This window comes from Gossypium raimondii, chromosome 1 (genome assembly GCF_025698545.1).
Source record: "Gossypium raimondii isolate GPD5lz chromosome 1, ASM2569854v1, whole genome shotgun sequence".
NCBI lineage: Eukaryota > Viridiplantae > Streptophyta > Magnoliopsida > Malvales > Malvaceae > Gossypium > Gossypium raimondii.
The window spans coordinates 23,065,304-23,133,307 of record NC_068565.1 but is presented as its reverse complement, the minus strand read 5'-3'; the positions used below and the strand labels follow the sequence as shown (position 1 = coordinate 23,133,307).

General features: G+C 32.9%; 1 protein-coding gene across 3 annotated transcripts; it reads right to left on the bottom strand.

The window, feature by feature from the left end:
* Positions 1 to 11,312: 11,312 nt before the first annotated feature.
* Positions 11,313 to 18,635, bottom strand: LOC105785436 (uncharacterized). 3 transcript variants are annotated; one of them, XM_012611520.2, is made up of 16 exons: positions 18,479 to 18,635; positions 18,201 to 18,270; positions 17,879 to 17,980; positions 17,676 to 17,729; positions 17,349 to 17,544; positions 17,010 to 17,266; positions 15,859 to 16,012; positions 15,463 to 15,572; positions 15,288 to 15,375; positions 14,854 to 15,189; positions 14,702 to 14,776; positions 14,048 to 14,610; positions 13,667 to 13,775; positions 13,383 to 13,562; positions 12,103 to 12,282; positions 11,313 to 11,709 (listed from the first exon to the last, which is right to left on the bottom strand). In XM_012611520.2, the coding sequence occupies exons 4-15, from the start codon at positions 17,681 to 17,683 to the stop codon at positions 12,106 to 12,108; spliced, it is 2,253 nt and encodes a 750-aa protein (XP_012466974.1). In that variant the 5' UTR covers positions 17,684 to 17,729; positions 17,879 to 17,980; positions 18,201 to 18,270; positions 18,479 to 18,635; the 3' UTR covers positions 11,313 to 11,709; positions 12,103 to 12,105. The 3 variants fall into 3 exon arrangements, with proteins under 3 accessions (XP_012466974.1, XP_012466973.1, XP_012466976.1); XM_012611519.2 differs by lacking the exon at positions 11,313 to 11,709 and having other exon boundaries at positions 11,810 to 12,282; XM_012611522.2 differs by lacking the exons at positions 11,313 to 11,709; positions 18,201 to 18,270 and having other exon boundaries at positions 11,810 to 12,282; positions 18,479 to 18,570.
* Between the last annotated feature and the right edge of the window lie 49,369 nt (positions 18,636 to 68,004).

Genomic DNA, 68,004 nt, shown 5'->3' with positions numbered 1-68,004 from the left:
TGTTAGCATATTCAAATACAATTCACTTGGATTTAGCATAAGGTAAGCCATTATACATGAACATAATTCATTTGAATTCATCAATTTTCTTAACATAGCATACTTCCAATGAAACTTACCATTTTAATCCTTTTCATACATGTCATGGTTCATTTTGAACACTTAACATTTCTTTCTTTTTCATGCCTGTTGAACCATTTAGAATATCATCAGATATGAGGTATAACTCACACAAAGTGTGTTAAATATATAACCGTAACATTTCCTTTCCTTTACATCATTACTCACACGAGTTGTGAAATGGGCCTACTCGCACGAGCTATGGGTTAGAATGTAAGCTACACGATGCTGCTCACACGAGTTGTGGAGTATCTGCAACAAATACAGAACCTCAGCCATCGGTAGGACATTAAAAACCAACACTCGAAACATGAAAACCCTAAGACATGTCATTTGTATCCTACGAATTTCTAAGGTTCAAACGCGGCTCAATAATCGTCGACATTATTGGATTTACATCATTCAGTTACATAGCAATCAACAAACTAACATATAGATCAATACATAACATTAAAACGATATATAATCATACGAACTTACCTCAATGATTAAGGCGTAGAAATGGAGTCGACTAATCTGAAGCTTTAGCTTTACCTCGATCTAAATCTGTACGAGGTCTATCTTGATCTAAATATACAAATTCAATCCATTTAATAATTCTATTATTAAATTCAGTCTACATTTCATACTATTACAAAATTTTAACTTTTCCCCTAACATTTTAACCTTTGTACAATTTAGTCCTTAAGCTCAAAAATTGAAATTTAAACACTTTCATCTCTAATCCATGCTAGAAAAACTTATTATGAACCCATATCAACTCATACAAATCATCATTAAAATTCCACCATGTACTTTTACTATTTTTACAAATAAGTCCCTAATTGACATTTTCATCAAAAATCACTTTGATTAAACTTTCATTAAACTTTAAAAATAATTCAAGAACATTTATAGAAAAACCCTAAACCTTTAAAAATTTTGCAAATTAGTCCCTGGGCTAGCTAGATTAAGCTACAACGACTTCAAAAACAAAAAAAAAATCATTAAGAATGGAATCAAAATACTTACTATGCAAGTAAAATAAGATAACCGAAACCTAGCTATTCTCCCATGGTGAAATTCAATTGAAGATGAAGGTAGGAAGATGATATCTCATTAATTTCTTTTGTTTTTATTATTTAAACCTTTATTTTCTTAATTACATTTTTAACCTTTTAAAATATTCTTTATTTCAATAAAACCAATCCATGAATGTCCACTAACTATATAAATGGTTTATTCACCATCTAAGTCCTTTCACTTTAAAGTTCCATAGCTATTTGATACTTATAACTACTAGAACTCTACTTTTACACCTTTTTGGTTTAGTTCTTTTCAATTAATTAAGCATGCAAACGTCAAAATTTCTTAACAAAATTTTTATATGGCCTTACTAATAAACCATAGAGATTAAAATAATAATAAAATAAATATTTACTCGTCGAATTTGTGGTCCCAAAACCACTGTTCTGATTTCACTAAAAACGAGCTGTTACATCTATCTATGTATTCAAAAATGTTGTGAGGAGGTTAGAGGTGATTCACTCAACGGGTCGAGAGTAGCAAGTGATTGAATTGAGGGAGGAGAGGTTACATAGAGCTTCCATGAAGCCTAGCTGAGAAAGAGAGGTGAGAGAAAAAGTTCATCTCTTTCCATTATGAAAGGTTCAGGGAGTATTTAAGGGGAACGCTTAATTGCCACGTGTTCTCCTTTGATTGGTGGACTTGCCATTCTACGTGGGCGCAATATTAGGTTAGCTATGTGACTTGATTGATAAGGTTGGAAGTTATGGTGAGTGACAATAGTCACATCGGAGTGGTTAAACTTGGCTTTCTTATTAAAGGTGGAGTCTTGGTGAAGTCTCTAAATATGTGCAATAATTTTCCCCTCCATTCAAAGGGAAGGTTATAATGTGACCTTACTTGAGAAGAGAAGTAACGATGAGAACTACTGGTATCCTAATAAAGTGCAAGAAATCTCATACATCTAACATGTACAAGTATCTCCTATTTAATCATTTTGGGACTTGTTGATATAAAGATCAATTACAATATTAATCCCCACTAAAGTATCCACTAAAATAGGACTACCAATATAATTTTCATGACATTCACCAAGCCATCTGATAAAATCTTTGTAAAAGAAAGGCTCCAATTTGCATGATTTAGATCGATCCAATCTTGAATGATTTGTTGATCCATTAGACAGATCTTCACATATGAGCCAACACACATCCACGAGATCATCTAAGTCATGACCCAATTGTTTTGGTTTAAAAGATTGCCAACTTTAAATAGGTCAAGTTATGGATCATGTTGTGCAATTACGTGCACAACTGTAACTACTACTATAACAACTCCAACAATCTCCCCCTTTGACAATTGTTGAATAAAACCAAATCAATGAATCAAAACATAAAAAAAAAAAATTCTTCTCCTTAGTGACTCCCCTTTAATCAATCAAACCTAACTATAAATTTAATCAAGTAATTCAACCGTTAATGCTTTAGTAAGTAGGCATTAATAAAAAAAAAACTAAGATCATATTATAGAAAGTTTAATAAAAAGAAAGAGTTCATACAAAGCAATCTAAAAATTCATCAACATAACCAAAAGAAAAAAGTAGTCCAAACAAGAAACAACTGTATCCACTAAAAAATATCTAAAAATAAAGCCATAAAGTAGTCCCAAGTAACTAAATCAGTAGCCACCATTACTCTCCCCCTTAGTAACCTTTAAAGCATAGGTAATATTGCACAATAAGTCCCACATGGTTTATGCCAATTGTTCTCCATTTCCCTCCTACATCGAAATAGCTTGAAAATCCACCAAATTGTTGTCCTCTTCACTGTTGGAAAAAAATTGGTTCAAAAATGTTTTTCTTGAAAAACTAAAAATAAAAATTGTGAAAATTGACCTGGTTTGTGACGTTTATAATAATAACCCTAGACCAAAATCGTACATTTTTTTTTGGATAGATAGATCCTTGGTGTTCCTGGCTTTCGACCAAATGATCTTCTCCGCTTTTCTTGTACCACGAATTATTTCAAGTGTGGGCTCGAACAAAATGAATCAAACACAGAAACCATAAATAGTTTTCTTTTATTTTTAGGTGAAAACGAAAAATTCTCTCTTCAAAATAGAAATCGATAAAATCGTTATTCTGAAAAATATATTTAACTATTAGGGAATAAAAATTTATTTATTTTTGGGCAGAATAACGATATCTGAAAGTTGTGTAAATAGCCTTACTAGTTCCATCTATTTATAAGGAGAGAAGGTAGAACCCCTGTTGAATTAGAGAAGTTTATTTCAACTAGAAAAACTAAATCCTAGTTTAACTAGGATGTAGGGGGCGGCAACCCTAGTTAATTATACTAGGGTTTGTTGTCACTCATTATTACATAAGGGGCTTTTAGGCCTCTTCCATATTGGGTCCAATTACAAGTACTTCCTAAGCTTTTAACCAAATACTTTTGTAATTTGATCCAACCCTATATTTGTTTTTCTGTTTCCCAAAAATAAACCTCAATATATTTCCTATTAAATAATTTTCTCAACCTAATTCTAAATTTGTTAAAATAATGACGACTTTACCGTAAAAGAATTTATGAGAAAATATATTTAATATTTCGAACTCAAAGGTCGCACTATAGCCAAATAATTAATTTCCATTTTGAACTTCATTTATTCAAAAATATAAATTCATTTTTCAGGTCATTTTCATTTGTGAATTTCATTTTGGAGAAACCACATTCATTTGTAAATGATTTCATTTTGGAGAAAATCTTAATAATTTCCAAATGTTTCCAATTTCTTCATTTCACCATTTCTATTCTCTTTTGTTCATTTGATTCAACATGCAATTCATTTTGGTTTGAACAGTGATAACTTTAGAATATAGAGTTATCTTTAATACTTTTAGACTAATAATTCATGCAAATTTCGAGTGGTTAATAACAAATTTTGTAGTTTTTATTATAATTTTTTCCTGTTGGATAACATTAAGGTAAATTTGTTATATTGATAATTTTATATGGTAAACACATTATTTTTGCAGTTTTGAAGATAGTTGGTGCATTGAAAGGAAAGATGGACTTGAAACTCACTTATGGATGCTCAGTGCTACAACATCTCTGCAACAAAAGCTCTACAGGATTGGGCTGATGTGGTGCCATCTTTGGAAACCTCAAGACTCCTCTTGACCTAACTCTAAAGTGGGTTAACAAATCTAGACAACTCACTAAAGGAGAAATGAGCCCAACCCGTCCACTTGAGGTGTCCAAATCGTCCATGTGACTTGGTATTCACCTTATTCAACCACCAAATCAGCTTAGAGAGAATCAAGGATCTCCCTCTCCACAAAATAATGTGACTATTCACCTCCCTCCACAATTCAAGCAACTTCTTTCCCTTGAAACAAGCAAACCCCTTCACAAATCAAGCAACCTCTTCGATATCGTCCACTCCTCTTCTACAAACCAAGGGTCGGCCACCTACATAGAGAAAAATAAGGGATGACATGCTAAACATAGAGGGATTAAACAAGTATAAATAGGGGCAAGCAATTGGGGTTATTCACTTGCCAACCATTCATTCATCTAGCATTCATTCTCACCACATTTGAGAGAGCAACACACGGGTTTGAGAGAACAATTCAAAGGTTTTTTTAAAGCAGCCAAATTCAGCACTTTAAGAGTACTTGTATGTCATATCCAAAAATTTAACCTAGTAGTTTCGGGTTAGTGAACTAGGTTTTGTTGATTTGGGTCCATGATTAGTTTTCAGAAGTATGGCCTAAATTCGGGAATTCAGAATTAAGTAACCAAAAAATATTTTTCCCTAAAACGACTTTTAAAAATAAAATCAATTTTCGAAAGAAATGAGAAAAATGCTTTTAACTAGAAGAAGGGACTGATTTGTAAAAGGGTTAAATTTGGGAGTAGCCCAAATGCAATTGTACCAATGTTTTAAAAGCCAGCCTATTTCCCTTACACCCTACAGTTTCACGCAAGTCTCTTCCCTTTTCACTTGTCGTCATTCACAAATTTTCCTCAACACAAATCCACATATTTTCTCTCTAAATAACCTAACCCTTGTGATTTTCTCATCTCCCAAACACCAAAATCTCTTTCAATTTTAAAGAAAATTGTCAAAAACAACATTAATTTATTCATTAATTTTCTAAACGATTTTCTCGATATTCAATCTCTCGTTCATTTTTCTTTTTGATCGAGGTAAGGTTCTATTTCTATATTAGATTTTGATGTATTCTAGCCTTTCAAATCAATTTTTGATTCATTGTAACAAGAATTCTATATTTTAGTCGAAATTGAGACCAATAATGACAGAATTCGGGTTTTCAAACTAATCTGTTGTTTCTCAACTTTTTTTGATGAGATTAGAAGGTTTCAAAACTTAATTTAACCAACCATTAAGAGATTTGAAAGATTTAACGATTTTTCATTCAAAGTGTTCATGAACGTCGAAGTTTTTGAAAACTTTAAATTTGAATTTCTAGGTGTTTTAATTGTTTAGATCTTTTCTAAAGTGAATAATTAGATGTTTAGTATTTGTATGATTTTTGATGTGTTTGTGACCATTAATAATCTGTATAAATTGTGTGTAATATGTTTGTGAAGTCTCGGATCTGTCGGAGCCTTCTTCGAGTAAAGCGAAAAGCAAGACGAAACTCGTTTAAGCTTTCAGCAACTAAGAGAAAGCTAGATTGGTGAGTGTTTCAAAGTCGTTGCTGGTATGTGCCATTCATAGTGTTAATTGGGAGCTTAGGATTAGCCTAAACCCTATCTTAAGTTTCAAAAGTAAGCCTTTCCTATACCTTATTGCCTTGTTTGTAAAATCATGCCTAAGTAAGATGAGTTGAGATATGGGATGCTAATGCAGCAAGTAATTTGTGAAAATAAATTAATGTGATATGTGAGTTACTAGTTTTGAAGCACACATATGAGGTTTGATATATGATAGTTCAATCAGCACTATTGTGGCACTTGTAAGTGCAATTAAATGTGAATCCGATAAGCATGTATTGTGTATGAGGTTGTAATGTGAAACTGATGAATATGAATAGAGGTTATGTGTATTAAAACAGTAAATAAATAAGTGTAATTGTGGATATTTTGGCCTTGTGATCTCTTAAAACCATTAGATACAGTTGGCATGCAATAGGATTGCATGTTCTCACCTTCGTGTTTTGTGATCGGGCGATTGAGGCCTTAGGACAGGATGGAGAGGTAAAGGAGTGTTGAGCTATGCTTCATTCAAGAGACATGTTTAGTGTGTTGGAGAGTGTTTAGCTTAATGCTACACTTGTTGGGACATGTTAGACTTTTTGAGTCATTGGTGTGAGGGAGATCCGTTTATCCAACGTGTGGTGACTAAGTCCACTTATATGTTTCATAATCTCAAGATGTCAATCTATCATTATTTGAAATATGTGAGCTATGATGTATGTGATCATATTTAGAAGTATATTATAAACTTGTTAGACATATAAAACATGAAAATGATTCTCTAACTTGATGGATATGAATTGTGGATATGCCTTAGAATGCTCTTACTTAACCTATATTATTATGTATGCTTGGTAGTAATTTTGAACATTCATTGAGCTTGTTTAAGATCACACTCTTTATTTAAATTCTGCAAAAAAGTAGCGTATTGGGGGAGTGGGAAGCGGCCAAGAAAGTGATCCATTCAAGGCATAGCATTTGAGTATTTTTTGTGGTTCGAACAGTTGAAAATAAAGGCAAGATCTTACTTGAGACTAGATTTTTGAACTGTTATTATGGATTTGGAACTTGATTTTAGTTTGTTTTAATGATTGGTGAATGATATGGATGTTGCTCAACATGTTCATTTAATATGCTTATGCTAAAAGAGTTTAGTAAAATGATTGAAATGTGAGTTAATGGAAAAAACAACATGGTCGTGTTTTGGCAGGTTTGAATTGATCATTATGTTTGTTTGGTACATATAGGTTTTTATAGAAAAACGTGATGTGTTGATTTGGCGAGTTGAGTAATTGACTTTGGAAACTAGTATTGCATGTAAACATGAATTGATTACTTGGTATGTCAAATTATGTTAAGATATGTTATGGTATGTTTGAACATGTTTAGAATGTGTATTGAAAGCAATATGACTTGTATGAACTTATTTTAGACCTTAAAAGCACGAGACGATGAGTGAGGAAACATCCAAACCTTGAGTTGCAAAAATTGCAAGACTGTTTGCTATAGAATTGTAGGTGTCATCACAAAGATGTTCAAAAATGGTTGGTACATGGAATGAGCATTGGGACGCCCCAGTCGCGTAATCGGGACAAGTAGGGCGCTCCAGACCACGGTGCAACAGCGTGGTTCGTGTTGTCCCGACGTGGTTCAACTTGGTTTTGCCAGTTTTGTAATTTAGTCCCTAGATTTAAGTAGTGCAATTAGAGGTCCAAATGGTTATAAAACACACTTAAAATGCACATACTTGAAACTTAAGTGCTTAATTACATGACTCGTTAGATAATTATGAAATACGGTTAATTTAATATTTTGTCATTCTTTCAATTTAGTCCCTAAATCACTTGATTTAAAATTAGATTTACTAATCAGATTAAAATGATTCTTTCTCTAATGCTCTTAAAAAGATTTTAGAACTGAAAAGCACATTTTTAATTGTTGTTACATGTATGTTCGCATGTTTTGGGTGTGAAATGTCGATTGTGCCTCTATGTTTTAATTCCAGTAAAATATGTTAGAAAAGCATGCAACTAGGTTTTAAATATTTGCCTATGATTATGTATGAGCTATTATGCATGCATGAGACTTCCGTTGATGGTTGAACAAGTAAATGAATAGTTAATTGCATGCAAAAATGTAGTGTTGCATTCTAGGTCACTTTGGTGACTAATGTGTCATGTTGGACCATCCCGAACGGGTTTGGGGCGCTACATTGTGCATAGGAGCAAAGATGAAGAAAGGAGGAAAAACAACACGAGAAATGCCACGAAAAATCATCAGAATCGACTTCTAATTTCTTTCCCTATAATATTTTATTTTGTTCAAAGTTGATAAACATGATTGCCATTTACTCTTTTGCTTTCAATTTAATGATAATGTCTTAATTTTATTGATGCTAGATTGATTGCAATCTCTTAGCTTATGTTATTAATACTATGTTGATGTTGCTTGGTTGTTTATTCATTCAAATAAAATAATGAACATGCTTACTCATGCATAATTAATGAAGGGAAGCATATGAATTAGTTATTTAATCCAAACAAGATGGTAATTAGTAAACGCATAATATTTGAATGGTCCATATTTGGTCTTTTAATGATTAAATTAGTAATGATATTTAGCAATATTCTTACCTTGCATAACCCCTATATGATGTTAAAAAAGTATGACTTTATAGAAGTATGCTAAATAAACTTAAAGGTTAAAAAGTATGACTTCATAACTTTAAATTATAGGTTAGTAAATAGCCAAATTGCCATGGTACTATCGTAACATCATTGACATTGCTTTTAATAATTTTAAGTCAAGGAAAGAAATTAATCTAGCTCCTACATGTCATAGTAAATTAATTTTGTGATTTGCTACTTATTATTCGCATTACACTTTCATTGGTTTTAGCACACTTAGTAATTTAATTTAGGTTAATATTTAACTCAATTCATAGTCTTATTTCTATCACCAACTTATCATTTGATAAATTTTACAATATTTGCCTTTCATATACAGTCATTGTGGAGACAATACTCTATACTTACTACTTTGACAAATGTGTACACTTGCACATCATTCGATAATTTCGCAACAATGAGCTAGTTGAGGGACCGATTGGATATATGCAATTGATGCTCAAATGATTTATAATTAAGTTTCAGCTTTTTTCCTATTAATTATAAACTTATTTAGTCATGAATTTATTCCACTATAGTATCGTGATTGAGCTCTCCCCAACGACATACCATTATGAAATCAACTCGACTAGTGCTCGTCCAATGACCTTGTCATAAGTGTGTTACCACCATAGGATATTCTTAATCTCTTTGGGTTAATATCCGTTCTCCCAATATGATCCCATTTTATCTCATGGTAACCATTACATCTTACTTAATAAAAACTCGATTACTATCAAATAGTGATCAAGTCATCCATCACAAAGACGAACGACCTGTGGTCATGTTTACTTTTCATCAATCATGTAATTCCAATGGAGGATATCATTTACCAATATCTCAGGCTATGAATTCCACTGTTGTGAATGATACTACATACTGCAAAGTCGTACACCCAATGCACCAGCTTTCGGTTCCTTATCTATTCGAACTCAGACTTTTACTTACATCAAAGTGTACGAGACACACATACATAGTCTGTCATCCACTCAGGATTTAGCCTTCAAGATTCTGTTCATTCATTCTTATTTTTGTCTAATTGCATTGGTTTGCTGCCGGAATTGCTTATATTCTAACTTATGTGTTTTTGTCTTTCAAGTTGATTTAAGCACCAAGTTTCCTTCGATTTAGTCTAGAGCCTTAAGTCAAACTCGCAACTTGGAAAGCTTACAATTCTATTAAATTGTTCTCTCATCAGTTCCCATACTTTAATTTTGAAACATTGAATCCTCATACTTTGTTTTTTGTTGAAAAATCTTGGTTCTTTCGCCAATTTTGTAGTTAGAACTTTTTTAACCTTTATCATTTACAGTTTCTTTCAATTTGATCATTACTCTTTAAAAGTACATAAGCAACCACAAAAAATGTTTTAAAAATTAAAAGCTTTTCTTTGTATTTTTAAAATTATATAAAAATTGGTGGAAAATTAAAACTCTCAAATTAAAAAATAAAAATAATTTTTAAAAATATGGAAAATATATTTTTTCTAAAATTAAAAAATGTGTTGTTTACTCCATGAATGGTAATAAGGTCTCTCCAAACTTTAAGCTATTTGTTTTGCTCATATTAAATCAATTTTGAATAAGTTTTTTATTATTTTAAATCAAATTAATCATATATCAAAAATATTTTTATGTAAATTTAATTACAAAGCATATAAAATATTAGTATAAAATAATTTTTGAATAATGATACAAACTTTGAATCTATTTGGATTAAATTTAATTATTTGAATTATGATATAACATGTATACAATGGCCTTCGTCAATTGTGATAACATTGTACTAAACGATTTCTTGATGAAAAATAATGTACTACTATCTAGAAGATAACTTAATATCATAAATAGATATCGCTGTCAATGAAACCCATTGATTGTTCCATATAAATTTTCTCTTCCAGATTTTCATATTTGGCCATAATTAAATGCATGAAGGTAAACCTCAACGCAAGAGAAAAAACCTTTTATTGTCAATTCTTTTTGTTGAGTATACCTTTTAACTACAAGACATGTCTTGTACTTTCAATAGTCTATTAAATAAAATTATAACGATAAAATGTTTAAAATAAATTATGTGCTACAAGATCTCCCAAAATCAATAACAAAAATTATCATTGACATCCTGTTTCTTTCATTTATATGTTGGAAATTTATATTTATATATATAAAATTATATAAAGAAAAAACTTGCTTCTCAAGGGTTTTTTTTAAATATAAAACTTGAAAACCTCGAAGGCTTCTTAAAAACATTGCCTAAAACTAGAAAGCAATATTTTAAAACTACATAGTTGTTTCAAGGAAGTTAAAAAACGAGCATTTTGCCATTATTAAAGAAACTTATTTCATTCTCGATTTAAAAAAATAAAAATTTTAGGATCTAATAAATATGAAATCAAAATTTGTGATCATGTACACATTTCTATAATTATCTATAGTTTCCAACAGATTTTAACGTTTTAACAAAATGACATCTAATAGACTAGAAATTAAAATTTAAGAGCTTTGATACCAATACAAATTACAGCATAAAAAACTAAACAATAATAAATACAGGATTGTTTGATACCCATCTCCACCTAACAATTCTATTATTAATGGATGAATCACAAAATGCCGTTTTCGTTAAGATTCATAGCCAAACATATATATATTTTTATCAATGACCAAATTTCATTTTCTTTTCGAAGCCGAGTGCCATTAAATAAAAGATGTAAAGCTTCCTTTCAATTTACAGCGGCAGAATGCCTGTTTTCTTTATCGGTTACTTCTCTCAAGGAAGAAAGCCACTCTCCTTTTCTTTAATACAAACTGCCTCATGGCAGTTTTTTATTTGAAAAACTTTGTAACTTCCTTTTGGAAGTTATTCCATATCAACGTCCTTATGGACGTTTTATTTTTTCTTACAAATTAATTTATCTACAAATATTTAAATCCGCTAAATTCAATAAATCTAAAAAATAGATATTCAAATCTAAATCTATTATCCACCTTTACTCTAAATCCGCTGCAAATGATAATTAAAATATTATCTAAAACCTCAATATCCGAATCCAAGTCCATACTACCATAACTTGCTTTGTCTGCTTCCATCATCGCTAATTGAAAGCAAAGGACCCATGGCAGAGTGGTAGCATCCTAACTCCGCTTGTGGAGTCTTTTACTTCATTAGTAGTACGCATCATAATGATCCTATATTTATAATATAAACAGAAATATATAGCAGTTATAAAGATGTGAATATTATCCTCCATATACATATGTAAATATGGCAGCTATAAAGATGTGCATATAAAAAAAGAAACGAAATGCTAATAACGTAAGAAAATTACAAAGTGAACTATTTGTTCGAATATTAAGACATAAATGATCAGTTCTTCACAAGTGTAAATGAAGAAAAGTATGATATTTCTTCTGCCCTCGCTAGGAATCTAATCCCAACTGTTCAGTTTTTTATGTTCTACATTTCATATGATTGGGATAGTTGGCATTGTATTATTTAGAAAGTGATCAAAACTTCAACAGCAAATCACATATACCTATAATAATGACTGGCAATTACACAGTTTTCGTCCTCCTTATTACCTCTTAAGCAGTTACTGAAGAGCTCATCTCATTGAGAACGTTGTAGTACGTAAAGAAATCCGAGGTGCTTCGGAAGCCAGGAATGAAATCTGAAAAGAATCTCAAAACCGCGGCCAGATGTTGCGAGTCATTGGAGGTAAATGCTGCTTCAAGAAATAATGACGGCCGGATAGTAGTGACCTGAACAATTAAAAATATTTCTGTCACAAATCTTTCAAACTTTATCAAACCAAGCTTAGAGTTAGACATGATCAAGAAGCATTTGGAGAAATGCCCTATGGTACTCAAACACAGGCATGAGTGTTGGATGTGGGTGGGAATGTGTTCGATACAGGTATGCTCAGATCTTTCTATGATTTTCACGTATTTGGAGGATCCTTAGAGAGTCATCCCTGTACCCAGATCCGGATGTGTGTCAGACGTGCATTTTGAGAAAAATGACGAACAGGACCAACAAGGAAATGCCATCAAATACCTATATCTTGCCGGCAACTTTAAACAAGTAAAGAATTAGGTAACAACCTAATGTTCAGAAATATGCATAGTTACAGAAAGGGTAATCTGAGATGCAAATTTACCAACATGTTAGTGAAATGTGACAAGGTTGCTTCTCCATTACAGGAAAGCCTAACAGATCTCAAGAAAACTTTACTAACCATGTGTCAATGAAGAAATATTATGCATACGGTTCTAATTAAAAATATTTCTGTCACAAATCTTTCAAACTTTATCAAACCAAGCTTAGAGTTAGACATGATCAAGAAGCATTTGGAGAAATGCCCTATGGTACTCAAACACAGGCATGAGTGTTGGATGTGGGTGGGAATGTGTTCGATACAGGTATGCTCAGATCTTTCTATGATTTTCACGTATTTGGAGGATCCTTAGAGAGTCATCCCTGTACCCAGATCCGGATGTGTGTCAGACGTGCATTTTGAGAAAAATGACGAACAGGACCAACAAGGAAATGCCATCAAATACCTATATCTTGCTGGCAACTTTAAACAAGTAAAGAATTAGGTAACAACCTAATGTTCAGAAATATGCATAGTTACAGAAAGGGTAATCTGAGATGCAAATTTACCAACATGTTAGTGAAATGTGACAAGGTTGCTTCTCCATTACAGGAAAGCCTAACAGATCTCAAGAAAACTTTACTAACCATGTGTCAATGAAGAAATATTATGCATACAGTTCTAATTCGTAAAACTGGCATTTTACATATACATACAGGTCAATGAAGAAATATTATTTGATGCAGTTATCAAATAAAGGATTACCTTATGCTTCCGTGCATAACGTAAAGCTTCAAGATAATATCCATCTTGCACTAATAACAACACATAATCATGATTCAAAGAAAGCTGTCTCAGCATATCCGAACCCAGCTTCCTAATTTGCAAACTTTGACGACCTGATTCTAGCAGCTGTAGAGCAACTTCTTTTGAGGGCTCAATAACCTGTAACACGAGAATTTAAACTCTTAAAAAATGCCAATCCAGTCAATAACTTTTCATTCTAATTCACGGCACACTTATTGTGAAGGTAAAGAGATTTGTTAAACCTTGTTTATGATGAACAAACTAAGTTCTGCATATTGCTCACTACGGGCCAATAATTGAATAGTTAACACATATAGGCTTGGATGCACTTTGACCCTTTCTAAGTTGGCACTGCAGAAAGGAAATGAATAAGATTTCATGGAGCAAAGTACAAAGTACTTCCTCAGTAACCAAGAAATGATTTATTGGATAACCTACGTTTCTATTTACCATATAAATGGCTAAGCAAACATGATTAAACAACCGTTTATCCACAACAGGAAGCTTTGTTTATATATCCAGATATGATTAGAGTAGTTCTTTAGAAGATTCAATCACATTCTAAGAATCCTTTAGAATTGCCATGCACAAGAGTTGTAAACCACTTCTAATCATTACCATACCATCGAAAAAACTCAAGAATGATGGCAACCAGATAAGAAGGCTCCACAGTCATCTCTTCCTCAATAGGAGCAAAGACAGATCTGTACATCTCATCGGGTGAAATTGCAGGTGAAGTGAGCTGAGACTCCTGCTGCTCAGAAACACTAGCATTTAATGGATTATCAGTGGTAGAACTGTCAGCACTTGCATCCACTTTGCCACCAACAAACTGAGTATCATTTGAGCTGATTTTCGATGGTTCAAAGATACAATTATCCTCCGTCTCTGAAGACGAATAAGTTGAAGGTCTACTAAAAGATACACTGTTGACTCCGGTAGAAGGTTCATGTTGGACAGATTTTCCATCGGTTCTGCTGGTGAATACATCTGTGGCTTGCCCTGGGCCACTCACATTTGGCACACTCGAGGGGGTCCTCTCAGTCTTTATTCCCTTGAAATAACTGCCAGTTTTAAGAGAGAGCGAATACGAGGTGACTAATACATCCATTGCCTTGGCAACCATGGTGATAGGTCTGCGTTCTAGAATCATTGTTTGCATAATTGCCAAACATAGTTGTTTAGCCTGAAATAGCAGGAACAATATATGCTAACACTGGTTAATGATTATATCACCCTTTATTGTGGAAAGAGAAAGAAGATAGCTGAGAATGGACCTTGTTGGCTTCCAACTTTCGTCTTTGCAAGAATTCCAATACCGATGGAACTTCAGAGGAACTAGCAGAAATTGCCTGCAAAGAGAGAAAGGGGGCAGTAATTACGAGAATTAACTATAAAAAAATAACAAAGTATGACCAACAGGACTTACCTCCAAGTCTAAGTGGACCTTCCATAAAAGCTTATTAGCTACATCACATATAAGGTCAGGAACCAAAAAGGTCCAGTCAGCTCCATAAATAATTGCTTCATTATCATTTGAATCAGAGGCCTCTGAACTTTCACTTTCCTTGGTGCTAGGTCGAGAATTAGAAATATCGGACCTTTGAAAACCCCTCAATAGTACAGGAAGTGGGGCAGATATGGGAGCTCGAGAATCTGCAAATATGTCATAGAGTATAACAACTTTTGCATCTACTTGGTGCACAAGTAGTACATTATCAACCACACTCACAGCAACCTTGCTCGAGTAAATTGGTAATGAACCCTGCAAATGGAATGAATATGGTTACAATTCCAACTCAAAACCAATTGAATAGAGCCTGTACCTGAAACTAACTAGAGGCAGTTTTGAGTAACCCTTACCTGTTGGATAATAGCATCACGGTAAAACCGATATGAATGCAGTACCATTGCAACTCTATCAACTTGCAAGCAGTAAATTCTCCCATAACTTTCATAGTATAAAAGCAGATATTAATATATAAATCATTTATCAATCAATTTAGTATACAAGCAAAAACAGGTAAAAGAAACATACACAGTGACAATATAGACATCTTCAGAAGCAAGGACAGGCTTACTATTAGCTTCAGGTTTAGCCATTACCATCTCAAACTTTGGTAATCGAATAATCCCAGCAGATGAAAGCTGAAGATAAGAGATAGAAACATGTCAAATCAATGGAACTGGGAACAAAAAGGATCATAATCTATCTGTACTGTTCATTAAAGGTATCAGAAGGGAGTTGTGCACTTTGATGCTACATATTCTTGTGCACTTAAGTAGTTGAATAATTTCAGTTTTCCATTTTCTCACATTTACCACCAAGACTAATTTCAAAGTTTATTTGTGCATAGGGTGCATAGCCTAGCCAATGTAGAGACTAAATCTAGGAGGATTCTAGAAATTGAGCTAGTGAAGCTCATAACCATACCTGAAATCCATGGAACGTCTTACACTGCATTCCTGAAGCAAGGAGAATCAATCTGCTCTCATGTGTGTAGACATACCAACTAACAGCCAATTTCTTTGTCTCAACCAAGATAAGTGACTTCGAGGCAGAATCATAAGCAAACAAGTCCAACCCACTGCAATTAAATTCCATTTCAGTAAATAGAGTACATTAAATCTTTGGTGCAAGTAGAAACATGAAAAGGAAAAATAGAAATAAGTATAACAACATAACTCAAAAAGGTAAAAGAAGGATGATTATTTTCAATAACATGGATAATGACGATTGCAGGTTTTGAAGGTTGACTTGATTATGTAAGATGCACAATCCATTTAAGTTGCTAAATGAAATTTACAAGTATAAAATGCAAGAGAATTGATTTTGGAATAGGAAATCACTGCTTAATCAGGATCCATGCTAGAGAAGCATCTCCTCAAAAATAGCTTTCATACTTTGTTCTCCTTCACACAGGCAGATAAAATTTCTAACAACAAATACTTCCCAAAATTGATAATCATTTTCCTTTCTGTTTTCTTATTCATTACTTCTGTCTTTGGTCATGCAGAAAAGACAGCAGAGTTTCATAGAATAATCGCAAAAGAAAATGCACAGAACCATGACTAATACAGAAGTTCTAAAACTTCTTTACCTAGTTGCATGGCCTGAAAGAGTATCATTGCTATAAATAATTAGGGTAGGATAGAAGGATGTCGAAGAGGTGATTTTAACATCCTTTTTATGCATGCTAAGTGTAACTCCAAATTTCACACTGAAGCATAGTTTGAGTAATTAGGGTTGGGTTTGATTTGGACAGAGATTCTAAACTTTAAGCTGTCATGCTCCTCTTTTAGAGAAGTAAAAAAAGAAAGTAATTACCAAATAGTTGGCAAGTAACAAAAACTTCTAGTAACCAGTATAACCATGGAAACTTTGTACATTAGATATCCAAGTTAGAGTGAAGTGAGAATTCAGCTTCAGAGTAACATTGCTATTATACAAAAGTTTAATCCTTTCCAGGAAAATCATATCTCAGTAGAAGCTAAATTCGTACGTAAAACATCAGTTTGAGATATACACAATGACAAAATCATTATCCACTGTACAGGTAAGACAGACAGGAAACTTCTCCCTACCTGGTCTTCACAATTACAATATCACATGATGGACAATCTGTCCAGAAGAACCCCAGTATACTCTCTGACTCGGATTTGCACCTGTGAGTGAAAGTTTCCCCTGTTTCTCTATGCCAAAATTGTATAGAAATATTGGACCGTTGGACTGCTATAATCTTTTCATCTAGAGAAAACCGGACGGAACAGATAGGCCCTTCAGTTATCGAATCAGTGATAGGGGCAAGAGGAGAAAATGGAGCAGTTTTCCACGAAAAGATCTGTGCAGAAAAGAATGTAAAATATGGAACTGCAATATCTAAAAAGCTTCTACAATGTTATTTAAGTTCAGAACTATTAAACCTGGTCAGATGTAGGAGAGATGAGTAATTTATTTCCATCATCATAATAGAAACCTCTTGATCCAGGAATGTTGCAACGGAGAGGGGGATATTGTATGAAAACATGTGATAGAGCACCAGATCCCAGACCACCAACACTAGCTTGCGAACTTGAAGCTTTCCAGGCCATCTTTCTAAGGTTATCTTGTACTTTTAGCCTGAAAATTCAAATTGCTGGTGAATAATAACACTAATAAAGCACAAAAGATAGTATCAGTACAAAAGAAAGAATGTATCAGAGCTTAAAGACTAGCATCAAAGAATAAACAGAAAGGTTTATTGGGTTTACCTTATCATACAAACTGCAAACCCAAAGCTCCAAATATTACACCTTTCCCCGGAGCTATAAATCAAAAGAAAGTAGAAAACTAATTCTTAGCACAGTTTTTCAAGAAGGAAAAAGATAAGATCTTTGCAACCCAATTATCAAATACGGTGTATTTCTTTTTTAATATAAAAATATGTTCCTAAGCAATCCTAGAATATGGATACCGTATTCTGCATGCAAGTCTTTAGTGCAAGAAATTCTTTCAAACACATATCACGTTCAACTTCAGGAACTTTTGCTGCAACACAGGCCCCGTATTCATTCGCCTGAAAAGACAACATTGTAGTCGAAACAATGAGCTAACCACAAGCAGAATTAAACAGCAGGTTCAAGGTAATATCTTTCTGCAATCATATTTTTGTTCATTTTCAACCTCAAATTACTCATTCATGAACTTAAAGCGTACTGCAAACAAAAAAAGAAAATCCCGAAACTAGATGTAATGATACTAAATCAGTAGAACAAATTGAGACTTCATGGACAAACCTGTGCCGTACAATTCACTAAAATGCGCCTAAGTGGAGAGATTGTTTTCTTTTCTTTCATATCCACAGCTCTGATAAAGAACAAAAAAGTACATATATCATAATTTTAAAAACTTCAAAGATTGATAGGGTGGGAATCGTTCATGAATTGATGAATTTAGGGTTTTCAATTAAATTGATAAGAAAGACTGAAAATAAAAATAAAATCCAAGAACTGATTTAACTTTAAAAAACAAACTAATTAGCAGAATCTAAGACCGAAAAAAAAGAAAGAATTACCTGGGAAATTCAACATTTTTATCACGCGGGATTCAGGGAACAAAATTCTATGGTATCAAATCTAAAAGAATTGGGTTTTGATCGTTGTTGAATCGAGTTTACTTGTCAAACTACACCTAACGGTCTTTATCTGAAAATTAGGGGACATAAAACGCCGTCGTACGAAAGCCACCGCCCAAGTTTTGTTTTTAATTTCTTTTTGGGATTAGTTGAGATGTAATTTACCTCTAAACTTTATCCCATCCTACAACATTGTATTTTTTTTAAAGGGTAAACTATGTAATCAACCCACTATCAAAATTTTTTATTTTAGGCACCTAAAATAAAAATTTTATAATTTAAGTAATCATATTATATAATTTGGTTATTTTAGTCACTTTCCTTAAAATCACAATCAACAACTTGGTATAACAATTTAAAAATTGATATAATAACAAATTTAACCCTTAACTTTTACATATTATATCAATTTAATCATGATTTTAAAAATTAACCCTCAAATTTTACAATTGATCTCAATTTGATTCTAATTCTAAAAATTTAAAGAAATATGTAAAATATATAAAAATAAAAATATATTATTGACAAGAAATCATAATATATAAATTATAAAATTTAAAATATATAAAATAAATAAATATTTTTAAAAATTATAATAATAAATTAAAATATTATATTAATATTAAAGAAACTGAAAATTCCCCACCCTACACTCATCCTTTCCCTTTTCCCTGGACCCATCCCTCTCCTTCTTTCCCGCACCATATTTATGAATTAATATTAGAAACAGATTCTGATACAGATGATGAAGAATATATATTTATGTTCATTCTTAGGAATTTCTTCTAACCGATTATTAGAACTACTTCCTATATTGAACATAAATATATATATTCTTCATCATCTCGTATAAGAATCTGCTTCGATATTAATTCATATAATATTTCATCATGATTTATTTCCTTTTCGAACATATTTCTAAATCTTATTCTTCAAGTGTTTTAATCATTTTCTTGCACTTTTTTCCTTTATTAGGACAATTTGGTGCTATAGGGCATGCTTCATCACATATAAAACATTTACATAGTTTTTAGGATTTTTATAAGTTTTCTTCTAACTAATTTTTCTTCTTACGAATTTTTATCTTATTTTGTGGTTTCCATCGAAATAGCTTATATCTCCTATTTTTCTTTTTATGTTTTCTATAAGTAATAGGATGTCTTGATTTACATCCCAATTCTCATTCATTTTCTAGAATTTTTGTACAATGTTTATTACTTAATTTATGCTTAACTTGTTTAGAAGCTTTACTTTGTAAACAATAACTAGTTATTCTTTCTTTCATAAAATTAATTCTATTTCCTATAGAGTCTATAGTTTCGAATCCACACTAGATATTTTACTCTTTTTCTAAATAAGAGTCATACTTTTTATACATATCTCATCCCATGGTGGTGGTAATTTATGGAAATATTTTTTTCCAAAATTCTATATTTTTATTTTTTAGTTTTTGATATTCATGAAGAAATTTCTTAGAAAAATCTTCTAAATATCTAATATCATATAATTTAATTTTGACAAAGCATAACTAGATAGACTATCTTGATCTTTTTATCAATATAGCCACAAAATTATGTTTTTAGAATATAAGTTAATCCTTTTAATACATCTTTGGGAGTTTGAATTTGATTGATTAACTGCCATTTTTGTTCTTTTCCTTTTTCAGATTCTTCCCATCTTCTTAAGAATTGTAGAACGTCTCCTTGAAATGTTCCAACAAAATAATTTAAAAATTTTTCTTTTGACAAAGTATTGTTGTTAACAACTATAGTCATAGATTGTGCCCAATCATCTACGGTTTTTTCATAGTCTGCTATAGGAATATTTGTAAGATCTAAATACATTCATCCTTGAGCAACATTTATTTTATTTAGATCGTCTATCCTATATCGAATAGGTTGGGTAGACAACTCTCCTAAATTTTCAAATTTTATTTCATTAGTAGCAATATTTTCAATTTGATTACCAAAATTCTAGTTGTATTTTCAACTTGTTCATATTTTTATTAAAGGATCTTAAATAATTATCTTTTAGAATATCCAAATCTAACTTTCTTTTTCCATTAGGATCTTGATATGTTTGATCAATTTCCATTGGTTCGGTATATCTATTTTTCATCTTCATCTATTGAAGTATTTTCTTCATCGATCTATAACTAGTAATATTTATATCTTCTAAGTTTAAAGAATTATTAGAATTATTAGAACTACTACTACTACTACTACTACTACTACTACTACTACTGCTACTACTACTACTACTACTACTACTACTACTACTACTACTACTACTACTACTACTACTATCCGTAGAATCATAGTTTAACATATAATGATAATTAAATAATGCAAATAGATCTTTTTGTTTTCATAAAGTTGTTCTATAAGTTTTCGATATTCTATTCTTTCATTTTTATCGATGTCTTAGTAAATTTATTCTTCCAATGTTCTAATTTATTATTAACTTGGATAATATATCTTAAAATTCATTGTTCAAATCTAATTCAATTACTTCGTAAATTATTTATTATTTATTCTATTTTATTTACTTTATTATATAACTTATGAAAATATATAGAAGTAATATCTATTAAACTATTAAAACCTTTACTAATTGATGAAATATTATTTTCGTTTTAGAGTCAATATGCATAGCATGATTGCAAATTTTATCCTTGTATAGACATTGAGTTTCTTCCATGAAGTTTATCTTAGGCACCTAAAATAGTCTCATTATCTTTTATATTCTCTTACTTTAAAACCCAATAATCTCAACTTGGACATAAACAGGCAACAATAAGAAAAAATAACAGATATATAATCAAGTTTAAGAAATAATGATTGAAACCAACTTAAGAACAAGTTTAGAGATGAGGATTACTTAACTTGAACTCAAATCATTGATTTGGATGTTTGACTCAAAATGCTTGAAGAAATTCAGATGACTTTTTTCCCAAATTTGAAAATTATTTCAAGAGATTTTAGAGAGAATTTTGGGAGAGAAAAGATTTAGATCTATTTTTTGGAATTTGGTTTATGAAAAAAAAAACGAGAGAAAAAGCTCTCAATTTGAGTGAAAAGTGAGGTAGTTGCAGAGTTTTTAAAACTGAAAACCCCTACCTGATTTTCAAAATTTGGGGAATTTGCCATTAGGCCACTCCCCCTTTTCCCTTGTTTTACAATTTACTCCTTTCTCATATGATTCATTTGCTATAAAACCTCTTACACATTTCCCTTTTTTTTTCAAATTAGTCACATTTAATCAATATTTTAAATCACCCAATTAAGCCCCCATTTTAAATTATTTTTAAAATCCAATTTAACCCAAAATATTTATTTTTACCCAAAAATTATTTAAAACCATTAACTTAATTTTTCTAAAAATATTTTTATTTTCTGAAATATTATTTATCGATTTTTAGATGAAATTAAGCTAACTAATTAATAATATAAATCGCTAATTAACCAATTAATTCCCAATTTTCACTCGGAACCCGGTAAACTTACTCGAAACTACTAGACCCGTTTTCGAGGCCTTACAGATAACGTAAATAGGAAGTGTGTAGCCAGAACTGAAATTGGCAAGATTCTTTACCATTGCCATTCATCTTCGAGTGAGGGACACTTTGGTGGTTCCTGCACTGCAACGAAGATCTTACAAGATGGATTCTTTTGGCATACAGTGTTCAAGGACGCATATGCATATGTAAAGAATTGTGACAGATGTCAGAGAACTGAAAACATATCAAGGAGGAACGAAATGCCCTTGACAAATATTTTAGAGGTAGATTTATTTGATGTATGGGGCATCGATTTTCTAGGTCCGTTTCCTTCTTCTTATGGTAACAGGTATATCTTAGTAGCTATTGACTACGTATCCAAGTGGGTTAAAGCTGAAGCATACCCAACGAATGATGCTTAGGTAGTCATGCGGTTCCTACATAAGCATGTGTTTACATGGTTTGGGACTCCGAGAGCTATAATTAGCAATGAAGGATTTCACTTCGTAAACAAATGACTTAAGTGGTTGCTTGACAAGTACAACGTGAAACACAAGATTGCCACTTGTTATCATCCACAGTCAAATGGGCAAGTTGAACGGGTGAACCATGAGATAAGAGGAATCCTTAAGAAGGTGGAGCAACCTAATAGAAAATATTAGTCTCGAAGGCTAACTGATGCTCAATAGGCCTATCAAATTGCTTTTAAAACACTGTTAGGAATGACTCCTAATCGGCTAGTCTTTGGAAAGACATGTCATTTTTTGCTTGAGTTGAAGAATAAAACTCATTGGGATTTAAAGCAATTAAATTTGGATCTTAAGCAATCCGGTGAGGGTAGGATGTTATAGCTTGATGAGTTAGAGGAGTTGAGGTTATTTTCATACGAGAATGGCAAGATGTATAAATAAAAGACTATGAGATGACATGACAACCATATACAATCTCGTGAATTCAGAGAAGAACATAAAGTATTGTTATTTAATTCGAGGCTAAGGTTATTTTTGGGAAAGCTCAAATCCTGATGGAAAGGACCTTATACCATCTATAAATTTTACCGATATGAAGCAGTAGAATTGCACAACAACAAGTGAGGCACATTTAAAGCTAATGGTCAACGTATCAAACACTATTGGGATGGTGAAGTTGAGCAAGTTGAAATCTCATTCAATTTAATAGATCCTTAATTTTTATGTTCTTATTTTTAATAAATGGCATACTTAGAAATTATTTTCTCCTCCAACCTTTTCTGGGATATTAATTTGACGTAATTTTTTGAAAAGGAAATTTCTAAGTAATCCAAAAGTTTAATTTTAATTTGTTTATATTTAATAAGATGGTCAATTTGGCCCAAGTACTAATCAATTTATTTTTCTAGTTCAGTTTAGTTTTTTAGTACAAAAAAATAATTGCAATTTGGGTTTGAGGCCCAGAACAGTGAAGAGGAGAAATTTACCCACTAAGTGTCGTCCATAGGGTCCTAAAAACCCTAATTTTGCCACCACTTTTTCCTTCCTTTTTCTGAAACTCTGCATATTTTTTGGGAAAAATATCATGTATTGCAAAAGAACTAGATCTTCTAAGACTTCTACTGAAAATCTGATTGTGATTCAAGATGAGGAAGCAAGGGAAAGATTTGTTTCTATCTTCAAGAATTAACCCATGATGCCAGAAAAAAGGATTCAATTTGGAGAGCAATGACAAGATGGTTATGCCATTGTCAATTTGAAAGAAAATTTGATGCTTTAAATTGGTAGCAATTCTGTAATGCACGTTCAATGCCTGATGAAGATTTAGTGTGAGAGTTCTATGCCAACTTGACCACACCAGATGCTAATGAAGTTCTTGTTCGTTAGAAGAAGGTACCCCTTACTTTGAAATCCATTAATGATTTGTTTAACTTACCCGATGTTGAAGAAGATGAGTACTCTACCATGATGACGAATATCAATTGGGATTTTCTTCAACAAGTTCTTAATGTGGTTACAAATTCGAGATCTTAATAGATTATAAGAAAGTATGGTAGTCATTATTGCTAAAGAGAACATTTAAATCCAGTGGCTAAGGTATGGTTCTATTTTATTCGATATAGCTTTATGCCTATCTCACATAGTTTCACCATCTCGATGGAGTGAATGCTTTTGTTGTTTGCTATTATGACAGAAAGGTTTATCAATGTTGGGAGAATTATTTTCAAGAAGATTCAAGATTGTGCTAGGAAAAAGGCAGGAAGTGCCTACTTTCCATCATTGATTACTTCACTTTGCTTGAGAGCCCAAGTAAGATAGAAGGCAAACTTGAAGGACCTTTATGTTCAAGGTTGCATAACAAGGAATGACCTTGAGAGGTTAGTGGAGAATGTTAGATTATTAAACCAACTTAAACCAAATGAGCCAAACGAACTAGAATTAGAAGGGTCATCAACCAAATTTGAACCGAAAGCTAACTTAGTTGATGAGACAAAAGAAGCAGAAACTAAAGAGGAACCAAACAACCCTGAATCGAGGGTGGAACCAAATGTTGTTGAACCAGTGGAGTCAAGTTTTAATCCTGATATGACTATTCCTACTTCCTCAAATACTATGAAAAATTTAGAATTTTCAACTATGATGGATATGTTGAAATTCATGCATAACCAACAACAAGCTTACTAGAGATATGCAAAAGTTAGAGATGATTCCATACAAAATACTCTTAAAAATATATCTAACATTTTTGTTCCTGAGTTCTCAGATCATATCTTCGAGACATGGCATGAGGAGATTGAGGGATCAAGTGCGACAAAGAAGGGAAAAGGAAAAAGACGTAGAGGATGATGCAAATAAAAAAGGGGAAATTTCTTATCATTAGTATTTATTTTTAGGAGTTTATTTTTATTCCTTAGTTAGTATTTTACTTTCGTATAATAAATAAGATATTGTAAGCATGAATAAGGTCAATGCCTCTTCATTAAAAAAAACGAAGTGATGTGGTAATGAGAATGAACATGCTAGGATTGGATTGTTGAGAAAGACATGGTATTTAAGCAGTCTTCATGACTCACCTCTCTTTCTTGCTATCCTACCTAGGGTTTAGTTTTCATTTATTGCTTTGTTTTTGCAATGAGAACATTGCTTCTTTCTAAAGGGGGTAAGGCAATATTTTCATAAATTTTTAAAATTTCAAGTATGTTTCAATTTTTTCTATATAAGTATGCTGAAATGAATGAATGGTCAGAAAAAATTTTTGTTCATAAGTTTATCTAATTGAAAGCATGATTTCTAATTTTATCTGAGTTTTTTTATGTTATCTTGAGTTATGGAATGCTTGTGTATTCTTAGGTCTTATGTAGCCTTTTACCATGAAAATTAAACTTCTTTTGAAATAAACATGCATGAAGGTTTAAGTTATTAGAATTGACTTAGTAACTTTCTTGAGGCAAAATCCTAGGAGGCATAAGAATCTAAACATGATTTAGGCACATATTCTTTGGATCGTTTGAGCCTTTCAATCCTACCTTATATAAATTTGACCCTTAAAACCTTGATTTGAGCCTTAAAGCCTATTTTATTGTTATTTACCTACATCATAAGCCATGCTACCATCTTTTTAAATTTTATCTTATTTTTTCACTTATCTATACTTGTCTTTGTGAGCAAAGATCGAGGAAAAATACAAAAAGATGTACATGTTTTTCGTATGTTAAAAAAAAGCTTTATTCAAATGTTAAGTAAAAAGAGCAAAATAAATACTCAAAGTATTGAGAAATATTGGGCATATGTTTCAAAATTAAGTTTGGGGGTAAAAACTCATTAGTAGGAAGGATGTACCTCAAATTGATCCAAGGTAAAGATAAAGGTTAAGATTATTGAATCTAAATTTCACTTCTCTTTGTCCCTACCTTAAGCCTATCCCCATTACAACATTAAAAGACCTATTTATTTGGATGATTATGCCAACTACATTAGTGAAGTGAAAAGCTCAACATATGAGGACCATTAATTAGACATTGTGATTGCATAGTTTGATTGATAAGGAAACTTTGATCGAATGGTGAATGTTATGTATGATCTTGAAAAGCATGCACTCTATGACTTATGCTAGCATTTTTCCACACTTAGACTAAAATGTTGAAATAATGTTTTCATTCGAGCTACTTATCAATAAAAAGAATTTGTGAGCATTATTATGTGCAAAGTTGATGCTATTTAAACTTGTTGCAAAAATTTCCTTAGCAAAAGTTGTGCTTTACATGAAATATTACTCGGGATGGGTAATGGATTAAGTTTGGGGTGTGTAAAATCTAAATTGTATAGGGTTTTTCTAGTCTTTTTTCCACCTTTTTACTTAAAAATAACATTACTCCCGAGCATTTGTTAATGAATTTAGCGAATTTTGCTTAAATATCGATCATGGACTTGAATTTATGAAATATCCAAATTTGTGCTTTATTATATGGATTTTGTGCATAAATTAAATAATTTTCATGTTATTTATTAATGTGTTATGTTTTAATAATGCATTTAACAACCCGTTTTTCAGCAGTGTTAGAACAATGGTTTTGGGACCACAAATTCTGACGTGTCAGCTCGTAAATATTATTTGTATAATAGTTTTGAGGTCATTAGGGTTGTATCAAAATTCGGTTAAAAAATTTTAATGTTTAGATAACTAATTAAAGAAAAAGGTCTAAATTGTAAAAAAGTACAAAAGTTAATATCTGTTGATGTTTTAGGGCTGATTGATTGATTTATCAAATGAAGAGGTTTTGATAGAGTAATTAAACCATCTCAATGGTTAGTGGACGGTAATTGAAATTAATATTGAGTAAAATATGTTATAATAGTAATTTTGTAATTAAATTGAAGTTAAGTTAAAACAAATTAAAGAAAATATAATCTTATTCATTTTTACTTGCTTTTGGTTGAAAACACCATGGGAGAAAAAGCTTGGAGGTTCAGCTAGCATATTTCCTTGCATGAGTGACTTTTTGAGTCTCGTTTTGAATGAATTTTATGTTTTTGATGTCGTTACAATTAGGTCCAGCAAACCTGTACCTTTATTTTTGAAACTGTTAAAAATTTTGATTGTTTCCATTGATGAATATTGATTGTTCTTGATGTCAATGATGAGTTTGAAGATTTGGTTGTGATTTTGGATTGTTTTGTAGAGTGATTTTTTTGTTAGTTTTTAGTTAAAGAATTAAATTATTAAAATGTTAAAATCTCATGGTATAATTGTGAAATAGTGGTTTTTTGGGGACTGTTTAGAAGCCCTAAAAATTTGGTTGGTATAATGAGTTTCAAAAGTGGTTAATTTGATTATTTTTGGGTTAAGGGACTATATCGGATAAAATGTAAAAGTTAAGGGCAATTATGTAATTTATGTAAATAGAAGGGTACAAATTTTAAAATTGATTAATATAAGAAATTTAAGCTAATAAATGAAATAAATTATATTTTAGATCAAGATTTTGTTGATATACGGGAAAAGGAAAAGTAGCAGAATAATCCCTGAACTTCAGCAACTACTACAATTTAGCCTAGGTAAGTTCGTTCGGTTTAAAATTTTATATATATATATATAATGCGTAATTAATTATTATTGTATTAGTGGATGTTAAACTACTATAATGGTGATATGAAATTGTTTAGGAAATATGATTTAAAATGTTATTCTTGCGTCGGATGAACGTTGGATAGAGTATAGTTGGTAATGCAAATGGATTATATTGCATGTTATGCAGGATTGGTGGAAAGGAGGATGTTACATGATTTACAGTTATTTCCTAAGTATACCAATGTTCAACATTTGTTACGAACCATCGTGTTATACTATCTTGATACTGGTATGCTACGGGGGCGGATGTATAGCCTGTGGGCTAAGCACTTTGTACCGAGGCGTGTTTTCAATTGGACTAGATCTTACGAGCATTTGGCGTGTTCTGGTTGGTTTACCTGTATACTTATATCATTATAACATTTATCGGGCAGTAATTCTTGTATTAAAGCATTGTATTGAAATTTTGTATGGACTTGTATTATTCATGAATTTGGTAGTAACTTGTTTTGAATATGATAAACCTCTTATGAAATTATTAAATTAAGCTTGTACTCAAAGTGTATAAACTCACTAGATATGAATTGTGTTTGACAGGAAATATTGACCATTAAGTTTTAATAGTTTAAATTCTCATGTTTAGTTCGGTAAAATTTACCATTTTTATCTGTCGAACTTACTAAGCTTGATAAGCTTACTTGTGTTACTTGTTGTTTTCTTGTAGATATCATTTTGTGGAACAGGAGATCGGATCAACCTTCGAGTCACATTATCCATTTGAATTCAGTAGTTTTTGGATGTTTATTTTTGGCTAATATGGCATGTAATAGGTTTGAGATGCAAATGTTTTGAGATTTGGTATGTATATAAGATGTGGCCTATCATAAGTGTGGTTACTTGTAAGATTAAGATGTGAATGACATGGTAATGTTATGTGTTCACTTGTATTGTGGTTAACTTGTAACCTTTTTGCATTGTTAATGTTTGGAGAAAAAATTTGGTATGTTTAAAATAGGTAGAAATGATTACAATTGTGCTAGGTGTGAGGTAACGTTATATATTTGTGGCATAAAAGTATACCTTTTGTCTTAAATTATTTGTTTTGATTTGAGATGCCTTTGAATGACATATTGGCTAGAAGGTTTATGTTGTGTGAATTGATATGTTTTTGAATGTTTAAAGTGTTGTTAAGTCTATCAATGCAATATCAATTTGGGTAACCTATTGGGAAAGTTTAGGTTTTGAATTGGCTTGTTTTGAGGGTTCCTAAAGCTCAATTTAAGCCTCGTAAATGTATGCTATGATTGAATTCATTTATTTATTTTATTTTAGTTAAACTTTTATTAATAAAATGACTTGATGTTACTTGTTATGAATTGTTAAAGTGTCGTAGCATCCCGTAACCTTAATCTGGTGACGATGATAGGTGAGGGGTGTTACATTTAGTGGTTTCAGAGCTATAGTTTAGTCAATTCTAGGGCTGAACGTAGCGTGTTAGAAGTGTAGAATTACATGCCATTTAAACTTGTGATAGTATGATGTGATTGATTCGATCTAACCCTTGTTTTTCTTATAGTATGATCTGATCGTGCTAACACTGATGAGGTTAATAGTAATGTACTGAATTTGGAACAAGGAATGAGTCATAGTATTCCGATTTCACAAGTATCTGCAAATGAGATTAAAAATATGTTATTCAGGCTTATGAATCAATGGTTTACTAAATTTATGGAAACTAATTTTGTGGCTCAACAATCTCCACCCCCTATTATACCTCTTGTGGCACCTCCACATTCTCATATGATTGAATCTAGTTGACGACCACCAGTTGAAAAAAATAGAAAGTGTGGTGCTGAAGAAATTTGAGGTAGATCGGAAGATGACCTTGTTAAAGCCGAGTATTGGCTTCAAAATATTTTGCATGTATTTGAGGAAATGGCTTTTTCTATTGATGACTATCTTCGATGTGATGTTTCGTTACTGAAAGAGGAAGTATATAGTTTGTGGACTACGTTGAAAGTAGTAGTACCAAGAGATAAAATTTCTTGGGATTTATTTCAGTTAGAGTTCAAGAAGAAATATGTCGACAAACGATATCTAGATAAAAAGAAAAAAGAATTTCTCGAATTAAAGTAGGGAAATAAATTGGTAGCTAAGTACGAAAGAGGATTCGTATATATCAACAAATATGCTCGTGAAATTGTGCCTACTAAAGAAGAAATGTGTATCCGATTTGAAGATGGCTTGAATGATAAGATTAGAATGATGATTGGAGGAAGTGAAATTCGGGAATTTGTCTTTCTATCTGATTGTGCATAGAAAATGGAAAAAGTGTATAATCCCAAGCTGCAAAGAGATAGACAAGCTCGAGAATTTAACAAAAGAAGTTCCATTCTGTACTGTTGTCAAGGAAAACCACAGAATATTTCAGTCGCACCACTTCAGCATTAGAGTATCCGAGTAAAAGTAAGTCAGTTCAGCATGATTTAAAGTCTTAAACAAAGCCTGTTGGTAGTGTGGGAAGTGTTTGGAACGCTCCGAAGCCAGTCTGTAAACACTATGGAAAACTTTATACTGGTGAATGCAAAACAAAATTGGGAGCATGTTGTAGATGTGGTTCGACTGATCACTTTTTGCAGAACTATTTGATACTAATTGGAGATAGTGAGGATCGAAGTGAAAAAAGTTAACATCTTAGAAAGATAGATGTCTTGGAGAGAGTAGTAATATTGGGACTCTTTGTACTGGAACGAAAGACACAGGTGCCCGATCAGAAGTTAGGGCACAGCTCAAATATATGCTATCCGAGTCAGTAAGGAAGCTGCTACGCCTGATGTGATTGTTGGTACATTCTATCTCTTTGATGTTACTGTATATCCATTGATTGACCCTGGGTCAACCCACTCTATTGTAACACCCTAACACTCTGACTAGAAGTTTAGACCGAATCTTGGAGGTTACATTGGCCACCAAAAGTGGCGGAAACAAAAACTCTGATAAAACCAAGAAACTTCTTGTTAGCTTCATCTTTAGGAAATTAGATAAAACTTATTTAGCCTTTTGAAACAATAACTAATTGTCATTAAAAGTAACTGGAAATAAATCAATTTAATATTTCTTGCACAGCTTCGTAACATACCAAAAGTTGCCATTTGTAATTCAAAATCTCAAAATAGACGTTGTACTAAAAATATATGATTTTCTCAAATATGTAAGAACCTTGTTCAATAGGAAAAAACTTAACTAATAACCGTGCACGAATCTTTGAAATGTTGTTCAAAACCAAAACACGTAGTTTAACAATAAATCCCAAGCCAAATTCATACCACAGTTTGTATAATCGCCTCACAGATTGATTAAAATCATCATGTTAAACTTATGAATGACTTATTTATACCAAACCAATGTGAAACATTCTGAGACCTCTGATGTGCTGTATTCGAGATCGACCCACACGAAATACGTAAAAGAAAGGAGCTAAGAGGGCGTGAGCTACGTGAGCTCAGCGTGAGCCCGAAATCCAAAACAAAAAGCAAATGGAAAGGTGCAAGCAAAATTACCAAATAAGAGCACACAGTTAAAGTAGAAAATCTTGAATCAGCAAACAGAAGTACGAACACATTACCATAAGCCATTCAAAGTATCATATACATCGCTTCATACATACAGAAGCACTTACACACCAAATCAAATTACTTATTTCACAACCAATTTGAAAATTAGCTAATCAGATACATTATCACTAATGCAAACGAAATGCAACAATTAAAATCTTGCCCAACCAACCAAATGCCACTTCGACCACCCTAGACACCACGATTAGGCTATAGTATGCCCATCCACCCTGCACACCACATAGGACCATGATAGGCCCATCTACCCTACACACCACAATTGTGGAACTAAGCCACTCGAGTAATAATATGCAGTTGAGCTGACATATATATCTTGCAGATGTACTGCTATCAGATTGTTATGCACTTTAACTGCCCTGAATAGTCTTCCTTCTTTTCACAACCAAAATCCCAAATTTAATGCATATGCTGTAACACCCCAAACCCATCCTAGACGTTATGGCCGTATCTGGCAATGTCACACGATAGTGTTTTTGAAACCTTGTTATTACGATGAAAATATTCCATGTTATTTTCTTTAGTAAACCTTTGTTAGAACTTAGAAAGTCGTCTTTATACATTTAAAACATTTGTTTTGAAATATCTCTCGTTGTGGAAGTTTTAATAAAATAGTCTAAGTGATCATGCGTTTAGAAAATACTTTAACTTTTTGAAAACCGAATTTCCTACGACCAGCAGGTATAAATCCATAAAGTAAAATAAATAAATAAAAACCTAAAATTTAAAACTAAAGTCATAGAGGGTCCTTAAATTACAACCCAAATAATCAATAATAATCAAATCATAAATCGTAATTGGAAACCATGAAGTCCAAAAATTACTGTGGTCACCGCTGAGTCCTCTGCCACACTGATCCGTTTAAGTTTGGGGATTACCTTTTCACGTTAAACAAAAAGGGTGAGTTTACCTAAACTCAGTGTGTAATCCCGCAAAAACAAACAAACTATCAGTATTCATAGTGCACAGTTGAACAGTCTGAGGCCTAAGCCCTTTTCAGTATCAGTGACAGTTTGGGCCTTAGCCCATCTCAATACAGTGTCAAAAATGCAGTAGGGCCTTAGCCCATCATAGTATCAGTAGCAGTAACAGTTATGCAATAGCAAAATCCTACCCAACCAGCCTCTACACACCATCTCTGAACAACCCTACACTCCATGTGGAGATATAATCAACCTACCCATCCCTACACTCCAAGTAGTACCGAATGCGGCACAAAATAGTAGTTTGTAGCTGAGCTGCCAGTAAATTAGGCTTAAAGCCTTTCAGTACACTTTCTCCAAATAACAACCCCCAACCCAATGCAATGCAACATACTATGGATGATATGCTATTATGTAATTTTAGTACATATATTCAGTTCAGATATTAACATGCTCAGTACAAATATTATTCAGTCAATTTCACACATTTAGGGGTCTAAGTAGTGCTTACCGACCTTACAGTAGGTTCACGGTTGACTTGGGCGGCCCTTGCAACCTTACAAATATCATTGCTTATACTGTTTCTTACATGAAAAACTAGACTCAATAAACTTTAATTTCATATTTTATTCAACCTCTAACTCAATTTTCACTATTTTAGTGCAGAATGTTGATTTCCAAGTTTATAACACCCTTATTTCCTTTCTCTACAATTTTTCGTATCATTTTCTCTTATTTCTCTTATTTCTCAACAGCAAGCAATTTTGACCTTCCGTCGATTCCCATTTTCTGCATTTCGGGTACACACCTGTATCGTTTTCGCAGCTTACGCAATCCCGAGATCACCAAAAACCTTCTAACTTCGCACAATTCCACCACTACTCAACACGAGGGAGATAGCAACTGAAACGATTCACTGCTGTAAAAATAACCATTCCTCATTAATGAAGAATTAAACAAAGGTAAGAACGAATTCAAAGCCAAAACCACTTGCCTAAACAACAAAAGAAAATGCATACCCTATATGCTTACTAAACGATCACCACTTCGAGTTAAATCGACAAATGTTAATTCCAGCCTCACGATTGACTCCTAAACAATCAACAAAACACCCCTTAATCCCTTATCTAGAGTAACAATCGAGTTTAATAAAACGAAAACTTACCGTACAACACAATTGCACGCTTGCATAAAGGGGATAAGACGAAGAAAGATAACGAAAACGGAAGAGGAATTCAAAGGAAATTCAGCAGCAAGGAATTATTATTTAGAAAAAAGAAGAAAATCGAAAATTGAGAGTGGGGGAGAAGAGAGAAAACGTTAGAAAGGTTGAAAAGAGTCTGAATTTTGAAAAAAAAACTAAACAAAATGATAATGCCTAAAAATCTAATAACTCATCTCCTTAATTCTCTCCATAACCTCCCATAACAACTCCACTACTCGAAATTTCAATTTGACTAGGACTCCACCGCGCCACATGGCCAAGCAACAAAAATAATTCCCTTGCTCGTGCAGGGACTTGAACTCCAGACCTCCCTCTTGCCAACTTACACCTTAGCCACCAGACCAGCAAGCCCATTCTGATATATTTTTACCAACTTTTAACTAAAAGCCTACTGACTAGAGATAGAACTTTATTCATAAAAATACCAAAATTTGCCCAAGTCAAAGCTTGAACTTGGGACCTCATACACACACCCAAAACACTTAACCATTGAAGCAGACATATATTTGTGTCATATTTTCAATATAACAAAATTAGAAATTTTGGGGTGTTACATATGCAAAATTGTTCACCACAAATAACAGTCATAAAGAAGCAGAAGTACACATATTTAATTACACAGACTCAGTATCAGATTAACTTAGATTCTGTTATTAGTCAGTGTCTCAATTTCATAAAACACATCACATTAACGCTTAAACAAGTCGTTAAATTAAATTTATAAATACGAATACTCACACTAGTCTAAGCTGAAACAAAGCCCCAAACACCAATACAGAGGCCTCAACAAACGTTGGGTGACACAACAATTGAAACGGGTCAATTTATGACACAAAACGAAAATCTACGAAATAGGACCACACGGCTATGTGCCCTGGCCGTGTGGAAGTGCCTAGGATGTATAGGGGTCTACACACCCATATGGTGGTCTACACGCCTATGTGCAAGCTGCACACGCCCGTGTGGAAGAGACACATGCTCGTGTGACCGAGTTACATGGCCGTGTGAGTAGCTCGTGTAGCTCACTGTCCAAAAGTGCCAAAATATGGTGTAGAGTAGACATGACCATGTGGAAATCTCACACGCCCGTGTAGCTAAGGGACATAGCCATGTGTTCAAGGTAGACGCCCATGTGAAAATTGAAAAAAATCCTAAAATAGTAGCCACACGGTCGTGTGGCATTAAAAATCAACAAAGACCCTAATTTCCCAATGTCACACGACCGTGTGGATCGCCCCTGTGCGGAACATGCTTGTGTGGCCACCCGTGTGGTCACAAAGCCACATTGAAATAGGCTGAAATTGTAGTTTTGCGATGGCAACTCAATTCCTAATCGCTAATTGTTCAGAAACACACCTTAAAGCGGAACCTTAGGCACCACGAACTGATCGATTCACCTCCACCAACCTATTCTAAAACCTCAATTGCACATACAAACTAAACTATCAAAATTTCAATCTAAACCTCATTTCAAACTACCAAGAAATACCGACAAAACTCAAATATAAAATGACCCCTACACTCACCTGATTCGAAGTTTGAACAACCAAAGAATGAAAGCACCACAAGGACTTATAGCAACAGTTTATAATGATATTGAAACCTAAAAGGAAAGAAAAGAAAAAAAAACAAAACAAAAGAAAGAAGAGAACCCAAAATAAAAAAAAATCAAAGTCTGACATTTCAAAAGAAGGGAGACAGAAACTAATGCACGAAGAGAGAGGAGGTGTGGTGACACATTTTAAAGATTCTTTTTCTATTTTCAAAACAAATTAAAATAGAAATATAAATAAAGTTAAAATAATTTATAAATATAATGTAAAAATAATAATTACATAAATTAAAACAAAATTTCCTTTTTACTCACATCGGGAATCGAATTCAAGACCAAGAGTGAACTGAACAAACTAACCACTAGAGCACATGTTCATATTGTTCTAAAAACGCTCAGGACAATGTAAAAACGTACTCAAAGTCTAACTTACAATTAAAGCCTTAACCCTTCTAACCCCTAATTTTGGGATGTTATATCTTTTATTTGCACCACATTAGTAATAAATAAGAATCTACTTGTTAAATCGACTAAATATGATGTTCAAGTTACTAATCCACTGGGTCAAAGTGTGATAGTCAATTTAGTTTGTCGTAAGTGTCCACTAAAAATTAAGGGCTGTGAATTTCTTGCTAATTTGGTGTTATTACGCTTTCAGAAATGTGATATTATTCTGCGTTTGGACTGGTTAACATTACATGATGCTGTGGTTAATTGTAGATAAAAATGAATTAATTTGAAATGTCATATGGGTGAGATGGTCTTAGTTGAATATGACAGACCGAGCAGTACTGCCAGAATTATTTCAGCTATTTAGACATAGAAATTGATACGTAAAGGTAGCGAGACATTTTTGGTATTTATACTTGATACCCGAGATTCATAGTTGAAATTAGATCAGTTACTAGTTCTTAATGAATTTATTGATGTGTTCCTTAAAGAGTTACCAAGTTTGCCACCTGAGCGTGACGTTGAGTTTGTTATTGATTTAGCACCTAGAACCGCACCGATATTGATATTGCTGTATCGTATGGTACCAACTGAGTTAAAAGAGCTGAAAGCACAGTTAAAAGAATTATTAGATAGAAGGTTTATTCGGCCAAGTATGTCTCCCTAGGGTGCACCTGTGTTATTCGTAAAAAAGAAAGACGAGTCGTTGAGATTTTGCATTGACTATAGACAGCTAAATAAAGTTATAATTAAAAATAAATATCCTCTACCACGTATCGACGATTTATTTGATCAGTTAAAAGGTGCAACAGTATTTTCAAAAATGGATCTCAAATCAGGATATTATCAGTTACGGGTTAAAGATTGTGATGTATCGAAAACTACTATCCTCTACCACTATGAGTTTCTGGTAATGCCATTCGGATTAACGAATGCTCCAGATGTTTTTATAGATTTAATGAATGAGGTTTTTCAGCCTCATTTGGATAGATTTGTGGTTGTGTTTATTGACGATATATTGATCCATTCTAAAACAAAATCCGAACATGCTTAACATTTAAGAATCGTGTTAGACTTTGTAAGAAAAATATTTGTATGCAAAATTCAGTGAATGTGAATTTTGGCTTAACGAGGTTGGATTCCTGGGACATGTAATATCAGCGGATGGGTTTTGAGTCGATCCGAGTAAAGTTTCTGCTATTATTAATTGGGAAGCTCCGAAGAATGTTTCAGAGGTGCAAAGTTTTCTATGTTTAGCAGGTTATTACCATGATTTTGTTAAAAATTCTTGATAGTTGCATCGCCGATAACCAGGCTGTTATAGAAAATTGTTGATTTTGTTTGGTAAGTGCAAACAGAGTTTCAATTAGTTGAAAAACATGTTAACAGAAGCCCTATTATTGACTCAGCCTGAATCCGAGAAAGAATATGTTGTTTATAGCAACGCATCTCTTAGCTGACTTGGTTGTGTTTTATATGCAAACTGGGAAAGTAATAGCTTTTGCTTCTCAACAGTTGAAGCCACATGACAGAAACTATTTGAGTCACGATCTTGAATTGGCCGCGATTGTTTTCACTTTGAAAATTTGGAGACACTATCTATTCGGTGAAAAATGCTGCATATACACCGATCACAAAAGCTTGAAATATTTGATGACTAAAAAAGAATTGAATTTGAGACAGAGGCAGTGGTTAGAGTTATTAAAAGACTACAATATGGTTATTGATTATCATCCGGGAAAAGCTAATGTGGTTGCAAACGCACTTAGTCAGAAATCATTATTTGCTCTAAGAGCGTTAAATGCTCATTTGACTCTGAATGAAGATGGTTTCGTTGTAGCATAATTAAGAACTAAGCCATTGTTTCTTCAACGAATACGGGAATCGCAAAATGCTGACTCGAAATTAGCAATGAAATGGAATCTGGTTCAAAGTGATTTAACTACTGAATACAAAATTGATATTGAACTTATGTTGTATTATTATGGTAGATTATGTGTTTCAAATAACCTGGATTTGAAATGAGACATTTTGTCCGAAGCTCAAAGTAGCACATAATCGATTCATCTTGTTAACACGAAAACAAAATTTGATTTGAAATAGACATATTGGTGGCCTAGGATGAAACATGAAATTTCTAAATTTGTAGCTAAATGTTTGATTTATCAGCAAGTGAAAGCTGAGAATCAAGTACCGTCGAGACTATTACAACTTGTCATGATTCCTGAGTGGAAACGGGAGTGAGTCACGATGGGTTTCGTATCTGGTTTATCTATAACTCCGAGGAAGAAAGATTCGATTTGGGTGATTGTTGACAAATTGATTAAATCGACTTATTTTATTCTGGTCAGGACAGATTATTCACTTGAGAGATTAGCGGAGTTATATGTGTCTGAGATTCTTAGATTACACGATGTTTCGGTATCTATTATTTTGGATCAAGGTCTGAGGTTTACATTGAGATTTTAGAGTAAACTAGATGAGGCTTTCGACACTAAACTCAATTTTTGTATAGCATTTCATCCTCAGACCGACAGGCAGTCAAAATGAGTGATACATATTGTAGAAGATATGTTATGTGTTGTATCTTTGAGTTCGAGGGTAACTTGGAGAAATATCTATCGTTAGCTGAGTTTGCTTATAATAATGGTTATCAATCTAGTATCAAAATGGCACTGTTTGAAGCTTTATACGGTAAGAAATGTAGAACACCGTTGTATTGGTCCGAATTGACTGAATCCAAACTAGTTGGGACTGACTTGGTTCGTGAAACGAGAACCATTCAAAATTTTCATAAAGCTGCATCTGACCGTCAAAGGTCGTACTCAAACTTGAGAAGGAAAGATATTATGTTTGCTGTTGGTGATCGAGTGTTCTTGAAAGTCTCCTTGTGGAAGAAGTATTGCGTTGTGGCAGAAAGGGAAAGTTGAGTCCGAGGTTTATCGGGTCGTATGAAATTATTGAAAGAATTGGCCCTGTAACTTACAGATTAGTTTTGCCTCCTGCACTTGAAAAGATTCACAATTTTTTTCCATGCTTCAATGCTGAGACGGTATAGATCTGATCCTTCACATGTGAATTATCATAGTGAGATTGAACTACAACCAAATTTGACTTATTCTAAAGAATTAGTGAGAATCTTGGCTAGGGAAGTAAAAGAACTTTGAAATAGAATTGTACTATTAGTAAAATTTTTGTGGCATCGACACGGTAATGAGAAAGCTACTTGGGAAACTGAGAAATTGATGAAGTTTCAATATTCGATCTTATTCTCAGATACAATTTCGCGGATGAAATTGCCTAAGGGGGGAGAGTTGCAACAACCCATTTTTTAGTGGTGTCAGAAAAGTGGTTTCGGGACCAATATTATTTGTATAATAGTTACGAGGTCATTAGGGTCGTATTAAAATTTGGTTAAGAAATTTTAACGTTTATATAACTAATTAAAGAAAAAATACTAAATTGTAGAAAGTGCAAAAGTTAATAACTATTGATGTTTTAGGGCGAATTGATTATTTTATTAAATGAGGAGGGTCTGATAGGGTAATTAACCATCTCAATGGTTAGTGGACGGTGATTGAAATTAATATTGAGTAAAATATGCTATAATGACAATTTTGTAATTAAATTGAAGTTAAGTCAAAACAAATTAAAGAAAATATCATCTTCTTCACTTTTACATGATTTTGGCAAAAAACACCATGGGAGAAAAATCTTGGAGGTTCGGCTAGCATATTTCCTTGCAGGAGTAAGTTTTGAGTCTCGTTTTTAATGAATTTTATGTTTTTGAGATCGTTACAATTAGGTCCAGCCTAACCCATACCTTTGTTTTTGAAACTGTTAAAAATTTTGATTGTTGCCACTGATGAATATTGATTGTTCTTGATGTTAATGATGAGTTTGAAGCTTTGGTTATGATTTTGGATTGTTTTGTAGAGTATTTTTTCTTCAGTTTTTAGTTCAAAAATTAAATTGTTAAAATGTTAAAATCTCATCATATAATTGTGAAATAATGGTATTTTGGGGACTGTTTAGAAGCCTTAAAAATTTGGCTGGTATAGTGAGATAGTTTTCGGGTTAAGGAACTAAGTCACATAAACTGTAAAAAAGTTTGGGGCAATTGTGTAATTTTTGTAAGTAGAAGGTTACAAATTTTAAATTTGATTAATATATGAAATTTAAGCTAATAAATGAAATAAATTATATTTTAGACCAAAATTCTATTGATATACAGGGAAAAGAAAAAGTAGTGGAATAGTCCTTGAGCTTCTACAACTACTACAATTTAGCATAGGTAAGTTCGTTCGGTTTAAAATTATATATATATGTATATAATGCCTAATGAATTATTATTGTATTAGAGGATTTTAAATTACTATAATGGTGATAAGAAATTGTTTGGGAAATATGATTTAAAATGTTATTCTTCAGCTGGATGAATGTTGGATAGAGTACAATTGGTAATGCAAATGGATTATATTGCGTGTTAAGCGAGATTGGTGGAGTGGAGGATGTTACATGATTTACACTTATTTCTTGAGTATACTAATGTTTAGCATTTGTTGCGAACCATTGTGTTATATTATCTTGATACTGGCGTGTTACAGGGGCGGATGTATAGCCTATGGGTTGGGTACTTGGTTCCGATGCGTGTTTTCGATTAGACTAGCTCTTATGAGCGTTTAGCGTATTTTGGTTGGTTTACCTATGTACTCATATCCATATAATGTTTTTCGGGCAGTAATTCTTGCATTAAAGTATTATATTGAATTTTTGGATGGTCATGTAGTATTCATGAATTCCTGGTAGTAACTTGTTTTGAATATGATAAACTTCTTATAAAATTATTAAATGAAGCTTGCACTCGAAGTGTATAAACTCACTAGATATGAATTGTGTTTGATAGGAAATATTGACAATGAATTTTTAATAGTTTAAATTATCATGTTTAGTTCGGTAAGATTTACCTCTTTTATCGGTCGAACTTACTAAGCTTGATAAGCTTACTTGTGTTACTTGTTGTTTTCTTGTAGATATCATTTTGTGGAACGGGATATCGGATCAACCTTTGAGTCACACTATCCAGTTGAATTTGGTTGTTTTTGGATGTTTATTTTGGCTTATATGGCATGTAATAGGTTTGAGATGCAAATGTTTTGATATTTGGTATGTATATATGATGTGGCCTATCATAAGTGTGGTTACTTGTAAGATTAAGATGTGAATGACATGGTAATGTTATGTGTTCAATTGTATTGTGGTTAACTTGCAATCTTTTTGCATTGTTAACGTTTGGAGAAAAACTTTGGTATGTTTAAAATGGGTAGAAATGTGTACAATTCTGCTAAGTGTGAGGTAATGTTATATATTTGTGGCATGAAAGTATACCTTTTGTCTTAAATTGTTTTGTTTTGATTTGAGGTGCCTTTGAATGACATATTGGTTGGAAGGTTTATGTTGCTTGAATTGATATGTTTCTGAATGTTTAAAGTGTTCTTATATTAATTAAATGCAATATCAATTGGGGTAACTTGTTGGGAAAGTTTAGGTTTTGAAATGAATTGTTTTGAAGGTTCCTAAAGCTCGTTTTAAGCCTCGTAAATGTATGTTATGATTGTATTTCGTTTATTTATTTTATTTTAGTTAAAATTTTATTAATATTATGGCTTGATGTTACTTGTTATGAACTGTTAACAAGTCGTAGCATCGCGTAACCCTAATCCGATGACGGTGACAGGTGAGAGGTGTTACAATGCAGTGGGACCATGAGGTGATATAATATGGAGCTGAGTACAATTCCTGCATGGACATGAACAAATCCACCCTACTTGGACGACAAAACCATGCGAAATTGGGTTATAAGTATGTTAATTTGACCCAGTTTAAGTGATGATACATGGTAGAAATGTCTGGTTATTTACTGGGTCATGAAACTGTCCAAGAAGAGGGAGTCAAGCCCAGATTCGACACAATCCCGTGGCTGCCCAAAAATCAACTTTGGAACAATTATTTTGAGGACTTTACACTTTGAAAACAACTAAAAATTAGCACATGAAAATTGCTCAAGAAAATTTCCACTCCATGGCTAAATTTAGCATGATTCCATGCTTAAATCAAGCAATCAACTCACCCTCATTTCCACTTGTTATGGTCGGCCATTAATAGGAGAGAACCTAGGGATCTTTGACGCCATTTTTACTAAATTCAGCTTCCAACCTCAAGTATAAATACCACACTTCTCTCACATTTTCATTCATCCCTTAAATCCCTAAAATCATCCATCATTCCTTCATTCATTACTCTTCCATTCATTTTTTCATTCTCTCATTTTCTTCCTTCTTTCTACACCTAGGACCCCATACTTCCCTTCATTTTTAGCCAGCAAAACCGTGATAAGGTTATCTCTTGGCTGGCCTTCTTGAGGAGCCATTAGCAAAGGAGCAACACGATGATCAAAGGAAAACAGCTTCATTCGGAGTTTGTAAGACTACCGATTTGAACAAAGTTTGTAACACCCCTAACCCGTATCCGTCGCCAGAACAAGGTTACGGAGCATTACCGAACAAATGGAACAGTAAACCATTCAATTCATACATTAATGCAATACATATTCTGATTTCTTTCAAATACAATCATAATGTCCTTTAATCGAGCCCTCGAGCCCCTAAAAAGATACAATAGAAACATTCCGGGACTAAATCGGAAACATTTAGAAAGTTTAAGAAAAAGTTAAAAAAAGGGTCACACAGCCATGTGGCTCACACGGTTCAGACACACGTTCGTGTCTTAGGCCGTGTAACATTCAAAAAAGGGACACACGACTACGTCCCAGCCTGTGTCTGTTCCTGTGTAACTCATTGACTTGGGTCACACGGCCAAACCACAAACCCATGTGCCAGATTGTGTAACTCTTGAAATGCAACCTTTAAAAAACCTACAGGGGATACACGACTGTTTCGCGTGGCCGTGTGTCACACACCACTGAGACACATGCCCGTGTCTTAGGCTGTGTGGACAAAAAAATAGGCCAATTTCAAACCTTTCCTTTCACCCAAATCAACCTTGAACCTACAAGACAAAAACATCTATGAAAAAAGCACTAAAACATACCAAAATATGCATAATAAGATCACTTTCAATATGCCATTAAAGCACCTCAAACACAATTCGGCAAATTCACCCAAAACATATGCATAATTGATCATTCATTTGGCATTTATATCTAATCTATTTCCATACCAAAACTTACCTCAAATGAACTAAATGAAACCTCATCATCACATACCAAGTTTGGTCATAAAACCTTGCATCAACCTGACTAAATAAACATCAACCATTTAGCATCAAAGTACCACAAGCATACCAACCATAAAGGTATGAAAATACCATTAATTCCGCACTTCAAAACAACATTACAAGTCATAAACATTAACTAGACCTTAAACATAAGTCCACTTATACGTGCCATTATAACTATGACCTAAAACGTCAAAATCTGCCGATATTATCGCTGGATAGTTTGATAGATCTCCAACGAGCTTCCAACCCAATCGAGCTTCTGATAATCTGTAAAGTAAGGGAAAAAAACTACGTAAGCAATGAATACTTAGTAACCTCGTATAAACTTTATACATAACATTCCATTTCAATAGTGAACTTTGTAGATTAAATATAAACCTATACCAATGCCTCAAGATTTATCAACTACATAACTATCAACTCATAAATGAGTAAGTCTATCAACATCATATATATTTTTCATTCCTACCTTAATAGGATTTTATAAAACAATATACACCATTATTCACCTTTTCATAAAACTATGAATTTTCTTTACTTACTTTCTATTCCGTTTACTAAGCATAAACTTAAAAACAACATCAATTCACTAATTAGTATATTTATTCACATCATAGGTAATTTCATCCATAACATACGTAATTTATCATATATAAGTACATCTTTCAGTTCATCAATCCCTTATTCTTCATATCATATTTCAATACCTTTTCTTACTCGTTTCATTTGTATAATACCGATATAAGCATAAACATCAATCATAATATCAAGCTTGACATAAGCCTAATCACTATCATCAATACACAAGTTAGTGAATTTATGTATACAACTCATTTGGGGTTAATCACACGATAAACCATTTTATAAGAAAATACACCTTTTGAATCATACCACCTTTTCATGAACATAAACATATTCTCAGTTTTGTCATTTACCATTTCAATGTATATTATTAATATTAAACATGATATAATGTATCCTTAAGCTTAGCATAAACCTAAGCATCATCCACAGTCTCAACTATTGAATTCATTTATGTTCAGATCAATATTCAATAAATAACAAATCTTTCAAATCATTATATAGATTATCTTATCGAGATTTTCCATTCAAAAAATGACTTATGGATAAGAGTGCATTGTCAGTCTGACCAAACACACCAGATGCTCACAAGAGCCAATCCCTCCAATACACCAATGCTCATAAAAGCTAATCCAATCAACAAACCAATGCTCATAAGAGCTAATCCAACCAACACACCAAATAGAGAGTATAACACGAGAGTTCATAATAAATGCTAAAACTTGATTTACTCGAGTAATATGAATATAAGTCACTCCATAGCCATCTCCACTCCAATCCCCCATAACACACCAAATAATAACTGTACTCTATCTCGCGTTTAATCCAATTCGAACATCAACTTTCAATAATATTTCCCAAATAATCATACATCATCTTCAATTGAATAAATATTTATTATATCATGTTATACAATTCAACAAGTCATATAGATATTAAATTTTTAAATCATACGAACTTACCTGGCCAAATCATAGAAATATCAAAATATAGGGGTTATTTGGTAATTTTCTATTCTCCTCGATTTTTCACTCGATCTTGATCTAAATTAATAATTTCATTCAATTTATTAATTTAGACTGCAAAACAATGTATTTTATGCAATTTAGTCATTTTAACATTTTTACAAAATTGCCCTTAAAGTTTTACTTTTTCAATTTAGTCCCTAAACATAAAACATGCAAATTAACCATTTTAATGCCAATTCACATCATCCAAATATTCATGGCACACAAAATAGACTATTATTGCAACAATTTCACATCAAAACCTTGTATTTTTACTATTTTAACAATTTAGTCCTTAATCGATAAATTCATCAAAAATCACTTAATAAAATACTTTTAAATAACAAAAATATCTCAAGTTCATCATTTAACATATGAAATCACAAGGTTCATCAATGACAGCATTCAAAATCTTTAACAGTTTCAAAATCAAAGGTACGAGCTAGCTATATCTAGTTGCAATAATCTCAAAAACATCAAAATTATTAAAAACAAGCAAGATTTACCTTTTAAATGGAAGAAACCTAGTTGGCCGAACTTGTTTCTCCTTTAAAAATGGTGTTTTTGGTTCTCTTGCATAAGTAAAGAAGATGATAGTTTTTTACATTTTATTATCTTTTATTTTTATTAACATAATTACAAATTTACAACATTAACCTTTAAAATACACTTATAATATCATTAACACACGTCCATAATTGTCCATCACATAAATATATGGCATAATTACCATCTAAGGAAGGTTTAATTGTACAATTGGTCCTTTAATTAAATTAAATTCTAACTAAATAAACTTATTTACAATTTAATCCTAAACTAATTAGGACTAAAAGAGCAAATAATCCAAAAGCTAGTGGATTTAATCATGTCACCACCGCTTGGAATCTTTGACCATGGGTTAATTACCATTTTGGTCCTTTTTGCATTTTAAAACTATAACAATTAACTTTTGCATCCTTTACGATTTAGTCCTTTTAAATATTCAACTATCGAAACATTAAAATTTTTCAAAGACACTTTAATACCACCTTAAATACACTTCGTAAATATTTATAAAAATATTTACGGCTCGTTTTATAAAAATAAGGTCCTGATACCTCATTTTCTAAAACCACTTGACCTTAGGGTCTTACCACATGAACTTAATAAATCACTTATATAACATAAATTATCAAATCAAAAACCTTTTTAAAACCACATTTTACTTGAAAATATTAAATTCTAATATTTACGAACTTACTCGTCGAATTTGGTGGCCCCGAAACCACTGTTTCGAACACCACTAAAAAACGGGCTATTATAGAGTTTATTCTTCCTTTACTTTGTCATTTGGATTTAATCATGTTTGAAATGTGTTTTATGATCTTTTTATGAACAATGGTAGCTTAAATCCTTTGAGCTAGGATGATTGCATTTATTCAATGAAGTTTGTTAAATCATGTTTATAGTGTTTGTGCCTCAGTCGATCATGTTTTCAATTAAATTCAGGTATGTATTTCATTCATACGTGATTAGATGAATTTGAATTAGCTGAACGATCCTGACCAGATGACAGCTAATGGACACAATAACTGAAAAGTGCACGCTTAATTTAGATCCTGATCTGACTAAATTAAAGGTTCATAATAACTTTGAAGAGCTCTATTATATTGCATAGTTTTTAGATTTATGTGATTAAATTGTTTCAAATTTGATCCGTCCCTATTACTTTACATGAATTATAAGAAACCCTTAGATTAATATGGTCAGTAAAATGCATATTTCACCAAGTAAAAGATTTTTAAAGGACTTAATTTGGTTTCCAAACTCTTGAAAGATCGAGTTACCATTGAAATTTTCCGAACACTATTAAACATGAGAAGAATAAAATAAGTTGAATGATGTAATTATCCTAGCCTATTCATGTTATTGATTGTTGAATTTTATGTTTTTGCTGCTAAACTCATCTCATACATTTCATTTCATACATTTCATTTAGATTAAATTGCATTTGGGATCATCTTGTATTTAGATAATTCAATTTAGCTTAATCCTCAACACTCAAAATATTTTTATCACCAAATTGTTAACTTTAATTTTACAATTACTTGATTAACATACACAGTCTGTGTGGAGACGATAACTCTATTACTTACTTTATTGCTTGATAATGACTGTGTACACTTGCACAAACCGAGCGTTACACTTATGACATCAAATTTGATATAGATCTTTACAAGTTAGAAATTTATTTAAGACAGACCAAAAGGTCGTATTCAAGACTACGCCACAAATCCACTGTATGCATAACAACCCACTATGCCTTAAACTTGGTTTACTCCTAGAGTTGTCCCTTCAGGCGAAGTCCCTTCTCAATTCCTAAAAAGAAACAACAAATCTTGTAAGTACAAGAGTACTTAGTGAGCTTATTAACCATACCTTGATGGAGGCTTTGCAATCTTGTAGAAATTGCTATGATTAAACTATTGCTCTGTGTCATTTACTTTAGCTGATACCATACATTCTTATCATTCCTTTATATGCCAGTTATCATACCCTTTTCATACTTAATCTTTCATATCTAGTTAACTAAGGAATCTTTCTAAACATTCCATAAATCTCTTGTCCCATAATACTTACTTAACATATCATGTCCTTAGAAACTATATCGAACAATCCATACCTTATCCCATACTCTTGTTTCAAAAAATTGCGCATTGACATTATCTTGGGTGGATTCATATATATGGTGGAGACTTACGAAGAATTTCATACCTTTGGTTCACACTCAGGCATGCCCTGATCTAGTTCTGTACGCATATCCATATTGATAATTCATTGTGTATAACATTCAGATGAACTCCATATCATGCTATATCAGAATCTTGCAATTCAAAATAGTATTAACTCAGATTCAGAATAAATTTAGAAGAAGATGCAATACCCATTACTTTTCATATTTACAGATCATCATAATAAATAACCTTATTGAAATACAAGTACACATCTTTCTTCATAGAAATCCCTTAAGAATTTATTCAACTCTTATTCCAGAGCATATCAATACCTTATCTTGGTCATATTTATTATAGAACTACTAGAACTTCCTCATATCTTACCATAGAGATAGACATTCAGAATCATAACTTATTAGATATTCCTGCCAGTTCACACCATGTAGACATAGAAAAACATACCATACATGTAATCAAATAGAGCACGCCACTAAGGAGATCCATTAAGAGTTCACCACAAAGACTATTCTTAGCTGTCATGTTTACGATATGGATTTGCCTAAACTCACATTATGTGAGGTTTGCACATCATTGTCCTGGGATATATAGAGAACCAACCCCACTAGGTAATCACCATTCCTTAGTTATTTTTTAGAGGGTGCCATGGCCATGGACTTTTCCTTCAAAATTCATGTGTTCAATCTCGACGGACTCCATTAGACACCACTGCTGTGAACAAACATAGACTCTCTTGACAGACTCTTCATGCATTTACATAATCTAAATTCAACCTTTTACTTCAATAACATACACCCAAGTAGAATACACATCTCATAGCATATGTTTCAGACCTATACATACTCAACCATACTTCAATGTTTCAAAACTCGTAAACCAATCATCACATACTATACTCTTCATAAATTCAGATCCATAGTTCAATGAATTTTCTATAAATGGCTTACAATATGTACAATATACATGGAGGAGTTAGTATAAAACTCACTTGAATCTCACCTATTGTAGTTCAAATCTCTAGATCCAGATATCCATGACGAACCAACAACAACCACTTCTTAGAAACATAAATTTCACCATTAATACTCTTATACGTACAAAATACTTATCATTTCAATCGCTAACAATCCCATGCAGAAACCTTATACTTACAGTCTCACTGATCAATTACCAAATAAAAATTTACTCATTCATTACTTAACATACAAAGCTAAAATACTTACCTTAATGCAAAGTAGCTACTAATCATAAAAGGACCTTAGCCTCTAGATCATCAAGGTAAGATACATTCAGATTTAAGGAAGGTTTCAGTAAATACCACTTAAGGAAGAGGAAGAAGAAAGAAGATCACTTCTCAGAACATATTCTTACATATAAATATGACTCATCTTGCTTAGTGGAATTTAACAAGTGTCATACGTATCAGAACTTGACTTCTTATTAGCCTACAATTTTCGAGAAAAGTATAAATAAATTCCTTTTCTTAAACTTATTAGGCTGAACTATACAATTGGTTTATCATCAGATTACTTAAAGTCTAACTAGTATAGTATTTCATATAAACCAAACGTACTATACCTTTTTGCGAAAACTCATCCCATATTCCCCTTTTATCCCTTAACACGAACGTCTCCTTAATATAGTAGAATATCATGAAATCAAATTATTACTAACTCAAGTGGCGGTTACTATACGCCCACACGTTTCTACCAAAACGATCATTTAGGCGGATCACACCACGTCAGATAGACTGTTTACTGCTATACACCCTAACTTTAGATCTGCCAAAACTAGGGTGTTATAACTCTCTTCCCCTAACAAAAATCCATGAAATTTCTAAATTTGAGAACAAAATCCAAGTATATCTGACATTACACGCTTTCCTAATGTGACAAATGTCTTGATTATATTGGAGAACCTGAACAGTTTCCCTGAAATAAACTTATTGTATAAGTTTGCTTTAACAAAACAAAAACTCAAACAATTCATCAACAATTTTACTGAATCACTTAAATCCCTAACTTAGTTTCTGCTTAGTCCCTCTATCATCATCGTCATCAATCTTAGTTTTCTTAAGGTAATCTTATTCTTATATTTATTTTCTTTCTTTTTCCCCATTTATAACCAAAATTTCAAGAACAAATACTCGTGGTAGAGGTCGAAACCAAAGTAACTAAAACTTAACCCCTAAAAATCCTTTCACTTTTGGACTCCAATAACTTGAGAATACTTCTCCATGCATTACCACTTACTCATTTGAATGTAGCACCACCCAAGAAGAAGCACACTGATTTTTGGCAGCTCGAGGCTTTTGTCATCCAAACTTTGCTTACGAAGTTAGACGACCATCAAAGTTTCGTTTGAGTGACAACACCCAAAGGTTCATCCTTCTATTGATCTTATTAGAAGTTGGTTTTCACTTACCTTTGCACCCATTCCTTTGCTCGATTTTAACTGAGTATGGCATCATACCGGGATAGCTATCGGCCTTGTCCTAGTGGACCCTGGTAACCTACTTCATTGATTGTTTTCATGCGTAATGAACCATTGATTTTAAGGGCTTTCCAGAAGTTCTATCAGTTGAAGATCAAAAGACAAGAGGCTAGTGCTAGATTTTCCCATTTTAGTGTTCATCAAGGCTATGATCCAATCATTCAAAACAGTCTTTCCAATCTGTATGTCACATCCCACTTTTTGATTATTTAAGCAATAGTGGAATTGTCATCTCTTATGTTTTAAGCTAAATGTGCAAGATTGGACACAAGAGAATTAATGGCCTCGTGGTTTAGTGGTTACTTAGCTATCATAGTGATCCAAGGTTCAAGCCTCATTGTTCACACTCTTTCATTTATTTTTTTGACAATTTTCCCCCTTGTTTAATGCTTTTGTCATCCACCTTGTGCACCATAATGAGGAGGATTTGTTCCCTCCATTTGATGGTCAAACTTACAATAGTTAGGGGGCACATGATCCTTTTTGTGCTCCATGTCCCCCTCCCTTGCCATAACCTCACCTCTTACCATGTAGCTTGACACATTAAACCTGGCCATAATTGACCAAGGTCCTCCCTTGCTTTTGTTGTCCATACCCCCTCTCCCTCTCACTTTCTTCCATTTTTCATTTATTTATCACCATTTTTATCTCTATTTCTGTAAACAACCACCACCTTTCCTCCAGAACACTTTTCTTCCTCCACTGTGAACGAACACCCTTCCATTGGTCACGACCTCTCGTGGCCATCGCTCCTCTCCTTTTCTAATCTCACTCCTCCCATCGCCGCCGTATGCCCCTGTGAGTCCACTTTTTCCTCCACTTTTTCTTTTATTTTCTTCTCCTACTTCTTTCTTCTCCTCTCCTTAGTAGAATCTCTAAACTCTACCATCGTTGGACCACTGCAAAACATAGCATCACCATCATTGGACTATCGATAAGTCACCGCCGTCTACGATGATTAAAGTCTTAGTTTTTTTCTAGATTAATCGATTCTCTAAAATCATCCCTTCTCGATTCATCGTTCAATTTAAATTTATCAAGTGTAAGTATGGATAATTTTTAAGTCATAAAAATACTTCTCCTAGTATTTTCTTGACATGGCTGAATCATATAGTTCCATGAGTCATAGTGGTATTTTGTTAATATTAATTATTTATATACTATAATACTAATGCTACATCATATTATTTGGAATGACCAAACAAAAATCGTAGGGGAGACCCCTAACATCGTAACGAAAATTCTCTTTTCAAAAGTACTAGATTGCGAAGGCAAGCAATGGGGGCATTAGTGATAGACCTCTAAAGTGATGACCATTTTTAGAGATCCATACTAATATGTGTTAATTATGTGATAGATCATCTTGCGAGGTAGATCGAGTGAAACCGGTTAATAAGGGTTGAAGCAAATTGAATCTACAATATAAGGTGTGGGATTGATACTATTTGTTTGTGTGACATCAATATTTTATTTTCAACAAAATAACTATATTAAATTATGAATACAGTTAATATTTATAAAGAGATGTATAGCTCATTGAAATGGATATCAAGTAAGTTTTCTAACCTAGTGGATCTATGAAATACATGACAAATGATATGCCTATGATTGTGATTATGTTATATGTGTAGATTTTATGCTCATGATATGTGATGTATGACTCATGTGTGATATGTGATGATTTAAATATATGCGATATATGTGTATATATGTGTAATAAATCAAGATCTATGATCTAATGTGGAAAAGCATGTAATTCATTTTAAAAGTGAATATTATGTGATAAGTGATTATGAGAGCATGTTTACATGCATAAGTGTATAAAGTGATCTATATGTATAATAACTGAAATCGCCATATCACATGCATGGGGTGGGATTATGTGAAAGGTGGAAGCAGTGGTAGTAAATCTGCAAATTAGTGGTAGCTTGTCCATATCAGTGTTATCAGTGGCAGTTTATCTACAATTCAGTAGTAGTTTATCTACAAATTAGTGGTAGCATGTCCACAAATGATGTTTGGATGAACGAGTTCTAGGGAACTCGATATTGGTGTGTAGCGGAGATGGGTAGGATTTTTTATAAAACGTTTATCGATTTCAAATGTGCATCGATATCTTCATGCATAGTTATCAGTGATAAATTCCATAATTTTGATGATGTATGATTATGTCATGTTTGATATATGAGTTGATGTGTTTGCAAATATATGTATATTATGTGGTGATCTCACAGTGAGCCTTTAAAATCTCACCCATGTTACTTATGTGTTTCAAATAATCCTCGTAGCTAGGACTCGGATTTGGACATCAGAAAGGCTCTTGAAAATAGACGATTTTTATGGCTATGAACTATTTTATTATTTTGAAACTTTCGTGGACTTTTAAATTTTATTTTAATTTGTGTTTTATCATTGAACTGTGGCATGGATGTTTTATTTTAAAAACTATGGATGATTGGACTTTTTGCATGTTTTTTTTTCATATGGATAAACTATTTTGATGCTTTCTTAATAAAATCCATTTTTGGTAAACTCGTTTTATTGAATCTAAATTTTTAAAATAACTATTGTAACACCCATAACCCGTATTCATCATTGAAATAGGGTTATGGAGCATTACCAGAGTGTACATTTCACAAAAAAAATAAAAAACATTTTAATTCACATCATTAAACATAGCAAAACTAATCCATAACATACATATTATCCCTTATAAGAGCCCTCGAGGCCCTGAAAACACATTAGAAACAAGTCGGGACTAAATCAGAAGCTTATAGAATTTTTTAGGAAACAATGAAAATTTTCAAAACTGCACGGGTCACATAGTTGTGTGGCTAGGCCGTGTGACTTAAACAGCCAAGAGACATGCTTGTGTCTTAGGCCATGTGGACATTCGAAGTAGGGACACAAGGCCATGTCCCAGCCCGTGTAACTCACAAACTTGGGTCACACTACCAAGCCAAACGCCTATGTGCCAGGCCGTGTAACAGCCTGACTTGCAACCCTTTGAAAACTATAGGGGAACATGGCATTGTCACTAGGCCATGTCTTACACACGGTTGAGACACATGCCCGTATCTCCACCAGTGTGGACGAAAAATAGGCCATTTCCAAGCCATTTTTCTCACCTATTCAAGCATATACCTACAATCACTTTTGCACATATAAACAAGCCTTCAAGTTGCACTAAGACCATGCAAAAATCAAGTTGTCCAAATATGGTATATTTGCATACAACCAATATACCCAAAGGGCACCTTAATCTCAACACCTAAAACATGTATAACCTTGTGCTCAAATTGGCCAAAATATTCACTAACTTCTAACTAAGTTTATGTCAAAACATACCATTTGATTTACCTATCAATTTCACACCAAATGATGCCACATGTACCATTCATCAACTAGCACCAATAGCCAAATAAGTTATTTATAAAAATTGTACCAATTCACCACATTCAATCATATCGTAAGACCATTTATAACATGTATTTTAAACTACCATTCCATCTTTAATAATTCAAGAATCATGAAATAAGATATCAACTAAAAACACCTATACACGTATATATTTACCTAGTTATCAATTATCTTGTTACCATGCCAAAACATAACATAATTGATACATAATCACCATACCATATTAAGTTAATGCCATATCTAGTTCAAAACCTTTCCAAAGCATACCATATCTTGATCACGTTGAGGTCAATTCATCATATATCACTTTGGCCATTGATTAATCAACCAGACTATTGCCAATAATTAATCAACCAGACTAACTGTAACACCTCTAATCTGAATTCGTCGCCGGATTAGAGTTACGAGGCATTACCGAACAAAACATAGTTCATCACGATCATTTATTACAATTCATGCACAATTTACCATTTATGTCCATACCTAGATAACCATCCAATAAATTATAAAAAAATATTCGTACTTTGCCATCACAAACCGTACCTAAATAACCAATATGCAAGCAATCACTTATACATAATTTAGTTTATGGGAATATATGCATTATAGTAAAAAAACATCCATCAACTAAATCGTTAATCAACCAAAACATATAACCAATACACCATACATATATATCATGAAACATACTTCCCCAAATGAGCTTATACTATGACCGAGTATACACAAACATTAACATCATTATCAAGCCATTTTCGCATGGCCACATATATACAGGTCAAAACAACCATATCGAAACTAGCCTATACATTCCATAAGTTGAAAGTACAAACTTTTAAAGTACCGAAATAGTGATCGATAGTGTGACGATGTTCCTGGATGATACCCAAACTCGAGATAGCTTTCAAAATCTATAAAACAATAAAAAGACACACAAAGTAAGCTTTGAAAGCTTAGTAAGTCATAAGCAATTAATTCAACACGAGAACATATATAATTTAATTCAAAATAGGTCGAAATTTAGCTAATATCATGCATTTATAAAATCATTTAACTCATATATTCCAAATTACCATACTAAATCACTTCACTTACCTTAATTTTTTTTCAACAAACATATAAACCTCATACGTACTTGATCCATTCAGCTCAAATTCACTTTCGAATTTGTTAAGTACACACAGAAATTATATAAAGCTCGTACAATGTCATATCCCGGATATGGTCTTACATGTTAACACATATCGATGCCACTGTCCCAGACATGGTCTTATACGAATGATATACGATGCAAATGTCCCAGACATGGTCTTAAACGTTTTCTTACTTCAATGCCAATGTCCCAAAAATGGTCTTACATGAAATCACACCTCAGAAGTCCTAATATCATGTCATCAATATCAAATACATTTTCTAAGGTTCATTCAGAGCTATAGACTTCTTAATTAAATCATTTCATGCACGAAACCAGTCATCCAATGCTCAAATCAATTCAGCAATATATATTCATATACGAACCAAATTTGGCAATGTATATCTATATACAAATTAATTCAGCAATGTACAACCATATACGAATCAAGTTTGGCTATGTATAATCATATACAAATTAGATTCAGAATGTATAACCATATACGAATAAATTCGCAACTTATATCCATATACTATTCAATTTCAACAATGTATAACCATGTACAAATTAATTTTAGCAATATATAATCATGTACAAATCAATTCGCAATTTATATCCATATACAATTCAATTTTAACAATGTATAACCATATATAAATTAATTTAAGCAATGTACAACCAAATACGAATCAATTCGACCACTTATATCCATATGCAATTCAATTTCAACAATGTATAACCATATACAAATTAATTTCAGCAATGTACAATTATATATAAATCAATTCGCAACTTATATCCATATACAATTCAATTTCAATAATGTATAACCATGTACAAATTAATTTCAACAACGTATAAACATATACAAATCAATTCGACAACTTATATCCATATACAATTCAATTTTAATAATGTATAAATATATAAAAATTAATTTCAAGAATGTACAATCATATACAAATCAATTCGCAACTTATATCCATACGCAAATCAATTTAGGCAATGTATAATTATAAACAATTCAAATTGCAATATATAAAACAATCAAATTCGACAATTTATATCTATAATTAATCAAATTCAACAATGTATAAAACATATACATTTACATTCAAAAACATAAAAATCATTGAAAACGGAACAAAAATCACTTTCATGCAAGCTAGAGATTGAACCGAATGCTTCAAAGCCCTATATGTGTTCTTTCTTCTTCAATTTCGGTGGAGAAAAAAGATGAATGAAATAAAATGGCTTTCCTTTTATTAATTTTAACCTTAATTACCTATTTACCTTTATACCCCTTAAAAAATTTAATAATTTCCATAAAACTAAACTCATAAATGTCCACTAACACAAAAATGGTATAATTGCCACCTAAGTACTCTTATATTAAGGTTCTATAGCCATTTAGTGCATTTAACTTTTAGAACTCAACTTTTGCAGTTTACGCAATTTAGTCCTCTTTATCGATTTAAGCATGCGAATGATAAAATTATTTCACGAAACTTTCACACATATTAATTCATATGCTGTAAACACATAAAATAATATTAAAAAAATTTTACGACTTTAGATTTGTTGTTACAAAACCACTATTCTGATTTAGCTAAAATCGGGCTATTACAACTCTCCCCCCTTAGGGATTTTCGTCTCCGAAAATCTTACCAGTGAATAGGTTCGAGTATTGCTCTCTCATAGCATCCTCGGTTTCCCAAGTATCTTCTTCGACCCCGTGTTGATGCCATAAGACTTTCACTAATGATATATTCTTATTTCTCAGTTCTTTGACTTCGCGATCTAAAACTCGGATCGGTTTTTCTTCGTATGTCATATCAGACTGAATCTCAATCTCAGACGGGGAAATCAAATGTGAGGGATCGGATCGATATCGTCGAAGCATCGATACATGAAATAAATTATGAATCTTTTCTAATTTAGGTGGCAACAACAACCTATAAGCAACCGGTCTGATACGCTCGATAATTTCATACGGCCCAATGAATCTTGGACTTAACTTGCCTTTTCTACCAAATCTAAGTATTTTCTTCCATGGAGATACTTTCAAAAACACTCGATCCCGAATCTGTAACTCAATATCTTTTCGTTTCAAGTCTGCATACAATTTCTGACGATCTAACGCTGCTTTCAGACTATCACGAATCACTTTGACTTTATGTTCAGTCTTTTTAATCAAATCGACCCCATGAATCTTATTCTCACTAAGTTCAGTCCAGTACAAAGGTGTTCAGCATTTGCGACCGTATAAAGCTTCGTACAGTGCCATTTTTATACTCGATTGATAGCTGTTATTATACACAAATTCAATCAACGGTAAATACTTTTCCCACATACTTGAAAAATCAAGAACGCAACATCGTAACATATCCTTAAGTATCTGAATAACTCGTCCGGATTGTCCATCCGTTTGTGGGTGAAAAGCGGTACTGAAGTGTAGCTTTGTACCTAGTGCATCTTGCAGTTTCTTCCAAAACCGCAATGTGAACCTCGGATCTCTATCCGAAACAATAGAAATAGGCACTACGTGCAATCTCACAACCTCAGAAATATACAACTCAGCTAACTTATCAAGCAAATAGTCTGTTCGTACTGGAATGAACTGAGCTGATTTTGTCAATCTGTCAACTATAACCCAGATCGCATCTTTCTTTTTTGGAGATAGGGCAATCCCGACACAAAATCCATAGTCACTCTATCCTATTTCCACTTAGGAATCATAATTGGCTAAAATAAACCAGACAGTACCTGATGCTCAGCTTTAACTTGCTGACATATCAAACATTTAGGAACGAACTCTGAGATGTCACATTTCATACCAAACCACTAGTAAAGCTGTTTCAGATCGTTATACATTTTCGTGCTTCCAGGATGAACAAACAAACAACTACTATGAGATTCATTTAAAATCATCTGAATCAACTCTGAATTTCTCGGTACACATATTTGGCCTCTGAATCTTAAAAAGTCATTAGCATCAACTCGAAACTCTGAATCAGAATTCAAATCACATTGAACCCATTTTGCTAACAATTCATTATTAACTTTCTGAGCTTCACAAATCCGCTGCATAAATAACGGTCTGCTTTCAACTCAGCTATAATCGAGCCATCATCAGATAGAGCTAACTGAGTATTCATTGCATGCAAAGAAAACAAAGATTTCCAACTTAAAGCATCAGTAGCAACATTAGTCTTTCCCGGATGGTAGTCAATCACTAGGTCGTAATCTTTTAACAATTCCAACCTTCTTTGCTGTCGTGGATTTAGATCTTTCTGAGTCATCCAATATTTTAAGCTCTTGTGATCAGAATAAACATGACATTTCTCACCGAACAGATAGTGACACCAAATCTTCAACGCGAACACGATAGCTGCTAATTCCAAATCGTGCGTTGAGTAATTCTTTTCATGCGGCTTTAATTGTCTCGAGGCGTAAGCTATGACTTTGCCTTCCCGCATCAAAAAACAACCCAAACCATTCAACGATGCACCACTATAGATTACGAATTCTTTACCCGATTCTGGCTGTACTAACACTGGAGCTTAAGTTAATAGAGCTTTCAGCTGATCAAAACTTTTCTGGCACTTGTCCGACCACTCGAACTTAACATCTTTCTGAAGTAGTATTGTCAACGGAGTTGCAATCATTGAAAAACCCTTTACGAATCGTCTGTAATAACCGGTGAGTCCTAGAAAACTTCAGACTTTGGATACATTTTTCGAAGGCTTCCAATCCAATATTGCCGAAATTTTACTAAGATCGACTCAAATACCCGATGTTGACACAATATGCCCCAGAAAACCAACTTCTCGTAAACATAACTCACATTTACTAAACTTTGCAAATTGCTATTTATCTCGCAAAGTCTGTAGCACTATTCTCAGATGTTCAGCATGCTCAGATTCATCATGGGAATAGATCAAGATATCATCTATAAACACAACAAAAAATCTATCCAAATACGGTCTAAAGATCTGTTCATTAGGTCCATAAAAATAGCAGGTGCATTCGTTAGTTCGAAAGGCATAACTAGAAACTCATAAGGTCAGTTTTCGGCACATCAGAGTCTTTAACTCGTAGCTGATAATAACCCAACCTCAAATCTATCTATGAAACCATTGTAGCCCCTTTCAGTTGATTGAACAAATCATCTATACGCGGCAGAGGATATTTATTCTTGATAGTCGCTTTATTGAGCTGTCGATAATCAATGCACATTCTCATAGTTCCGTTTTATTTTTCACAAACAAAACTGGTGCACCCCAGGGAGAAAAACTCAGTCATGGGAAACTTCTATCTGTTAAATCTCGCAACTGAGCTTTCAACTCTTTTAATTCGATCGGTGCCATTCTGTATGGAGCTATCGATATCAGAGTTGCTCCCAGCACTAACTCAATACCAAATTCAACTTCTCTGATCAATGGCAAATTGGGTAACTCTTCAGGAAACACATCCGGGTATTCACACACAACTGGTACTGATTCAATCTTCCTTTCGGTCACTTTAGAGTAGAGTACATAGGCAAAGTAAGCTTCACAACCGTTTCTCACATATTTTCGAGCTAACATCGAAGAAATCATTGCCGATAAACAATTCAAATCATTTGATTCAATTCGGATAATCTCATTATTCTGACATTTCAAATCAATTGTCTTCCGTTTGCAGTTTACAATAGCATCGTGCAGTGTTAACCAATCCATACCAAGAATTATATCGAATTCATCGAATGGAAACAACATCAGATAGGCCGAAAAACAGAAATCTCGAGTCATCAACGGACAATTCTTGCATACTTCATCAACCAAAACACCCCTGCCTAAGGGGTTCGATACTCTAATCACAAATTTAGTAGACTCTACAGGCAAAGTCATACTAGATACTGAAGTCTCACATACATAAGAATGAGTTGACCCTGGATCAATCAATGCAACCTCACTAATATCATAAAGAGTGAAAGTACTGGTGATAACATTTGGAGACGAAGCTTCTTCGCGAGTGCGAATAGCATAAGCTCAGGCAGGTGTGTGGGCTTCAGATCTAACAACAGTATCTTTAGTTTTCCTCTGGCTACCACTCACATTACTCGTGTTTCTAGGTGGTCTACCTCTAGCTATAATGTTACTCAGCCTCGTATTTTGCACTGTATCTTGCTCGACCAACTCAGGACATTCACGGATGAAATGATCTAAGGATCCACATTTGAAACAAGCCCGATCATTCAATCTACAATTTTTAGGATGTCATTTACCGTAATGTTTGCACTCAGGTTTATTCGGTCTGACATTTCCAACACTAGCTATTGAAGTAGCTTTCGAGCTCACAGGTGGTCTGTCTCGATCTCATCTAGAATAACCCACAGTAGCCTTTGAACGGCTAAAATCATCTTGGAACTTCTTTGATGCTGACTGAAATGACTTATTCGATGATTTTTTTCGCGAATCTCTAGCTTCGAAATCAACTTTTCGTTTCTCTTTACCAAGTTTTTCAACTTTACATGCTCGCTCGACTAGTACCACAAACTCTTTTATTTCCAGAATCCCGACTAAAAGCTTATTGTCTTCATACCACCTTCAAATCTTTTACACATTATAGCTTCAGTCGAAACACATTCTCGGGTATATCTGCCGAGTCTCACAAATTTCCGTTCATATTTTGTCACTGTCATGCGACCCAATTTTAACTTAAGGAATTATTTACGTTTTTTTATCTATGAATCTCTGACTGATATATTTCTTCCGAAATTCAGTTTGAAAGAACCCCCAGGTAACCCGTTCCTTTGGAACCACTAATATTAGTGTATTCCACCAGTGATATGCAGTGTCCCTTAACAAAGATACAATACATTTGATACATTCATCAGGAGTACAAGATAATTCATCGAACACCTGAATCGTATTATCAAACCAGAATTAAGCTCGCTCAACATCATCATCAACAGTAGCTCTGAACTCTTCGGCCCCATGTTTTCTAATTTTATCAACCGGAGGCTTATTTAATCGCATCGGATCAGTAACTTGAGGTATCATAGGAACTTGCGGGGGTGAAGGTTGTTGAACAGCTGGATTCATTCGAACGAACTTCGTAAACCACTCATTCATCATTTGGAGAAAGACTTGCTTTGCCTCTCCTTCGTGGCTACTAGCAACAACTGTAGAATTAGATTACACTACCTCTTGAGTGGGAGCGGGTGCATTACTTTCCACATCATCAGCTACGGCTCTACCGGGATCCATTTACTATACAAAAATACATTTTAATTGTCACGAATCATCACACTATCATAGTTCATATATGGCATGTATAGCTAGACTCACACGCGCTATGTTAGTCCTAGAACCGACTAAATTGTAGCTCTGATACCAATCAAATGTAACACCCTTAACCCATATCTGTCATTGAATTAGGGTTACGAGGCATTACCGAACAAAACATAGTTCATCATGATCATTTATTACAATTCATGCACAATTTACCGTTTATGTCCATACCTAGATAACCATCAAATAAATTATAAAACATATTCGTACTTTTCCATCACAAACCGTACCTAAACAACCAATATGCAAGCAATCACTTATACATAATTTAGTTTATAGGAATATATGCATTGTAGTAAAAACACATCCATCAACTAAATTGTTACTCAACCAAAACATATAACCAATACACCATACATATATATCACGAAACATACTTCCCAAAATGAGCTTATACTATGACTGAGTATACACAAACATTAACATCATTATCAAGCCATTTTCGCATGGCCACATATATACAGATCAAAACAACCATATCGAAACTAGCCTATACATGGCATAAGTCGAAAGTACAAACTTTTAAAGTACCAAAATAGCAATCGATAGTGTCACGATGTTCCTGGATGATCCTCGAACTCGAGCTAGCTTTCAATATCTATAAAACAATAAAAAGACATACAAAGTAAGCTTTGAAAGCTTAGTAAGTCATAAGCAATTAATTCAACACGAGAACATATTAATTTAATTCAAAATAGGCCAAAATTTAGCTAATATCATACATTTATAAAATCATTTAACTCATATATTTCAAATTACCATATTAAATCACTTCACTTTCCATATTTTTTTTCAATAAACATATAAAACTCATACGTACCTGAGTCATTCAGCTCAAGCTCACATTCGAATTTGTTAAGTACACATAGAAATTATATAGAGCTCGTACAATGCCATATCTCGGATATGGTCTTACATGTTAACGCATACCGATGCCACTGTCCTAGATAGGGTTTTATACGAATCATATACGATACCAATGTCCCGGACATGGTCTTACATGAAATCACACCTCAGAAGTCCTAAGATAGTTCATCAGTATCAAATACATTTTCTAAGGTTCATTCAGAGCTATAGACTTCTCAATTAAATCATTTCATGCACGAAACCAGTCATCCAATGCTCAAATCAATTCAGCAATATATATTCATATACAAACCAATTTCTGCAATGTATATCTATATACAAATCAATTCGGCAATGTACAACCCATATACGAATCAAGTTCAGCAATGTATAATCATATACAAATTAAATTCAGCAATGTATAACCATATATGAATCAATTCAGCAACTTATATCCATATACTATTCAATTTCAACAATGTATAACCATGTACAAATTAACTTCAAGAATATATAATCATATACAAATCAATTCGCTACTTATATCCATATACAATTCAATTTCAACAATGTATAACCATATACAAATTAATTTCAACAATGTACAACCATATACGAATCAATTCGGGAACTTATATTCATATACAATGCAATTTCAACAATTTCCATAAAACCAAACTCATAAAATGTCCACTAACACAAAAATGGTATAATTACCACCTAAGTACTCTTATATTAAGGTTCTATAGCCATTTAATGCATTTAACTTATAGAACTCAAGTTTTTCACTTTATGCGATTTAGTCCTCTTTATCGAATTAAGCATGCAAACGATAAAATTATTTCACGAAACTTTCACACATATTAATTCACATGCTGTAACCAGATAAAATAATATTAAGAAATTTTTATGACTTTGGATTTATGGTTACGAAACCACTATTCTGATTTAGCTAAAACCGGGCTGTTACACTAATAATACTTCTATCTAACATTATGGATAGCTGGCATTCTCTTATGATAAAAATCACATCTGAAGATGAGCAATTGCATATGTCACTGAAGATAAAAGAACATACATAATATCTAGAGGAGATCGTTGTAAGATACTCGGCCATAACTATTGCATTAAGATATATTTGCAGTTCAAATACTATTCCACTGACTACTATAGTCATCAATAATTCCACATTATCCCTTTCCCTTGAAGAAATAAATTCAGAAGAAATTCCAATCAATGTATTCTTTTGATATCATACTTGATGAAGTCGATTACCCGTGAATCACTTTTTCTATAACAACAACTTTGCGTATCCCAAATGATATTCAGAAAAGAAATCTAATATCTCTTCTAGAACTCTCTTTACTTACTAACCAATTCTCGACTCTGACCACAGTATTACTAATTTAATCATAGAACTCTTCAGCTTCTCTTTTGCATACTTAATCAATATAATTATTGTAAATTTCGTTGTATAAGACTTTGAGGGTGAGGGGGTAGAGATCGTAAAACCTTTAAATTTGACTCCCAAGTATACACAAAACATAACATTCATTAACAACATAGCATTATGAACTTTTTCTCTTACCATTATGAGTTTCTACTCATCCAAAGCAACTTTTTATCAGATACTTTAGTATCACTTTCAGCATTATAGGAATTAACTTGATTGAAAGACATCACTGTCTAAAAGTGAAACAAATCTCATCAAAGTCAGGAGATATCACACTATAATAGGTTGTATAATGGCATGTATTTCTAAACTTCATAAATGCTACGTTCAGTTCGAGAATCGACTAAACTTTAGCTCTGATACCATTAAATGTAACACCCCTAACCCGTACTCATCGTCGAAATAGGGTTACAGAGCATTATCGGAGAGTACATTTCAAACAAACAAAAATTTTAAAAACATTTTAATTCACATTATTAAACATAGCAAAACTAATCCATAACATGCATATTGTCCCTTATACGAGCCCTCGAGACCATAAAAACACATTAGAAACAAGTCAGGACTAAATATGAAGCTTATAGAATTTTTCAAGAAACAATGAAAATTTTCAAAACTGCAAGGGTCACACGGTTGTGTGGCCAAGCTGTGTGACTTACATAGCCAAGAGAAACGCCCATGTCTTAGGTCGTGTGGACATTCGAAGTAGGGACACACGGCCAAGCCACACGCTTGTGTGCCACGCCGTCTACCCTTCGAAATGACCTCACACGCCTGTGTGCCAAGCCGTGTTTTAGGACGTGTAACAACCTGACTTGTAACCCTTTAAAAACTACAGGGGACACATGGCCGTGTGTCACACATGGCTGAGAAGCACGCCCGTGTCTCTGCCCGTATGGATGAAAAATAGGTCATTTCCAAGCCATTTTTCTCACCCACTCAAGCATATACCTATAATCACTTTTGCACATATAAATAAGCCTTCAAATTGCACTAAGACCATGCAAAAATAAAGTTGTCCAAATATGGTATATTTGCATATAACCAATATACCCAAAGGGCACCTTAATCTCAACACCTAAAACATGTATAACCATGTGCTCAAATTGGCCAAAATATTCACTAACTTCTAACTAAGTTTATGTCAAAACGTACCATTTGATTTACATATCAATTTCACACCAAATGATGTCACATGTACCATTCATCAACTAGCACCAATAGCCAAATATGTCATTTATAACAATTGTACCAATTCACCACATTCTATCATATCGCTAGACCATTTATAACATGCATTTTAAACTACCATTCCATCTTTAATAATTCAAGTATCATGAACTAAGATATCAACTAAAAACACCTATACATGTACATATTTATCCAATTATCATTTAACTTGTTACCATGCCAAAACATAACATAATTGATACATAATCACCATACCATATTAGATTCATGCCATATCTAGTTCAAAACTTTTCCAAAGCATACCATATCTTGACCATGTTGAGGTCAATTAATCATATATCACTTTGGCCATTCAAACATGCTTTAACACATTATCAAATTAACACATATCAACTAGGCACCAAATATACCAAGGCTACATCTCCCAAAATGACATATATATGCCAAACACGTCAACTTACATTCAACTAATCATCAACAATAAGTTCACCTATACTTGCCATTATAACCCTAACCAAGACATCGAAATCTACTGATAAAATCGATGGATAGTGTGATGGATCTCTGACTAGCTTCCAACCTGATCGAACTTACGGTAATCTGTAAAGTAGAGGAAATTCCACTACGTAAGCAATAAATGCTTAGAAAGCTCGTGTAAACCATAAGCATAAAATTACATTTCCATAATGAAATTTATAGGTTAAATACAAGCCTATACCAATGTCTTAAGATTTATCCAACCATAATTATCAACTCACAATTGAATAAGTTCATTAATGTCGCATAATTATTAACTATTCATAGCATGATAGGATTTCATGAGACATAATATATAATCATAAACCTTTCTATAAAATTATATATCTTTCCATTTACTTTCTTTTAATTTCGTTCCCAATTCTTATCATAAGCCTAAACAACCTTCTCAATTCTTGACTTAGTGCATTCATTCATAGCATAAGCAATTTGCTCACATATAATACATGATTTATCACATTAAACCTTTTATAACATCATATTACATCCCAATTACGTACTTACCGATCATTTTCTTTTTCTTACTCGTTTCGTATGCATAGTGCAAACATAATCATAAACATCAATCATATCCAAAAGCTTGGCATAAGCCCTAGCACATCAACAACACATTTTATTTCATTTAAACATGATTCATATGAATTTGACATGGATAACCATTATACTTGAGTATGATTCAATTGGATTTATCATCCATCACAACATATCATGTCCTTCCATGTATCACCATCCCACTGAGTTTTATATAAACATGTCTTGGTTCTTATTGAACACTTACCATTTCATTTGCATACACATATGACATAAACAATACATTACCATAGCCACAAGCTAGTGATTAAACACATAACTTAACAATATCATCACATGTTAAGATATGAAACATAACATAGCATCAATTATATCATACCTTTCATAAACATAAATATTCATACTTTGATCATTGGTACAACATAACTTTCCATATTTATCATAGTGAAGTCAATCGAAACCCTTACCGGAGCTTACACAAAGCGTGCTAAATGATGGTTGTAACCGTCCCTTTTCATATTCGATGGTTAAAACCATCCTTTTTCATTAATTGATGGTCGTCACCATCCCTTTACATAGTTGATGGTCGTCACCACCCCTTTTCATAATCGATAGCCGAAGCTATCCCTTTTCATTCGTCGATGATCACCGATACACCGTTGGATTTACGTCATTTCGTCACATGATAAATTGTGTAATAACTTATATATAATGATTCACTTTCAATAAAAATCATATAATAACATTCAATTTAACCAGAATTATACATAATACAGTTCATATGAACTTACCTGGCTAATTTGTAAAAATAAAAAGGTATAGGGGCATTTTGGTAATTTTTCATTCTCCTCAATTTTCCACTCTATCTTGATCTAAATTAATAATTACATTAAATCTATTAATTTAGACAATATAAAATGTATTTTATGCAATTTAGTCATTTTACATTTTTACAAAATTTCCCTAAATTTTTACTTTTTTCAATTTAATCCCTAAGCCCAAAACATGCAAATTAACCATTTTAATACAAACCCAAGCAAGACGAATATTCATAGCATTCAATACAGCCCATTTTTGAAATAATTTCACAACAAACCCTTGTATTTTTACTATTTTAACAATTTAGTTCCTAATCGATAAATTTATCAAAATCACTTAACAAAATGTTTTTAATTATCAATCAATATTCCAAATTCATCATCTAACGTAAAAAATCATAAGATTCATCAATGGCAACATTCAAAATCTTTAATAGTTTCAAAATCGAAGGTATGGGCTAGCTGGACCTACTTGCAACGATCTCAAAAACATAAAAATTATTAGAAACGGGGCTAAATTAGACTTACATGCACATAATGAAGTTTGACCGAAGCTTTCAAGCCTTTAACAATTGCGTTCACCTTCCTTAAATCGGTGAAACAAATGAATTGGAAAAGATGATACAAACTTTATTTTATTTTATTATAAAATTACCATATTAACCTTAGTTAATAATTAAATAAAACATCAAATTCATGTCCATTATTGTCTACTAACACCCTGAATGGTCTAATTACCATTTAAGTCCCTTTTCCTTTATTCAATTAACCAGTTAATCACTCATATCAAATAATGATTAAATTTTGCATCTTTTACGATTTAGTCCTTTTTAATTAATTAACTATCGAAATGTTAAAATTTTTCAACGAAACTTTACTACCACCTTAATGACACTCCGTAAATATTTATAAAATTATTTACGGCTTGGTTTATTGAATGACGTATCAATACCTCATTTTCTAAAACCACTTGACCTCTGGGTCATACCACTTGAATTTAATATATCACTTATAAATCATAATTTATCAAATCAAAAACATTTTTAAAAACCATATTTGACTCATAAATATTAAATAATAATATTTATAAACTTACTCATCGAATTTGGTGGCCCTGAACCCATTGTTTCTGACACCACTGTTAAATAGGCTGTTACAATTATAACATCTTTCAAATAACAAACAAGATTACTTCTCAAGATTATGTTTTAAACAAATGAATTCTAAAGAAATATTAAATACGTGTTTTCAAAATTAAATCCGTTTATTTCAACTTGTGTTTTGGCCATTTCCATGGCCCATGTGATCACTTAGATTAGGCCATAACGTCTAGGCCCGATTTGAGGGGTTACACTACATTGGAAAACAGAGAAGTTCATAAGGGTCATTTGCAAACTTGAGACTGGATTTCGTTTTCCCACATGTTGGGCACTTCCCCGAGAATCCATTTATTCTCATAATTAGCCTGTTGATTCAAAAGTTACCAATAAGCAGTTCAAACGTCTGAATAAGGAGCGTACTATTGAGTTGGGGGAATTAGTTACAATCAAGAATGTTTTCCAGTACTGTTTGCAAAACCAGAGCCCAAATGGTCATCGTGCCACTAAACCCATTAACTAGTTAGATAAATTCAACATGCCTTTGTCTTTAGAGTCCTAGCCACATGGTGGCACCTGCCTTTTAACTGGGCGAGTAGGAGAACCCCTTTAATATTTCTATGACGTTTGTGGGTTTTGTTCCCAAATTTGTCTTATTACTCAAAGGATTCACCGTCTTACATCTTCTTCAAATGAAGCTAACACTCGTATCGATGGTGCAAGGTCCATTCCACAAACTCACACTTTGCCCAATTAAGCTTCTAATATATACATCAATTCTCTTTTATGTGATGAACGTGTTAAGGAGAAATGCACCGTTGACACTTCAGATAAACCATCCATAAAGAAATACCCGAAAAGGGCTAGAATAAGGGTGGAAACTCAAAAATTAGATAAGAGTGACGCACCAAAAATTAGATAAAAGTCCCTTCTTCTGAAGTTTCTGCACTCCCTGTAGCTCCTGGGATTCCTATGGAGTCTGCTCAACGTTCAGACTCTCCAACTTAGATTGCTAATCTTTCACTTGTTAAGGCCCCAGTAGGGACCTTACAAGTAAATTAGCTAAAGGTTCATACCAGTCCTTAAATTCCATCAACCTCATCTGCAGAGACCAACAACTTCTTTCCATAGTGTAACCTATATGCATCCATTGTAACACCCCTAACCTGTA

What these genes read in the sequence shown, in the direction of transcription:
- LOC105785436 (XM_012611520.2), bottom strand. An exon ending in GATGTCTATATTGTCACTGT is followed by an intron (nt 15,376 to 15,462) that starts GTATGTTTCTTT and finishes ATACTATGAAAG; the next exon opens with TTATGGGAGAATTTACTGCT. An exon ending in GAAAGTTGGAAGCCAACAAG is followed by an intron (nt 14,611 to 14,701) that starts GTCCATTCTCAG and finishes CTGCTATTTCAG; the next exon opens with GCTAAACAACTATGTTTGGC.